This window comes from Sebastes umbrosus, chromosome 6 (assembly GCF_015220745.1).
Source record: "Sebastes umbrosus isolate fSebUmb1 chromosome 6, fSebUmb1.pri, whole genome shotgun sequence".
Lineage (NCBI taxonomy): Eukaryota > Metazoa > Chordata > Actinopteri > Perciformes > Sebastidae > Sebastes > Sebastes umbrosus.
In genome coordinates this window covers 6,525,312-6,583,481 of record NC_051274.1, presented here as the reverse complement: position 1 = coordinate 6,583,481, position 58,170 = coordinate 6,525,312, and the positions used below count along the sequence as shown (strand labels likewise).

The 58,170-nt window shown below is 40.3% G+C and overlaps 1 protein-coding gene across 2 annotated transcripts; it reads left to right on the top strand.

Annotated features, from left to right (window-relative positions):
• Positions 1-19,106: 19,106 nt before the first annotated feature.
• LOC119490334 (LHFPL tetraspan subfamily member 4 protein-like) lies at positions 19,107-49,791 on the top strand. 2 transcript variants are annotated; one of them, XM_037773665.1, is made up of 5 exons: positions 19,107-19,436; positions 20,024-20,492; positions 42,728-42,964; positions 46,989-47,005; positions 48,152-48,274. In XM_037773665.1, exons 2-5 carry the CDS (start codon positions 20,084-20,086, stop codon positions 48,203-48,205), a joined length of 717 nt encoding a protein of 238 aa, XP_037629593.1. In that variant the 5' UTR covers positions 19,107-19,436; positions 20,024-20,083; the 3' UTR covers positions 48,206-48,274. The 2 variants fall into 2 exon arrangements, with proteins under 2 accessions (XP_037629593.1, XP_037629594.1); XM_037773666.1 differs by having other exon boundaries at positions 19,107-20,492; positions 48,152-49,791.
• Positions 49,792-58,170: the final 8,379 nt, after the last annotated feature.

The following is a 58,170-nucleotide window of genomic DNA, read 5'->3' as shown; positions in this document are numbered from 1 at the left end:
TCACTTAAACTTAAAGCCTCAGTAGTCAGTATATTTTTGGCATCATTGGGCAAAAATTCCATAACCTTTCAGCATATTGTAATTCAAGTGTTCTGAGAGATAACTAGACTTCTGTACCTCCTCATGGCTCTGTTTTCAGGCTTTAAAAAATCTCAGGTCATTTCAGAGAGACAGCGTTCCTATTGTGCATTCCTATTGGCTGTGCTCCGGCTGGTGGGCGGTGCTTGGTATTTCCTCAACTGATCTCAACATGGCTGCAGGGTCGCAAACTTTCTCATTTTACAGCTAAACAGTACACTACAAGATGTTTCTGAAAACATTTGAGGAGAGAAATAGGCATTACAGTAACAGGATATTGATTCATGTTTGATCAGCGCTGCCTAGTTTGACCGTTTGATCGGAGTTCGCGAGTGATTGAAAGCTGCTCAGAGACGGCAAAGCTCCAGCTCGGCTCTGATTGGTTGTTTCCCTCTGGTCTGTGAAATCTTGCAGATGTCATTAGGAGCACCAGAGGACACAGAGGCACGTGACATTTTTTTCAGCTTACCTGTCTCATGCACTACTGTCAGGATATAGCGACCGTTTTATAAAAATATATTTTTTATATCATATTTGTTCCAATCTGCCTACTGCTGCGTTAACCTTGCACAGCAGCTGAATTCGCAATGTTCCGAGATCAGGCGAGAATCAGGAGATAGCATGTCACAAAAATCCATCTTGTCATAGTACATGTCCACAGGGACGTTTTTTTTTTTTTTTTATCACAATCTGCATTTATCGCCTTGCTTCCCAGGATTGGACGCTTGATGGGCTGCCATGACACACAAGGCACTCGGCACCTGATTGGATGAACGCTTCACCTCGTAGGCTGATGCTCTGAGCTTTCAAACTGGAGCCAACATGGAGGGTAATTTGGAGACTTTCTTCTCTTCACAAAAATAGTTCACTGAAATGTATTTCTGAAAACATTTTATACGAGAAATAAGCCATGCAGTTGCTGAAACTGGCTTTATTTTAGATCGACAACGGTAAGATCAAAAGTTTCTCTGGAGTTTCCAAAGGTGGCAAGTTCATAAAGTAGCCTAGACCTCAACTTCATGCAAATGAGGAGCAGCCAACGTGACGCCCCATCACTCGAATCGCACCGCCACGCTACAAGAATGCTTTGCACGGCTGCTTACATAGAATGAATGGGAAGCGTGGAAAGGGCGGAAGCTGTGGACATAAGGCTTCAAGTAATAGTACATGTCTGTATATATACTGTATAGTGGTGAAACATTTGTCAGACAAGAACAAAACTTCTTACACAGATCATTACATTGCAAACAAAGAACTTTGTCCCGTATCTCAAGCTTGTATTGACAAATTAAATCCACAGAATAAAAATATTCCCTTCACAAAACACAGCTCAAGTTTTATAGAATTATCCAAACAGAGGAAGTCATTAGAAATAAAGGATGTTTTTACTAAAAACAAGCCTTTAAATTGTTTTATAATGAGCAATAAAACAGGAAATTGATTTTGTATTCAATCTTACTGAAATCACACAACAAATAATAAAGCCCCTTTTTCCCTTCAGGGACAACATTAAACCTGCCACCCTCTATAGTTCATACCTGAACGTCACATTTATTTGTGATTTATCATAGCAAAAATCATAGGGCCATCTTTCCTTATATGTAAGAAACATTTTTGCTGAATATTACACAGTAATCTGTTTTGAAAAAAATAAGAACTACATCAATCAAGTGAAGTAAACAATTCACTTCGCTTATACGCAGGGATGACCATGCTACTAAACTGCTTTCTAGTCTGTTCCAAATCATCTCACATTTATGTCTGACTGGTGATGGATAGGTGATGCATTTCTTACAGCTTCACCAAATTTTGGAATATAAATCAAACCATTTACTCCTGTGTATTACACAACAGACCGCTGGCCAAGAGAGACCACTAATGGCTGTGAGTATGAACATGGCTGGATTACCAACCAGGCAACGTGGGCCCCAAAGTCCAAGTTTTACTGCAAGTCAATTCATCTTGGAAGTTTGATGTATTGCAAATGTGTTTGGCTGCAGACCTCCGCCAAGGTGCTTGACTTTAAAAACAGATCACAGCTCACAGCTGGCGGTACCGTGAGGTGGTCGGCTTGTTATCAACACGGTGTGTTTCCGTGTAACGTATTGGAGGATGCCTCTCTCATTCAGCAGCCTTGTTATGTCTGTATAACGTTAGACTACGTTGTCTCTCATCCTGTCATCTACCGTGGACGTCCAGCAGCTCCCGCTCCTGTCTCGCCACACATCCACACAAGTATCTCTCTGCTCGAAGGAGGAAGAAAGCGGGGTCATGCGTCTTCAACGAGTCATCAGTCACACTGCGCATGTGTTATACCCTGTGGTCTCAATGCTCAGGCGAATCGGAATCCTTAAAAATATTCCTGAATCTGGATCATGATCTGGATTGCCAAAAAAAACTAAAGAATTGTTCATTGTGCCACACCCCACCCCTCCAAAAGATTTCATTCAAATCCATTGCGAACTTTTGGAGTAATCCTGCTAACAGACAAACAAACAAACAAATCAACGCCGGTGAAAACAAAACTTCCACCGAGGTAATAAATAAAGAGCAGCAGGTGGAGATGGCGGAGAGGCCCAATTTTTTACTCCAGGGCAGTTTAATCTGTCCATGGCAATGCACCTTTGGACACCATGTTTCCAATGATGGCATATGTAGAAACTAAAGCACTAAAAGTACCTATATTCACTAAAAAAAATCACCTGTGGAAACCGTGAACAGGCAACACCATCCCATCCTAATTCATGCTTCCTTCCTCTCGCCTCTAACACCCAAGCTGTACTTCTTGCTCACCTTGTAATAGCAAAAGGAGCGGTTACATCATATACTGCATATATTCACTGGAGCAGGTAATCAAACAGTCGGGCCTGCACACCCATGGTCAATTAGCTTAACAGAAGAAACAAGCTGTCATCATCTAATGAGATGTCTGCGCTTCTAAATCTGGAAGGGCTTCTCTGTAATTTTCCATTAATCAGCTCTCCTGAAAGCGTCATGACACACTCTTTAAAGCCTCCCACTGTGCCCTAATCACCAGAATTACATTTCGAAGCTTCTGCAAAAAATAGCTGTGTTTTGAAATGTTGTATTTTTGGAAAGCAAAGCTACAAAGGTCTTGGAGAATCAGACAAGGAGTGTGTAAAAATGTTACAACAACAATATAGGGGGAAAGGGATTTAAACACAGGCAATGTTAATGTTTAGTGTAAAGACTAAAGGTGATGTAGCTCCAGTAAAACATACAGGTTGAATCATTATGTGTCCAAAATAGACTCATCTACTGTTTGGGTTGGTTCAGAGGTAATGGACAGTGAGTGTGACTGAATCAGTTCTCCCTTGGCTTTGTCACACACCAAAAAAATGTGTGTGTATGCGTGTGTGTGTGTGTGCGCGTGCAGATCCACTCAATTTTGCAGCTGATCAGGCAGAAATTGAAATTTTTCATGCGCTGAAGAAAACAGCGGCGAGAAAATGGGGAGCAAGACAGAAATGGAGTGAAGATAGATGCACATTTGGAGCCTTACGAAGAAAAAATGTGAGAGAGAAAAAAAGGAGAGAATGAAAAAGTAAAAGCGAGAGGACGGCGAAGAAAGTCCAGTTATTCTACCATTTTCCACTCTCCTGTCTCTGGATGATCTATAAATAAAGTGCTCGGACGATAAAGCAGTCAGTGTCTTGGAGTGTGTGTGTGTGTTGTGGCAGCTAATTATTCAAGGGAGGAGAAATCCTGTTTAGTTTTTCATTTCACTGCAAAGCAAAGCAGCTGCCTGACAAATAATGAAAGCCACCACCAATAACTGAAAAGATATGATATAATTAGATCATTTGTTGATGTTCTTCTGGTATTTTTACTTCCTTTTCCATTGCTTATTACATGTGCTGTCCCAAACATCAGACCGGCAATATGTCATCCATTCAGAGTAGGCTTGCATGACCACGCCACCTTTTGGGGGAAAACAATCCCGTGTCCCTCATAGACGGTAATGGCGTCAAGAAAAGAAGTTGAAACATATCTCCAAACTTCTACTTTAAACAAACCTGCAATAGTAATAACGCTATGCCCAAGAGTTGCTGTGTAGTTGGTTGCACCAACAAATGCTGATCTCCGATTTGTTCCCCTGCCGTGTCCTAAAAAAGATATAATAGAGGGGCTTTATGGTTCCAAGCTATAGACCAGACCAGCATGGCGTCATCGCCGAAGGCTGCGCTCCCTTTCGAGGGAAAGTAACTAGCTGTTGCAGGAGAGAAAATGGAAAATTCCGAAAAGCTGTTGTGTAGCAGGTTAATTGAGGCTTTCACACTGAGATTTGAAGCACATACGATATGTGAATATTAACGTCAATGTGGTAAATCACTAAATGATGCTGGTGATGTAGCGATGCACAGAATGATGTCCCACAGGCTCAGTCTGGTGCGACACATTTATTTAAGATGTTCTGCAAAATGTAAAATAATGCTTTAGGTTGACAATCGCTACACAGTGTATTCTGCTTCTATCTTGTACGCAGAGATTCTCATTATCTCATTTATTCACGCGAGACTTCCCTGTGACGCTCCCTTCACATACACGGCTTCTGTAGCGACACTGCCACCTACTGGCGATCTACTGGCACAACACCCTAATAATGACACTGGCAATAAATAACACTGTACCCTAAATTATAACCACATTGAACACTGTCTTCTTATAAACACATATGAAACATGACAAACTCTCTTCACTTGCATTACACCCAAGAAATGGTTCTGTTTTATAACCTACACATGACTGATTATGCCACAGTGACAATGACTAGCAGGGCTGGGTAACGTCAGCTTGAGTGGGAGGCTCTGCAAAAGAAATCATCCCATTTTAACTGCAAACTTTTTTAATTTTATCCAAATCAACTAATGTAAATACAGTTATAATTTCATTCATACAGGATTATCATATATACACATTCATACACCACTAAAAAGACACTGTTTTAGTGGTACTGTGATGTCTCATTTTGCACTCACTTTAAGTCAATGGACCAATGATATTATATTTTATTTAGCAAAGCAATTATTTCAATAATGACTTGTATGTTTACATTTCACTTTCTCAATGTACATTAAAATCTCAAGCTGGGAGTGACATTCGGACTATTACTATTACTAAAAATACATATTCCTTTAAGGTGTCTTTGCAGACATATTTGGAATATTTCATGGCTATACATTTTTTAATAGGATTTGTTAATACGTAAGATGTTTGAAGACATAAAAAATACTCTGGTTTGAACAATCATTTGTCTGATATGTTTTTGACAAATAAAATCAATAAACTATTTAAAAACTCTAAATAATAGATGTATCATATAGAAATTTTGAATTGTATACATACAAATATTATATCGTCTCCTACTTAATCAAAAAGTCCATTCCGTATTTGCAGTGAAGGCTTCATGTTTCTATGGAATATAATTGTATGGAACACTAATAAATACAGAATAAACAACCCATTCTGACTTAACAGATAGTTATTTTATGTGGAAAGTTTTAATGTATGTTTAGAGACATCTCTATTCCATTTAAATAAGCAATTTCAATAACTTTTTTCAGACTGTACAGACCTGCATATAGGTCTCAGTAAACAGCAGCGTGTCTCATTTCAGCCACTTTCATAAGTCTCTCTGATTGGGATATGATGAGGGAGTCTGAGTGTGCTAAATGAGATGGTTCAAATGTACAGATCTAACAACAAATATGCACAAGCAAATGCTGATTATAGCAAGGCAAGCAGTAGCACATAATGTATGACTTTGTGACTCAGTCTAAAAGGATTTGAGGAAGTGATGCATGAAGCTGTAGAATATAAAAAGTAATTCAAGTAAAAAGAAGTGCATATCCAGGAATCGAGGCAAAATCCCAAAAATGTATAATTTGGTGAATGCAACCCAGTCACCAAAAAAAAAAAAGGTTTTGTGAATACATTTCACATCAGCCTATCATAATTGCAGAAACGCACAATGCCACGAGGTTGGGCAAAAAAAACGACTTGGTTAAGGTTAGAAAAAAGATCATTTGTGTTAAAATAATAACGTAATAACTTACCGTGACAACCAGAGTTTGTCTAGATTTGCAACTAGGGCTGTCAATCGATTACAATATTTAATCACGATTAATCGCGTGATTGTTCATAGTTAATTGCGATTAATCACGCAACTGTTCAAAATATAAAGGGAGCATTGTCAAGTATTTAATACTCTTTTCAACATGGAAGTGGACAATTATGCTTGCTTTATGCAAATGTATGTATATATTTATTATTGGAAACCAATTAACAACACAAAATAATGACAAATATTGTCCAGAAACCCTCACAGGTACTGCATTTAGCATAAAAAGATATGCTCAAATCATAACATGGCAAACTGCAGCATAGAACCCATTTTCATTCACATATCTTGAGGTCAGAGGTCAAGGACCCCCAAGGCCAGCTCTAGCCCTTTTGGTGTCCTGGATGAAATTCGGATTTAGACACCAGCCCTTCCTGTGGTGGTGGCGGCGGCGCTCCAAGATTAGGGTTCAACCCCCCAGAACCCTAACCTTAGCCCCGTAAACTGCAACACACGTCAGATATCGCAATGGATTAAGACAAAAATTAAGATTTTTATTTTCATAAATAACTGTATTTATTCTAATATAAATAAAGAATTGGTCCCTGATATTGTTGGCTTAAAAGTGTTTAGTCATTTTCTCTATAATTTACACTTTTATTAACAAATAAGTGCAGCCGGGCAGATGAACAAGTGTGAGAAAGAGAGTTACAGGAGTGAAAAGTGTATTCATTTCTTCTCTTTCTTTATATTTATTTGTTAATTTTTTTTTTTTTTTTTTTACATTATCATTATTATTATAATTTTTTTTAAAGGGTGACCCGCGCCCCCCAGAAGGTGGCGCCCTGGGCGACCGCCCATATGGCCTATGCCGTAAGCAGGCCCTGAGGACCCCTTTGAAAATGGCCATGCCAGTTATTCCTCAGCAAAACTTCAGCTTTAAAGTTTGAAGCATTATTTAGCTTCCTTCACAACAAGCTAGTATAACATGGTTGGTACCAATGGATTCCTTAGGTTTTTCTTACTTTCATATTATACCAGTATCTTTACTCTAGCTTTAAAACTGAGCCTGCTGTGAAGTTTTTTTTTTTTTTCTGACCCCAAAGCAGAGACGGACACAGGTAAGTAAAACTGAAAAGAGTTTATTTTCCAACCAAAAAGAACGCAGGCAGTGGAGGCAGGGAGCTGGCTGACTCGTTGAGGAATCACCGGTAGGGAGAAAATGGACACATGGAAAGAAACTGAGTCACTGAAGATGCGGAAGCTGGCGAAACAGCAAGGCACACAGGATTACCTGAACACAGGAAAAAACACATGGTAAGTACGGCAATCACGGGCAACACTAGTGAATAGCAAGCTACAAAAAACACTGAGAGAGAATGCACACCCGAACGAGACGGAACTATCTGGCAGAATAGTGGAGTGAAGCCCAGGCTTTTATGGAGAGGTTGATGAGCTGATTGCAAACTGGTGTTCCTTGTTGCTGCCCTGGGAGACGCCAGCCACAGCCCCTGCCACACACATGCCCTGCCAGGTGAAAAAGACAGAGAGCGAACACAAAAGAACCTACCAACAAAACCAAAACTAACAGAATCATCACACCTGCTATAACCTAAAAATCCTAAGTTGCGTTAATGCATTAAAGACATTAGTGGCATTAAAACAAACTTGCGTCAACTTTCAAAGCCTTACTTGCAACGTGTTACCATTTCCCATTTCCGGTTCAAATCACAGTTTGAAATGCCTTTGAACATGTGACAGCATATTTGATTTGCAAGGCTTTTGTCAGAATGGCCAAAAACTCAGCATCACTGCCAACACGCAGCCTGTGATCAGCTGGACCAGCATTCTGCAGAAGAGAACACTGGAACAACAGTTCACCACACTTTGAGTCCAATTAACTGTCTGAAACAGAGAGTAAAAGAAATGTGAGATAACCATCTCAGTCCAGCCACGAAGGAGGAAAAACACTCAGTTGATTCTCTGTTATTGTTTCAGGGTCGAGGGTCAGAGTGTGATGTGAATTTTGATTATCTTATTACACAATTTTGTCCAAGTGTTGCCGTTCTTTAAAGAAAACCAAGAAGCAGGAGTCAAAACAGCCACACAGCAAATCTCTCTCACAGAGTTATTTATTTATTGCTTAATGGAAAATGTGCTGTGGAGCTGAAAAATAGTCCTTTAGCTTTCAAAGGCTGAATTATGAAGATGACTGTGACATAATGAAGAGCAGAACGCCCATGCCATAACAGAGTTATTACAGTTGTAACTGTATAAAAGGAAAAGAAATGAATAGCAGTCTGAACCGGAACTGTGCCAGGTTTGATGAAATGCTTCCTTCTAGTGTTCAGTGCACGACATTGCAACTCAACTATTATGTATGGAAGTTGGTTCGACCTCAAATATAATATTTTGCCGGCACATTCTACTCCACTACTGCTCAGAGACAAATATTGTACTTTTTGAGTCCACTACATTTGTCTGACAGCTTCCAGATTACAAATTGTTCCATACCCGTCCTGTCTTGTGAAAACCACGTATCTCCAGATGTGTTGATTTTGAGTGTTTTTGATAAACTGAAGGAAGAAGTTTTCCTTTGTTGGTTGAGAAAATTCTCCTGCTTCTTAAGCTAAATAAACTCTTTAAAAAGTGTCTTGGATCAGCTGGAATATGTACCGTCACAAAGCTGAAAACAGGCTGTTTTGCTGAGCTCATGAAAAGTTGACTTTTTAGAGATACGTGGTTCTCTCAGAACAGCGACGCTACAAACGTACGATTATCTTATAGAATATGATACGTTGCTGTAGATTAAACTACCCAACAGTATATAAAGGAGTTAAAATTAGCACAACCTTAAACATCTACAGCAGTCAAATGGAACATAATGCAACAGTAATATTAATCCAGAAACATCAGATACTAGAATGGCACTCAGAGAGCGCAGACCTCCGCCAAGGTGCCCGAGTACGATTGCCCCCCCCTCTCCGTGCAGCTTGCGCCACATCCACATGTGTTTTTGTTTATGTTGAGATCAGCTGAACGTAGCGGAGCATCGTAAAACACTTCATTCAAACTGGACAGAAACAAAATAAAACTCACCTAAACCGTCGTCGTTACTCTCTCCAACAATCACCAAGTGTGCCTTGGTCGAACTCAACTGTAATTTCACAGAGGTTAATGTGAAAAAACGCTGAATCTACAGTCGTCCCCCCGCTCTCTCTTTGTCTCTCTCTCTCTGAAGGAAAGAGGTGGGGTCATGCGTCATCAACGCGTCATCAGTTACACTACGCATGTGTTATATCCAGAGGTCTTAATGTTCTGGCTGATCGTAATCCTTAACAAAAGGCAAAGGAGGACGGTCTGCAGGGCAGATAATAATGCATACAGTGCACTTTTATAGACTAAGCTACTGGAGTTACCCTGCACTATACTCATTTTTAACAGTCTCTTCTGCACTATATTCACTTTTTTTAATAGTCGTGTATCACAGCTGTTACCCTGCACTATATTCAGTTTTAACAGTTTTTCTTCATCTCCTTGTATTTTTATATCTGGTATATTTTTTTGTACTAACTTTTTTACTGCCTTTTTACTAACATGTTTTGCACTATGGAACTGTGATGCTGGAAACTTAAATTTCCCTCGGGATTAATAAAGTTACTATCTATCTATCTATCTATCTATCTATCTATCTATCTATCTATCTATCTATCTATCTATCCTGCTAACAGACAAACAAACAAACCAACAAACAAACCAACGCCGGTGAAAACATAACCTCCTTCCTAGGACTTCGGCCTTGGCGGAGGTAATAATAGTAAAAGACTGACAGGGAATATTTTTCTGCAGAATAAGTACTTTTACTTTTGATACATTAAGTACATTTTGCTGATAATACACAAACATTTAAGCAAAACAGTTTACTATTTTAGTTTGATTTAGTTTTTGTGGCCATAAGAAATAACAATATGTTAGGATATTAAAGATCATGCACTTTTAAAGCAGTCTGATGCTGTCACTGTTACGATTGCCATTGTTTTTCCTTTGGCTGCTTCCGTTGGGGTTCGCAACAACGGCTTATCTGTTTCCATCTAGTTGGTAACCCAGACCTAAACCAATCCTGTATGGAATTCTGGTTTATGATCAGCATATTTATTTTGGCATAGGTTTTTAACCCTCTGAGACCCACAATAGATCCATTTTTGTCTTTTTTAGGGGGGTACACAGGGTCTTTAGGGGGAGATAGCAGGTCAGCAGTAGATGTCACATAGAAGTGGTGTACATCATCTGAAAGCTGGGAGCCTGAAGATTTGAGATGCTGCTCAGCACTGTGTATCAAGTTGTTCTGGTCATTAATCAGTAATGAACATGAATGAATGAATGAATTCAAATAAATTGTGACATTATGATAGAAGTCTACGATGACCATTCCCATCTTCATGTATCACTCATAAGTTGTTGCAGCAATGTTTTGAGTTGATACCATTTGTTATGTTGTTATTAATTTAACCATTTTTTTAATGGTCAGTAATCCCTCCAAAATACCTCATTGAGACATCAAGAACTTGAGGAACACCACAGAAAAAGCCATGCTGTGATTTGGTATCAAAAACTTTTGACAATTGGAGATTTCTGCAAGAATTGCATTTTTCGGCAATTGGATGGCGAGCACTTCTGTTCTGGAAACTGCTCAGAAACCCCCTTTTTGCCAATCTAGTTTGGAAAGCTATCCATTCTCTGAATGCTCTAGGTCTTTAGTTTGTGGTTGTAAAGTTTCATGAGGCTGTGATTATCCTAGAGGTCACCACAGGTAATTTTAAACAGTGAGGTCAAGTTTCAAAAAAAGGTCTCACTACAATGAAATGGCTAAAATGGGGACTAACATCATCATACAATACAATACAGAGTTTGCGAGTGATTGACAGCTGCTCAGAGACGGCAAGGTTCCAGATTAGCTCTGATTGGTTGTTTTCCTCTGGTCTGTGAAATTTTGCAGATGCCGTTAGGAGCACAGGAGGACACAGAGACACATGATTTTTTTCAGATTACCTGTCACATGCACTACTGTCAGGATATAGCGACCGTTTTATAAAGCTAACTTTTTTTAATCATATTTGCTCCAATTTGACTTACTGCTGCTGTAATGGGAACTTGGATGTGAAAGGGTCCAGACAATGGATGTATAAAGAGAATTTGATACAGCATTTGGAGGTAGGCTCCCGTTCATTCCTATGAGAGTTGCTCAGTGGCAAATTAAGCCAAAATTGCTCGACTTCCGAGTGATAAAGTACCCGGATCATCCGGCGATCTTCCGCATCCATTGGGCCCATAGAGCAGGAGCAGTAGCGTTTCCTTTAACTCCGCCTCCCAGCCTTCGCTCCAGCCTCGGTCTGGGTCTCATCCACAGGAAGGAAAATAACTCTGGATTCAGCTATTATCATATCAAGTTCTACTTGCTGACCGAGGTCTGGTACTTCGAGCAGTTAAACCAATCAAAGTATACCAAGTTGATTTTCTTAAACATCTTTTTAAACACACAATGTTTTGCTGTAAAGATAAGGGATGTTAGTTAGAACACATCATGGTTTACAGACAAGTAGATTTGCCAAGTTCCTTGGACATGTATCATCCTTTTCTTCACCATGGACAGCGGACATTAAGTAGCTCTTAAAGGATAAGTCTGGTGATATTTTTTTTATTTCTCTTAAAGTCAACAAATCTCATGAAAAACTAAATCAAACAATGAATTGACCCTACTAACAATTAGTGTCTGTGTAGCAAAAAGCCTGATATATCCTGTTTGTCTGAACATATTCCTCTGCTTATTGTCGCTGAAAACAGTCCCCAACAAATGCACTATTTCCTCCAGTTTGCACAAAACTACAGAGCCTAGCTGTTTGAGGAAGTCATAAAGTATTGAGAGACACACTAACATACTTAGGTGTTTTCATGGGATTTATTGAAAATAATCCACTGGATCTTATGAACTGTTTTTAGCAATGTGTAAAGTTTTAACTACATTATAGACGCCGTAAGATGGATCATTACGGGGAAACAACTATGGACTTTTCCCATGACATGCTTGCAGTTCACTGTTATTCCAACAGATGGAAACCTAACACAACCACAAAGTACTGTGTACAGACATGGAAATATGCTTGGAAATATTGTGCTAAACATACATACTGCCATTTCTAAGAATGTGTAACATATACAGTAATTAATATAATATGAAAACAAGGTTACAAAAAAAAATCATCATGTGGAAAAACATAGGCAGCTCGTACTCTCATGAGGTGTTTTACAGCTGCATGAGGCTGACGTCATGTCCTCAAATCAGCTGGCACCGCCTGCCTCTGACTATTTTAACTCACATACACATGCATGAGTGCAGTCATGCAGACATTCACACACACACAATCCACAAATCCTCTGTTTTCTCCTCTCTCTCTCTCTCTCTCTCTCTCTCTCTCTCTCTGAAAACATCTCTCATTCCTCAAGAGGCATCCCCTAGCTGTGCACAAGTCTATTTTCTTCCACTGACACGTCCTTGCTACAGCAGCCACACTGTACCTTTTTGCTCTCACTCCAATTTTAGCCAATTTTAGCAACACGCACACACACACTACGTGCACACGTGAAAATACACAGGAATATACACACACAGCCTGCTGCTGCTAATAGATGACAGGAGGCCTCGGGATGAAGAAAGATAGTCTGTGAAAGTAGAGGGCAAAATGCATGTTTGTTTAGACAGCATCATGATGAGCTACGCGTGTTCTGAGCCAGAAGGTATGACAGAGAGGATTCAGCGTGTGCATTATTAATCAATTTCTATATGAACTGTCAAGCATGCATGTACTGTACAAACATGAATGAATGTGCTTTTGATCCTCTAAGATCTCTGCCACCTGTTTATTTTGTCAAACTCAAATACAACTTGCTTGAGGACCAAATTTGGGCCCTATAGTGATGACCATACGCATACGTCTTTGTATGTTCCACCTCTAAAACATATAGTACACTCTCCCACAGACCACTGTCTCGGCCCAGTTTTCCATGATGTGCTAGCCGGAGGGCAGATGTGTTTCTATCCAGAGTGAGTAATAGAGCTTTTAATGGACAGAGAAGGCTTCAATATTTAAGGCAACATCTGACCATGAAGAAAAAAGGTCTACGGACAGCCCTGTCTCCCAATCACAAGCATAAGGAATAACTAATAAAGCAAAATAAATATCAAATCTTCTTGCTGATGGTCTTTTTTTTTTTTTTTTTTTTTACGTATGTAGGTCATATAGAGGCATTATAATTTAATTGAGACTGTTTTATAACCATTTCAAATTCCTCACAGTAACTTTAAATAACTTAACAAAAAGTCATTTTAAGTCAAACTGTTTTTTACTAAACCTAACCAAGTAGTTTTGTTGCATTTTTGTTTTGTTTGAATTTACAACATTAACCACATAAAATTGTTTCACAATATCTCAACAACTACATGCCATGACATTTGTAGATGCATTCATTGTCCCCAGAGCACCTGATTTTACTGTTATCAGACCATTAAATAGGCATTATCAGTCGCTATAAGCACCATAGTTGTTGGTCAATAGTGGCATACTACACCTACTGCATTGTAAAAGTGAAAGTGAAGCAACATGTTCTAACACATAAAACTGAATGAAATGTTACGTTTTGAACACAAACAAAAAAGCTTCTTTAGGTTTAGGCAATAAAAACTACAACTTTTTTAGGTTTAGGCAAAAAAAAAAAAAAACACTTTGTTGAGTTTTGGGAAAAACTTTGTGTTTTGGGTTAAAACTACTATGAACACAAAGACACATTGTTGGTTTCACACCGGATGCGAACTCCAGTCTCCCGTGTGCTCCTGTCATAATTAGTACGCTCGCTTGAGGTCGCGGTCATGTTCTTTAATACCTACTTTCGGTAATCTACCATGTGAATAGATGATAAAACCAACTAGTGGGTGTAGTAGGCCCCTATTGAGTCTAATCGGTTGCCCAGACGATGAATTGTACTGACTTTTGAGATCCCTTGACTTTTCCTCTAGCACCGCCACAGGTCAAAGTTTTCACTTATCCTGTGAAATATCTCAACATCTACCAGATGGATTGGCACCACACTTTGGTGCAAACAATCATGGTTCCCAGAGGATGGCCCTATTCCAATCCGGCCCCTACACCCTCTCCCCACACTCTCTGTTTGCACTTTCAGGTGGAGGGTCCGCCATATTAAGTGCCATCGAAAAACAATTAGAGGGGAGTGGAAGTGGGTTACAAACCCTCCAACAGCAGGTCTACATCGATACTGACTTAACTAGCTGCCCTTCCTGACTATGGGCAACGCCGTTTTGTGTTTGTCATGGAATACATACAAATACAAATGGTTCCGTGCGACTACCCGTGCAAACATTTACTCGTAAGCTGCTTAAACTAAGATAGACATTTAATATTGTCATACAGATTATAAAGGTATAATATGCAGGAATTTCCTAAAAAACAATTTATAGACTGATACAAAAATAATCCCTCTCAATCATGACTTGTGACCCACTAAAAGACTGCCTGTATTTTCTCCTTTCTTCTTACTGTGCTATGTTCAGGACTCTTCTGGGCTTCAGCCAACAGCCTTTGTGCCCCTTATCGGGGTGTAACCCCCAGCCAATAACAGCATGCAGGGTGTGCAGCCTGTACAGGTCGTCAAATACCGCCCCTTTGTCATGCCCCTCGACGTCCGATAGCGAGGCACAAGTCCTCCTTTAGCTCTGTCAGATACAAAGCAGCCGTATTTGACGGCCGAAAACGGGTTTGTTACATTACTGTGAGTTTCCTCTGTTCTTCTCACTCTCCTCTGTAGTGTGCCATTGGTGTTTCAGTTTGACCAAGCAGAGAGAACAAGATTAAGCCTGCCCTTCGGCTGCATTCATTCAAAATCCAGCAACTCGGCATCTTCAGGGTTGTGCGGAGTTATTTGTGAGTTAATTTGTGTTTTAGAACATAACCGCCATGAAACAATCAGAAAATAATGTTTTGTTTCTCTGATTCACTGCTTTGTTCTTACTAACGCCGCTCCCTCTCTTCATTCACTCATAGCTTGCTTGACCATCGCTGCTCTAGTACTCCCTCACTCGCTCGTTAAGTCGAAGAAGAGGGCGCTAACTTTGAATGCTGTGTGTTAACAAACACTAACTGACAACGGTTACATATTATACTTTTAACAAGAAAACGGTAGATGTGGTCATTTGATTGTAACGTGTTGTGTATTTAAAGGGACTGTATGCAAAAAAATCACAGTAAACAACAAGAAGATGTTTACAAAAAAGAAAGAAATGCCACCTAAGAAGTTTGGGATTTTTATTTTTCTCTCAAGGCTTAGGTTGTTGCTTCTGAAAGATGCTGATACGAAACCATTGTTATGAAAATTTATGGCAGTTTCTTTTTCAGCCGGAGAAAGGGAAGTTTGTCCCAAAGCCCTCCGCTGTATTTATACCCTACACCTTTAAGCTGAAGTTGGTAACTTAGACCAAATATGATAATAAACTTTATTTTTATAAAATGGTCACTATATCCTGACAGTAGTGCACGAGACAGATAATGTGAAAATCTCCCTCTGTGTCCTCCTAATGGCATTTGCAAGATTTCACAGTGCCAAAGGAAAACAATCAATCAGAGCCAAGGAGCATCTACAGAAGCTGTCAAAGCTCTTTCACTGCTTGTGAAACTTGCGAACCAATCAGAGCTGATCTGGAGTCTGCCGTCCAGCTGCCGTCTGCGAGAGCCGGCTTTCAATCACTTGCGAACTCCAATCAAACGGTAAAACTTGGCAGTGTTGATCAAATATTAATCAATATTCTGTAACTGTAACGCTTATTTCTCACCACAAATGTTTTCAAAAACATCTTATAGTGCACTGTTTAGCTGTAAAATGAGAAAGTTTGCTCCAGCCGGTGGGTGGTGCTTGGTTTGGGCTTGACTTGTTTTCAACATGGTGGCCGGGTCACAAAGTTACCGGGTCAGGTAACTGCAGAGCAGATGAGGGAAGTGAAAACAAGTGTGTAGATGAATGGGGCCGTCATGTGACGGGGAAAGGAGGAAAAGTCTGAAGTCACCTGGTGGATGGATGAGAAATGGCAACATAGGGGACTAGGGAATAGAGAGACGAAGTCCCTCTCGTTCCGGTGGACCCAAAGGGACCTTATTTCGGAAAAAATCTGTACGTAATCAACGACGAGAGTCAAATAATTTTTTTTATCTCATTTGAATCGAATCCTGTTTGTTGTAGTATCATTTAGTTTTGTGTGAAACCACTCAGTGAACTAGATCTCTCGTCTCGCACAATATACGTCACCAACACTAGCTAGCTAGCTAGCTAGCTAACTTAGTTATGTTCCGTGCACAAATGTAACTTTAACTTTTCTGATGTGTGAGTACCTCAAAGTACGAAACCTACAGGCTATACATATTTTACAGTCTTATACTTCAACAGTTTTACGACAAACTGTGACTTCCTTGACTTACAAAATACATCCATCCATCCATTATCTGTAACTGCTTATCCTATTCAGGGTTGCGGGGTGCTGGAGCCGATTCCAGCTTACATTGGGCGAAGGCGGGGTACACCCTGGACAAGTCGCCAAACTATCACAGGGCTGACAAATAGAGACAGACAACCATTCACATTCACACCTACGGGCAATTTAGATTCAACAATGAACCTAACCTGCATGTCTTTGGACTGTGGGAGGAAGCCGGAGAACCCGGAGAAAACCCATGTCAACTCAAGGAGAACATGCAAACTCCACACAGAAGGGCCCCAAGCCGGGTTTGAACCTGTGACCCTCTTGTTGACAGTGCAGCCCTGACTTATCTTTTAAATTGACAAACATCATATGTGTGATTCATGGTGCAATTCAAACAAGATAAAATAATTATTTGTCTCTCTCCGTTGACTACTGTTCATATTTTTTCCAAAATAAGGTCCCATGGTGGTCCACTGGAAGGGGAGGGACTTTGCCTCTATATAGGGACAACACAGTCTCACGGCAGTTCGTGAAATAGTCACGAAATGTAATCTATTTGATTCGTGTACATAGACACGAATTTCCCTCTTTTATCGTGATGCTCAGCACGACTTTCAACGACGTATTTTCAGTGCGTTTTCCTACGAATGTCCAGCAACACGTGACGCATGTGTCAAATTCCGCTCCAGTCTTTTCAAAATAAAACTACTCAGTTAGGTTTAGGAATAGATCGACTTGGTTAGGCCTAGACAACAAAACTACTAAGTTAGGTTTAGAGAAGATTGCAGAGATTTGAGTTTAAATAATAACGGATGTGGCGTAACTTAAGTACAGAAGTTACTTGACAAAAACTACTTAGTTAGCTTTAGGAAAAGATCGTTGTTTGGGTTAAAATAACAATTACGGAAGTTACGTGACAAATAAACTTAACTGAACCCCATCCACCCTGACCTCCTTCCTACGCGGCGTTTGCCGCTCTTTATGCTTCCATGCATTACATACAAATTGATTTTGTGCTGACTGTCACGAAAACAAATTTGAAATTTGTTTCTATGTATGCAAATCAATACATTAAATGTCGTGACTATTTCACAAACTGCTCTGCAACTGGGCTGCACTGGCAAGGGTTATTCTTCTGCACATTGAATACTACTTTTACTTTTTATTTTGCTGATAATACTTATGTACTTTTAATTACGTAAGATGTTGAATATTTGACTTTTACTTGTAACAGCGTACTTGTAGTTCTACAAATAAAATGACTCAAGTAAAAAATCAAAGGTTTTAGACATTCACATATAATGTCTTTAAGTCCTTTGTGTTTTTGTAAATTGACTGGATAGATTATTACAGTTTTAGCATCATTGCATTCACTAATTAGTAGGGCTGTCAAAGTTAACACGATAATAACGAAATGATTAACGCAAATTTATTTTAACGCCACTAATTTCTTTAACTAATTAACGCACTCGATCTTTCGGAGATTGTAGCGGGCTCAGTTTTAAAGCTAGAGTGAAGATACTGGTTTCATATGAAACAAGTAATTTCCAAGGAATCCGTTGTCACCATGGCATATTAATGGCATGGCGAAGGAGGTTAAATAACGGTCTAAACTGGCGCTAAATTTTGATGAACTAAAACTGTCATGGCCTCTGACCTCAAGATACATTAATGAAAATGGGTTCTATGGGTACCCACGAGTCTCACCTTTACAGAAATGCCCACTTTATGATAATCACATGCAGTTTTGGGGCAAGTCATATTCAAGTCAGCACACTGACACACTACTGGTCTTGAGTTGAGCCATGTTATGATTTGAGCATATACAGTATTTTTTATGCTAAATGAGAGGGTTTCTAGACAATATTTATCATTGTTCTGTGTTGTTAATTGATTTCCAATAATAAATATATACATACATTTGCATTAGCAAGTGCATTTGCCCACTCCCGTGTTGATAAGTGTTAAATACTTGACAAATCTCCCTTTAAGGTACATTTTGAACAGATAAAAAATGTGCGATTAAATATTTTGATCAACTGACAGCCCTTAATAAGCAGTAATATAACAGAACCAGAGCATTTTGATTTCAGAAAATTGACTCCATCCACTCTTCCCATCTCACACAGTAACACATCTTCTCACATCTGGCTCCCTGAAGTCCAAACATCTGTCTGTTTGATCATCAGTCCTTCTCATGAAAAAATACACTCATGTTTCATCCAAACGTGACGGAATATTTGTTCAAATGCAAGGTGAACAGGGGCGGAGACGCGCTTTGATGCAAATTCTCCCCCCCTACTCTTCTCTGCTGGCTGCGCCCGCTTTACGAGAACGCGCTCCATCCTCCATCCCTGTCATCAGTACAACGTCAGCATCTTCCGGAGGGGGGGACGCAGAGAGAAACGGGAGGAGGAGGAGGAGGACGGAGAAAGAGAGAAAGGGAGAGAGAAAGAGAGAAAGAGAGAGAGAGAGGGGAGACATACTGGATAAAGGCTACGACAAAAAAACCATGATGATAATGGAGTCGAGGCGGTGGAGGATGTCGGATTTACGAGAAAGGACTGTTGAAATTTGACAGAGGGGCTCGTGTTGAAAACCCTGTTCTCCTTTTTCTTTTTTTCTTTTTTTTTTTAAATTCCGTTTCGTTTCCACATGCTGCTGCGTGGACACTGAAGGCGAGAGAGAGAGCAGAGAGAGAGAGAGAAGAAGGGGAGCACCCCACGGATGCCTCGGAAGGTAAAAACGGGCTCCACCGCTGGCTGCTGCTGCACATCTGTCCATCCATCCATCCATCCATCCAGGCTCCAAGACGCATCTCAGCATCCTCTCCTCTCACTGGATGGTTAATAAAGGACATCCCGGAGACAACAGCAGCTCTGGACTGATGGATGAGGATGAGACACAGCTTTAACCCCCCTTTCCCCTTACCACTGTGAAATAGAGAGAATCCTGTTTTTGATGGATTTTTTTTAATCATTCATGGTGTATAGCCCCAAGGAAAGAAAGCGCGCCTTAGACAGCAATGTTGAATCACTGGTTCTTGGTCAATTATTCATTAGTGGTGGTGGTGGTGGTGTAGGTAGTAGGCTATGATTTTTTTTGTATTGCTTCAATGTAGCATTAATTTTTACTATGTTTAGTCTCTCACACACATATTTGCAGGTTAGATTTTTACATTGTGCTTATGTAGGCCCCATTTAAATAGCCTTTATAACAGCCACAGAGCCAAATTGAGGGGAGATTTTAGAAAGCTTTTGATATAGAGAAGGAAAAAAATATTGTCTGGGCATTTCTAAAGATTTTTTTTTTTCTTGTAAAAAGAGGAGGAGGAGGACGGGGGTGGAAAAAGAGAGATATAAGGAGAAAAAAACAAAACACCAAACATGTTGCCTTCCCAAGAAGCCTCCAAGATCTACCATGACAATTATATGCGCAACTCCCGTGCCATCGGGGTGCTGTGGGCCATCTTCACCATCTGCTTCGCCATCGTCAACGTGGTGGTGTTCATCCAGCCCTACTGGATCGGAGACAGCGTCAACACGCCGCAGGCCGGCTACTTCGGCCTCTTCCACTACTGCGTGGGCACCGGCCCGTCGCCCAGCCGGGAGCTCACCTGCGTGGGCAGCTTCTCCGACTTCAGCTCCATCCCGTCCGGAGCCTTCAAGGCGGCCTCGGTGTTCGTGCTGCTGTCCATGGTGCTGACCCTCAGCTGCATTGCCTGCATGGCGCTCTTCTTCTTCTGCAACACCTCCACCGTTTACAAGACTTGCGCCTGGATGCAGCTGCTGTGCGGTAGGGCATGCATTTCTTTTCAATTTACTATCACTTAACAGGCAGCTGTCGTCTTTTTCAGTCAAAAAACCCCAAGGCCCCCCAGGGATGGATGAGGAGTAACCCACCCAATTGACCCTCCTGTTGTTTGAACTGCACGCCTCGCAGCACCTATAGGAGTGTTGGTGTTGCTGTGTATTACCATCTTTCACCAATTCATTTTTAATGAATGCATTCTTTTTTTCACCCCCCTGATGTTCAGTCATTGCCACCTTGGCTATTATTTCAGCCCCTAAATCCACCAAAATCTGTTGGTCTTTCAGAGGAGATAAGACAATAAGATACATTTCAAAATGCTTGAGAAGATTAAAAAAAAGAAGCTAAACTTTACATAGAAAGTGCAAATTCCAGGTGAAAGGGTATTGTAGCGACATCATCAAACATCCTTATGGACTTCTGAGGTCAGTACACTGAGTGCCACTGGTTAACACTCTTATCATATCAGGTGACTAAGATGAAAAGTGTCTATGCAGCCGTTTCATTGTCTGTTACTCATAGGCCATGTTAGAGTTAAAGCTTCAGTAGGCAGACATTTTCAATAGGCAAACAGGCAAACAAATTCCATAATAACCATTCAGCATATTGCAATTAAAGTGTTCTGAGAGACTTCTGCACCTCTTCATGGCTCTGTTTTCAGGATTTAAAAAGTGTTGCCCGTGACGGGAGACTTTGGCCAATTACAGGTCATTTCAGAGAGAGAGAGCGTTCCTATTGGCTGTGCTCCGGCTGTTGGGCGGTGCTTGGTATTTCCTCGACAGATCTCACCACGGCTGCCGGGGTCACAAACTTTCTAATTTAACAGCTAAACAGTACACTACAAGATGATTCTGAAAACATTTGAGGCAAGAAATGGGCATTACAGTAACAGAATATTGATTTGTTTTTGATCAGCGTTGCCTAGTTTGACCGTTTGGTCAGAGTTTGCGAGTGATTGACTCGTGGCTCTCATAGACGGCAGCTGGACGGCAGAATCCAGATCAGTTCTGATTGGTTGTTTTCCTCTGGTTTGTTAAATCCTGCAGATGCCGTTAAGAGCACCGGAGGATGCGGAGGCACCTGATTTTTTTCTTTTTCAGATTACCTGTCTCGTGCACTACCTTCAGGATATAGTGACCAATCATATTTGCGCCAATCTCGCCCACTGCTGCTTTAATTGGGACCCTGTGTGCAGATTTCTCCATTCCTGCAACAACAGGAGCCTGAGACAGCAAGGAATACATGTACCGATTATTCACGCACTGAGAGCACTCCCCTGTTACCATTGATATTCCGGGGATACACCACTGCATCTCCTAACACAGAACCAGAAGCAGCAGGATCAGCAGCTTCATGCTGATGACATGCAAATGTCATTCATTCATCCGTTTTCTGCTTGTCGTATACGACGTGGATGTGATGATGTACGGGCTTATCGGGCCGTATCGCTATTTTGAGGGATGATTCCAGGTCGATTGGATTACATGTTTTCAGGGTGGTGATGTTTTCTCTCCTGCTCTTGTGGGTAGATTACAGTGCTGTCCTTCACCAATAGCTTTAGTAATGGTGAATATAGGGTCTGGAATTTGGAATCAGATAATTTTGCAATTTTTGCTTGAAAAATTACTTAAAGCTGCAAAAATGGAGCAAATATGATTAAAAAAAAGTTATTTTTATAAAATGGTCACTATATCCTGACAGTAGTGCATGAGACAGGTAATCTGAAAAAAATCATGTGCCTCTGTGTCCTCCGATGGTCCTAACGGCATCTGCAAGATTTCACAGACCGGAGGAAAACAACCAATCAGAGCTGATCTGGATTCTGCCGTCCAGCTGCCGTCTGTGAGAGCCGGCTGTCAATCACTCGCGAACTTCAATCAAATGGTCAAACTAGTCAGCGCTGATCAAATATGAATCAATATCCTGTTACTGTGATGCCTGTTTCTCGCCTCAGATGTTTTCAGAAACATCTTGTAGTGTACTGTTCAGATGTAAAATGAGAAAGTTTTAGACCCAGCAGCCATGATAAGACCAGTTGAGGAAATACCAAGCACCGCCCACCAGTTGGAGGACAGCCAATAGGAATGCTCTCTCTCTCTGAAAGGACCTGTGATTGGCCCAAAGTCTCCCGTCTGGGGCTAGATTTTCTAAAGTCTGAAAACAGAGCCATGAGGAGGTGCAGAAGTCTAGTTTTCTCTCAGAACACTTGAATTACAATATGCTGAAAGGTTATTATGGAATTTTAGTCCAATGATGCCAAAAAATGTCAGCCAACTGAAGCTTTAACTCACAAGTTCCCAGAGCCCATGGTGACATAAGATGTCATGTTTTCAAATTATTCAGTTTATTATCACAGGGGGCCGAAGAAAACCAGCAAACACTGACATTTGGAATCAGTTAATTTACGCCATTTTTACTTGAAAAATTACTTAAACGATTAATCACTTCTGAAAATCGTTTTAGAGGTTAGAGAGTTTTTCGAAGATTATTGACGATCAACTAATCAACTAATTATTTCAGCTTTACTTTCCTGACTAAACAGTTTTATTCTACTTACAGGATAAAGAGTGTGACGCTCGTATTGACTGATTATTCTGAATAGCCCACACAGGAACATTTAGAAGTTTGGTCTGATTTATTGCTGCTGCCTTTTTCAATTTCTGCTGATCTTCAGCGCCGGTACTCGTGTTTTTTCTTTTTTTTGCAACAAAATGTAAGATTGTTGTGTAAGGCAAAAAATAAATTGAATCTATGGTGATTAGATGTCACAAGGCCGAGTGAGTAAAAATGACCGCGTCAGCAAAACGTAACCTATGAGCCGCGAGAGCAGCATGTATCTCCCAGAAGGTGCAAGAAATCATGATTTCTCTCATACGCACATTTCTAGCGAGCCTCCTGTGTATATCCGACTTCTTTATAAGCTGATCAATGTGATAAATAGGCCAGGCAGAATAGCGTGGGAGTCAGTTTTCTGTACAGAAACAGTCAGCATACTGAATGAGAGGGAGGGAGAAAAGGAAGGGGGGGTGGGGGAGATCAGCACTTTTTTTCCTTCTGTATTGTTCTTTTCCTCATCTTCATCTGCCCACTCGGTCCTCTGTTCTGCCGAGTGTGTTGAAAGGGGTTTGGTGCTCTACAATCAGCAAGAATCAGACAGAATAGCAGAGGTACAGATTTTACTCTCTTTATCTAAATCTTCATGACTTAACAGGAACTGGACCCAGGTCTTTCTACAGACCATTAATCAAGCAAGATGTCGGTAAAAAGCAGCGGTGGAGTATTCAGATCCTTTACTTTAATGTGCTCTACATCAGTGGTTCCAGAAAAATGTGGAATAGTTTATTTTCACTGAGTGAGCCCAATGTGAGTAAGAGTCATGAGAGTGACTACTCTGATCGTAGGTTTCACTTCCTCCACGGTAGTTGACAACTATAGAATTCTGGTCATAATCATATTTAACAAACCAAAATCTTTTCAGATTGAAGCGAAATCTTTTCTCAAATGGGGGTCCGTGACCTGATATGTAACAATTTCCTTGACATGAAAAAGGTTGAGAACCACGAATCTATACGATATCCAGAGCATTAATATAGCAGCAAACGACTATTTGCTATGTAAAGATATAGTGGAGTAATGTCTACTTGAGCAGAGAATGAAGTCGCTCTCTCCCTCTGTGTGTGTTGGAATCCGAGCTTCTGCGTGCTTTGTTGACATAGACGGGCCGGCTGCGCATGCTTTTTGTGCATGTTCGTGCATGTGAGCGTGCCCCACTGGCTAGCTGCTCTGCACTGCTCTCATACGCTGGTTAAAGCTGATAACGCCGTCCCGAATGACAGTGCAGTCGCGGAAGCACCCACATAGCACCCACCCTGCCGTTAACACGGTTAGCTCTGTACAACAAAATTTAATCAAAATTAAGTGATTCGTGTACATAGACACACATTTTCCTTTTTTTCGTGACACTCAGCATGACTTTCATCAGCATATTGTTCCTGCTTTTTTCTGCAAATGTCCAGCACCACGTGACGCACATGACAAATTCCGCTCCAGTCTTTTCAAAATAAAACTATTTAGGTTTAGGAGTAGATCAACTTGGTTAGGCTTAGGCAACAACACTTCTTAGTTATGTTTCAGAAAAGATCGCAGTTTGGGTTTAAATAACACCGGAATTGACTTAACTTAAGTATGGAAGTTATGTTACAAACACTACTTGGATAGCTGTAGACAAAGAGTTTGAGTTAAAATAACTCCTGAAATGACGTAACGGAAGTTACGTGACAAATAAGTCAACTTTAACATCTGGTTTCACTCGGGACACAAACACCGGTCTCTGAAATACAGTAAGTGATCGGGCTGGCATTTGACTGTTGAAACAGGTCAAAGCAAAGCTACTTTGAACTACTTTATATATACAAAGGTTGTTTAGTCCAGTGTTCCAAACCCAGGGGTTTGGCTTCCCACTTACACTGCTGACTGTAAGAAAAATAGAACACAATTTTTTCATTTTCAGACAAAATTTGTATCCGTGTTCCCTCTAGTTTGCGAGTACATGTCAGAGTCTGTGAAAACTTCACACGGTTTTAGTGTCCTTCCAGTGGATGCGTGCGTTGTGTGGCGAAGGTGAGTTGTCTAATAGCTTGGCAGAGCGCCTAATGCTGCTCACCACCTTGGAGATGATCGTTTAATCATCCACTCTGCCCTGCTGGGGCGGAGCAGCATGTCTCTTGGCACTGCACAGTGACAGAGTATACCACAGCTTATACAGTAAGGGCCAATTTGAACCGGTGGTGGCCTAGATTTAGGCCAAATGGAACAGTGTCAAATAGGGAGCAGTTTGGGCCCTGATCATGATAGTGTGTCTGCTACCATACTAGGAGGGGGAAAAAAGAAATGTTCACCCAATGAAACCTTTGTCATTATCCACTCACTCTCATATCAGCTTAAAGTACAGTAAAGTTTGAACATCCATATGGGACAGCAATTTTTACTGGCTGGCTACATGTCAGAATTGGGGAGACCCTGCAACAACCAAACCAAAAGAAATCCATCCTGTGGTGGACTAATGGGACTTATTTGTTTAGTAAGGGTCAAAAAGATTGAAGCCAAGGCCAAAACACTGGGATGCAGGCCTCTTGGCAGAGCAGAGTGACACAGTGTGTCTTGGCTTCTATAAGCTGAAAATGGGCCAAAGTTGGTCCATAAGGGTAATGCACTCGAAAAGGACTATAAGATGCCACTCATAACTCTTGGCAATAAAGAGTGACTGTATTTACTAACAGGCGTATATAACGCATTTATGCAATCGATCTTTCGGAGGTTGTAGTGGGCTCAGTTTTAAAGCTAGATTGAAGATACTGGCATCATGTGAAACTAGAAAACCTAAGGAATCCATTGGTACCAACCATATCATACTAGCTGGTCGCAAAGGAGGAGGTTAAATAACGCTCTAAACTGGCGCTAAATTTTGGCAAACTAAAACTGTCATGGCCATTTTCAAAAGGGTCCCTTGACCTCTGACCTCAAGATATGTGAATGAAAATGGGTTCTATGGGTACCTACAAGTCTCCCTTTTACAGACATGCCCACTTTATGATAATCACATGCAGTTTAGGTCAAGTCATAGTCAAGTCAGCACACTGACACACTGACAGTTGTTGTTGCCTGTTGAGCTGCAGTTTGTCATGTTATGATTTGAGCATATTTGTTATGCTAAATGCAGTACCTGTGAGGGTTTCTGGACAATATTTCCATTGTTTTGTGTTGCTAATTGATTTCCAATAATAAATATATACATACATTTCTATAAAGCAAGCATATTTGCCCACTCCCATGTTGATAAGAGTATTACATACTTGACAAATCTCCCTCTACGGTATATTTCGAACAGATAAGAAAATGTGCGATTAATCGCGATTAATCATGGACAATCATGCGATTAATCGCGATTAAATATTTTAATTGATTGACAGCCCTAATTTATATCCTCCTGCATTTTATTTATTCATTTTGTATATACTTCTTGAGCTATTAATACTGTACGGTGCTATTTGATAGGTAGAGGTAGGAACTGGATGGGGGGAATGATTGAGGAGGAGGAAATTATTAATTATTATTAATTATGTGTAATATACTAAAGAGTGACAGACTAAGTTGAATTTGCTTTGTGATACAGACCCAAAGGACAACAGGGATTAAGCAGCAATGCTAGCTACCACTGAAATGATCAACAGTTTAATATAAGTAAGTCGTTATTTAGTAGTAGACAGTAATGAGGTCAGCAGGGTAAGGAACAAACCAAATGTGGCTAAAAGTGGGAAAGGTTTGGGCCTTTAGTGATCAACAGCAACCCGCTCACAGGTGACTTTTCTCCTATAGTGCCCAAGTTATGTCACACCTCGATGGGAGAGTAAATAATGGGCAACATTTTACACTTGGAATCTAGACTAAGCAGCATTTTTCCTCACACGAAAAAAAAGAACAAGAGGTGGGCTAGATTTCCCATAAGCACTCAAGGTCTGTGAAGAGCTTCGGCGCTCGCACCTTCGCTTGGATTTAGATTAATTCAGTGGAAAAATGCTCCCGGGAAAACTGCTCGTGCTTCAGTTTCACCTTTTTTTTTTGAACAAGGATGAATTTAGGAAACTGAGTTGTTTCCCTTCCTAAGGAGAGAGAGAGAGAGGTTTGTTTTGTTTATTTATGTTGTTTTCTTACCCCATCTTCTCCCACTTTATCTCCTCCCCCGCCTCCTCTCCTGTCTGTCTCTGGTTCGTATCGTTTACCTTCCATCCCTCCAGCAGATATGAGGTACCATAGGAACGCTCAGTAACCCACAAGCCTCTACAGCTTGATGCGTCTCTTTCGCCTCCATCAGCTCATGCCTCCATCTCTCCTTCACGTCTTTCCCTGTCTGTTGCAATATTAAACAGAACTAAGCAGGACATGGGGCCGTGGCACAGGGGAGGAGCTGTCCTGGGAGAAACGACCTGTCAGCGACTGTTCCGTCTCTCTCTCTCTCTCTCTGTGTGTGTGTGTGTGTGTGTGTGTGTTATAAAAGTTATTTTATGAAGTATTTTAAGTATAGTTCAAGTATAATCCAAAGTATACTTTATGTAATAAGTATATTAATATCAATGTAATAGTAGTATACTTGTGAGTGTACTACTTGAATACTTCTTGGGACCCACTTTTTTAATTGATAAAAGTATACTTCAAATGTAACAGTAGTAAACTTTGAGTACTCAACTAGAGAACATCCAATAACATCCATACTTGTAAGTTTTCTTCCAGTGAACTTATAGTACTTAGCATAATACACTTTTCTGTAAACTTGTAGTAAGATGAGAAAGTTTGTATCTCATTTTACAGCTAAACAGTACACTACAAGATGTTTCTGAAAACATCTTATGCGAGAAATAGGCATTACAGTAACAGAATATTAATTCATATTTGATCAACGCTACCTAGTTTGACCGTTTGATCAGAGTTTGCGAGTGATAGACAGCTGCCGCATATAGGAACGCTCTCTCCCTGAAATGACCTGTGATTCGAAATTGGAAAGCCTGAAAACAGAGCCATGAGGAGGTGCAGAAGTCTAGTTTTCTCTCAGAACACTTGAATTACAATATGCTGAAAGGTTATTATGGATTTTTTTGCCCAAATCATGCAAAAAACATTCTGTCTACTGTCGCTGTAAATGAGCAATTTATTATTTTGGAGTTGACCCAGGCGTCATTGAGAAACATACAGAGCTTGTGTGTGTGTTTCAGTGTGTTACAGTGACAGAGAACACAGAAACTAGTGTAGTGTTGTGGATTTGTGGCTGCAAACTGTTCTGCTAATCTCAGTGTGAGGGACAAGCCAGCAAAGCTGCTGATTTTATTCATACTGTAGTCAAATTGTTGACAGTGAGGATGGTATTTATCGTCGCTCATTTTACAGAGTTTATTGATAAAGTCTGAACCGTGGCATGCGCTCTCTTTGGTACTGAAGTTATGTTGATGTTGTTGCTGTTTGGCAGATTACTGGCAGTAGTATTTCCTTGCATGACCTCGAATGAGTCTTAAAACCCAGAAATGAATTGAATCCCCTCCGTCTGGAAGTCTGTGGGTTTTTTGAATGGGTTTTTAGTTACACTAGATGCCTGAAATAAGGTCTGTGGTTCATACAAGCTGAAGAGATTTTAACATTTTGTTCTACGATATAAAATACGTCGGTAAATATCCCCCTGTTTTGAAGCCTTTACGTCAAGGTATTATTTTAAAGGGTGCAGAGTGACCAGGCAGACAGATACATTTAACAAAAAGCGAGCTTTTAATTGTAAGCTGGTGGGAAAAAACTAATCTTACAGGAAAAAAACAAAAACAGAGGGCAGGCTGAGATAAAACAAAGTACAAATGAAACACACCACAAACCAAACTACTAACCAGAAGCCGCGAGAAACACGGGCAGGAGGAACACTAGGAACATGGCAGGAGTTACGAGTGAAACAGGAGAGAAGGCCGACCAGAGCGACAAACGAACTAGCAAAGACAGAGAGGAACACACAGGCTTAAATACGAGAGGGTGATTAGACACAGGTGGAACAAATCAGGGCGGAATTTCAAAATAAAACAGGAAAACACTGGAATGAATGAATATAAAAGAACCCAAATCCAACACAAACCAAAATCACATTAACAGAACTAATAAACCCAAAAGGGGGAACATAAGACATTCTTAACTTATAACAAAAAGAAAAAGATCAATGACCTCTGGCACAGCCACTTTATATGTCTTAAAGAAGGCGGTTGCTAACAAGCGGCTAAATGAGACTACTAAACGTCATCACGCCGACTCGTCCGCCTTCACAGACTCGTTGTGTGTACTCGTGCTCATGCGATCATGGTGTAGTTTGTTTATAGCCTAACGTTCACTTTCTATTTCAAAAATCATTTGTGAAGATTATCTTGCTGAAAAAAATGTGTAAGTATCATAAATGTGTGTTTGACACAGAGCTTATCTTCTGCAATAATCCAAAATCCAATAGAACAATCCCGTTGGCTTTTTGTCCAGGGTACCCAGGGCAATACTAACTTCCTGGTAGGCCTACAAAAATACGCCATCCCTGCAGAACTCTATAACTATGAATCAAGCATTACCATTTCTGTGAATCAGCATAGTGACACCTTGCTAGATGTCTGTGATTGACTCTGAATCACCTGCTAAATATGATATATTTGATATAGCTAACCATGCCTTATAATGCCCCATTATGCAGATATTAGTTACAATTTTTTCCTGTTCTTTCAAGTATTATAAGTATATATTATACTGAGCTGTTACTGGGAATGCATAATTACTTCATGATAATTCACCATTACTCACCATTTTTGTGTCCCCTCGAGTAGATCATCATTCTTTTAACGGGGAATCCACAATTTGTTCAAGAATGACACAAGTCAGAGACAGCAGAGTGCTGGTGAAAAAAACAAAAAATGTCCTCTTCATATTCAGAGCACATTTTACATTAATATTCAGCTCCATATGCCACATTATTAGCTAACACAGCCAGACTAGATGCTCGATGCCCCCAGAGCAGCTCTGTCTCCAAGAAATGCAGAACTAAAAATCTGCTTAAATCTTACTTCTGACACTTCATTGCACCCTGGACTCTCGCCTTCTTGGTGAGTAAAGCTTACTGTACACGGTTGTGGTTTGCATTGTAAGGAGGGTCAATAAACACAGACACTCTGGAGGTGCTTAGATAACATGTGGGCATGGTATTTTGTTAGATTCATGGTATCAGAAACGGGCGTACATCAAACGTAATTTGTGGCGATTGGGATCAGCCTTTAACCAATTAACTCTGGCATTACTTCAACCGGCAAGTTCTGTACTTCAATTCAAATTTGTATACAGGCTAAACATGGCGGGTATGATAGACATGCTGTCAAGTTTTTATTTTGTATCTACAAAATACTGTTTGAATCTTCTTTCCCAAGTTGCATGAGTTTTGAAAAGCAGCAGGTAATTTCATCATCCAAAGACTACCTCATACAGCTCTGGCTCCCTTGACACAAAATTAAATTGCTGTATTCAACCATATCGCCAGACGAGAACATTGTTGTTGGAAGATTCCGTTACAAAAACAGGATAATGCTTTTTTTTACATCCAGCGCAAACCTTGTTAAAATCCTCACTTCCGATCTGCATACACAGATATATAGTTTAGGTTAGGCAACAAAAACACTCAGTTAACGTCAAGGAAAGATCGTAGTTGCAGTTAATAAAAAGTAATTGTGTGACATTGATTGAGTGACAGTGTGCAAACTGCAGTGTCCTGCATTAACAGCCTGGTCCCCTAAAAATTACGTTCCATTTTTACGCAATTACGCATATTGTAATTCAAGTGTTCTAAGAGAAAACTAGACTTCTGCACCTCCTCATAGGCTCTGTTTTCAGGCTTAAGAAAATCTAGCCCATGACAGGAGACTTTGACCAATCACAGGTCAGTTCATTGAGAGAGCGTTCCTATTGGCTGTGCTGAGGTCATATGACCAGAACTTGGCGTTCCTTCATCAGATTTCACAATGGCGTTGGCGTCACAAACTCTCACTTTACACCTAAACCGTGCACTACGAGATGATTCTGAAAACATTTGAGGCAAAAAATAGGCATTAACGTAACAGAATATTGATTCATATTTGATCAGCGCTGCCTAGTTTGACGGTTTGGTCGGATTTCGCAAGTGATTGACAGCTGGCTCTCATAGACGGCAGCTGGACAGCAGACTTCAGATCAGTTCTTACTGCCTGTTTTCCTCCGGTCTGTGAAATCTTGCAGATGCCGTTAGGAGCACCAGAGTACACCGGAGGCACATGATTTTTTTTTCAGATTTCCTGTTTCATGCACTACTGTCAGGATATAGCGACCGTTTTATAAAAATAACTTTTTTTATTCATATTTGCTCCAATCTCGCCTACTTCAACTTTAAGTTTATCACAACATGTACAACAGTTTGTGTCCCGTGCGTTACATTTCACTTTCACTTCAAAATCAGCTGATCGTTGATCCCAAAGTCCAGTCACATTTTCACTGAAAAATGTTCAGCCCAACCATGTTGTTTTTTTTTCTAAACCTAACTATGTAGTTTTGTTGCCTAAGCCTAAGCGTTTTTGTTTAATTCACAACATTAAGCATGTGTTTACTGCGACCAATAAAAAAAGTGCGTGTTTATTGCGAAAAGTGACACCGAGGACAAAGACTATAGAAGCAAAGAGACGAAACTCTGGTGTTTTTATTTTTTTACAAAAATAGCTGCCGCCATCTATTATATTTATAATATTTTATTGTTCAACACAGGCCATTTTGGTAGAATATGACAATAGATTAGAAATAATTTGGTTTTACTTTCGTTCGACATTTTGTTAGGCGGACGTTTTAGTGGCGTCTGGTAGTCGCTTTCAGTCCAAAATGGCGCAAGCGTATAGCTTTGCTGTTGGGTGCAGATGTTGCAATGGACCGAACAATTCGCTTTCACTTCTTGGCAATATACGTTCTTCAGCCGAGGGGGTCTGACAAAGCGTCAGTATGACGAGTTGAGAAGACACCTGCCCATCCATCTCCTTGATCTTCACACCCTTACCTTCTGCCTCACTACATAAAGGACACACTACTTCCTGCGTTGGCGCAGAACATTGGTTTTAGACAAAAATTGTGAAATGTGGAATGGTCCAATATGAACACAATTCCTATGGAGGTGTATTAACTTCATGGATGCCTACATTTTCTACAGTTTTGTTGTTTAATTTGCAAACTAAATGACAAAATAGGTTATCAGCTTCTGAAACAACCCTTATGAACTCCTTAATTTTGCAAAGGAAAAACGTAGTGTTTGATACAATAGCAACGGCGTCATTTGTTGCTCTTTGTTGCTCTCTCACTCTTTCACACATGTACCATGCTACTTTGTCCATTCACAAGCAGTTTGAAGTATGCAGGGAAGCGGCAGAGCAATGGAAAGAGAGTGTGTGAGAGAGATAGAAGAGAGACAGGATGAGAGTGAGTGTAACACAGCGAGTGAATGAGATTTTGCTTACTGTACGTATGCTCCCCCTTTACTTGTGTGAGCGCGTGTGTATTAGAGCATGTGTCTGCGTGGCCACACATGCGCCTGTTCACGTGAGCATGTAAGACAGTGGGTAAATGTGTACATGATGGTGTGAGAGTTGAATTATTAATGAGAGTGTTTTCTCTCTCTTCTCTGGAGACGTGTTTTTTTCTTCTTTTTTTTCTGCACTAGTAAATGTGTAAAGACCGTGTGCTTTTGTTGTTCGTCCATGTGTATAGGCTTCGTGTGTGTGTGGTAACGCCAGCGCACGTACGTATGTAGATAAATGCGCCCACATGCATGTGTTTCCAGCAGGAGCTAAATAGATGCTGCAGTGGTCGAGTTAAATATAGAACTACAGAGAGAGAGAGAGAGAGAGACATAGAGAGAAGAGGTTCCCCGAGGGATATCCCTGCCTCTCTCTCTCTCTCTCTCTGAGATTTCTGGCCGGCTTTCCCAACCAAACGTACATGTTTTAATTATCAGCCGCTTAATAAATAATTCCAAAGTCACTGGGGTGTTTCTAAAAATATCCTGACAGCTGAATAATGGATTCCTTTGACCCTTCTCAGCATTGTCACTGTGTGTGTGTAGAAAGAAAGCAGTAGAAAGAGAGAGAGAAAGCCCCTGAAGCATGTTGACAGGATGTATAAGTATGAAGGAAAATTTCTCCATGATACATCATCCATGCTTCACATTAATATGTAATCTTTACTGAATAGCATACTGTTTATACCTCCCTTTCAAAATGGTATTTTGTCCATTGTCTTTCAATGTGTCAGGCTTTTCAGACTGTTAAACAAGTTATACTCTTTTGAAGGTGATGATGATGATTTATAGGGCTTCATCATGATCTCATTATGATCAAGGATGTTTCCACTCATGCATGTACTGCTGCATGGTGCCATTTATGAAGTAGTTCCCTCGGCTAGTTTGACCAGGAGTCAGTCCCTTAAAACTCAGGGCCCGGCCACTATTCCGTCTTTCAGAGGTTGTTACGGGCTGAGTTTTCAACCTAGAGTGAATACTGGTATCAAGCCTATGAGGAATCCATTGTTACCAACCATGTCATGCTAGCTTGTCGGGAAGACAAGTTTGGCCATTTTCAAAGGGATCCCTTGACCTCTGACCTCAAGATATGTGATTGAAAATGGGTTCTATGGGTACCCACGAGTCTCCCCTTAACAGGCATGCCCACTTTATGATAATCACATGCAGTTTGGGGTAAAAACCATGCAGTATAAATGTATTATTTTCGCCTATTTTATAAAAATTGTGTATTTGAATATTTCTGCATACTGGGGTCCCTTAACAGTCTTGAATTGCATAAATGTGGTATCGCTGTAAATCTGAGACTCTTGTAGATCCAATGAGCCCAACTGTATCCATGTGTGATGATGTTAGTCCCCATAGTAGCCACATCATTGTAGTGAGACCATTTTTTTAAACTTGACCTCACTGTATAAAATGACCTGTGGTGACCTCTAGGATAATCACAGCCTCATGAAACTTCACAACCACAAACTAGAGACCTAGAGAATTCAGAGGATGGATGGCTTTCCTAGCTAGATTGACAATAAGGGGGTTTCTGAGCAGTTTCCAGAACAGAAGCGCTCGCCATCCATTTGCCGAAAAATGCAATTCTTGCAGAAATCTCTAAATGTCAAAGGTTTTTTATACCAAATCACAGCATGGCTTTTTCTATGGTGTTCCTCAAGGTCTTGGTGTCTCAATGTGATATTTTGGAGGGATTATTGATATTTTTTATCAATTCTTGAGTGGTAAAAAATGGTTAAATTTAGCACCAAATCTGTGTAACAAATGGTATCAACCCAAAAACGGACAACTTATGAGACATAATGGAGAATGGGGATGACCATCATATACTTCTATTACAATTTATTTAATTTATTAATTCATGTTTATTTCTGATTTATTACTATAGAAAATTGACACTCCGTGCTGAGCTTTCAGATGATGTACACCACTTCCATGTGACATCTACTGTCTACTTTCTATCTCCCCCTGAACATCCTCTGCCCCCCCTCTAAAAAAGAGGGCGGAATGGTAAGGGGTTAATGAAGTAATTAAGTGAAATATCTATTTACATTATATTTGAGGTACTTTGTTGATGTGTTTAAAGCAATCTGCAGTGACTGGGCATGCCAGCATTTGTTGTGTTGCTCTTGGGACATAATGAAAGGACAGCAGAGGTTGATAGGCAGATTTCTTCTGTGGGGATCGAACCTGTCAGAGTGTTCTCATGCCAGCTGAAGTTGTCGGTTCACCCAATTAACAAATAGTTTTTTTTTCTTTCAGTTTTCAACTTTTTCTTCCAGGTTTTGGATAATCCACTTCAGTGGAAACACTTTTCCTTGGAACTCATTTTTATGGCCTGTGGATTATTCAGATCAACCTGCAACGAGATGTTGATGTATAGCTTTTTTTTTTTTTTTTTTTAATATTCAATGCTGTGAATGCAACAAACAAAAATCCCATTCACTTCCCAATTTATGATAATCACATGCAGTTTGGGGCAAGTCCTAGTCAAGTCAGCACACTGACACACTGAACTGACAGCTGTTGTTGCCTGTTGGGCTACAATTTGCCATGTTATGATTTTTTTTTTTTTTTTTTTTTAAAGTTATTTTTTTGGGGGCATTTTCCATTTTTATGACAGGACAGTGGATAGAGTCTTGAAAGGGGGGAGAGAGAGAGTGGATGCGGAAAGGGCCACAGGCCGGATTCGAACCCCGGCCGCCGCGGTCAGGACCAAGCCTTAATACATGGACGCCCGCTCTACTAACCCAGGCGCCCTCCATGTTATGATTTGAGTATAAGTCATGTGCTAAATGCAGTACCTGTGAGGATGTATATATGTATAAATTTATATATATATATATATATATATATATCATTATTATATGATCATTATTTTTTATTGACAGGATTAGATACCATTAATTAAAAAAAGGCTGTGTATCTCAGTCTCAATGTTCTTTCATCACTCACAAAAAAATCCTTGTAATTTGTATTAATTTGATTTAATTTATTAATAATTATTATGGATTATTGTATAACTTTCCAAATCTTGTGGTATTCAGAAAAAATATCTCTATATTACCAAACCACAAATAACACTATGCACGATGTGTATCTGACAATGATCAGAAGTTGGAAAAACACTACAACACTATGTGGTTACTGAAAGTTAGGTGTAGTTTCAACATCAGCGCTGGTTCATAGAGATACACTTCCAGTAATTATGAATTGGATGGATTGCCAGAGGGGACCGCTCACTGATCCTTCAGTATATCACTAAACTGTTGCGCGTGGCTCAATGAAAAACGGCGCTTGGACTTGTGAGATGACACATTATATGGTTATGTGCAAGCCTCTGTACGCCTGCCAATCCTCTTTCCAGATTTGGGACTCGTGCCAGCAACTTCCTCCTCAGCCGACGAAGGACACGGGATGAGTGAGGAAAAGATAAAGGAAGAAAGAAAGAGAGAGAGAGGGGATAATGGGTCTTTTGGGTTTTGAATCCTCAGAAATTAGCTTTAGGTAAGGTCAAGAATTTAGTAACATTTGCTAAATTTATGAATAAAAAGCAAGATGTTATCTGGATTGAGTATATTGCTCAGCTTACATTCCCTACCTATAATCAATAAATGACAAATATGTAAACAAAGAAAATCATAGAGATCATTTACAAGTATTGAAAGAGTGTAAAGACAGAATGAAAGAGGGGAAAAAAGAGTGATCGCTCCATGCCAAGTGGGCCAGTGAACCCTGGCGGCAGCAACATCTTGTAAAGTGCCCCTTCAGCAATACACACACTCACACACACTCACAATCTCTCTCTCTCTCTCTCTCTCTCTCTCTCTCTCTCTCGCTCTCACACACACACACACACACACACACACAGGCTTGCTCCCAACTCCAATAAAAGCTCTGTATATCAGCGAGGAGGCCATCCATTAGATAGATGGAGGACAGCAGGCCAAGGTCTAGACACAGTAGCAGAGGGAAGGGCAGGCCTCACACAGCTTTATTACATTATAGACTGGACATGGCAATCCCTTAATGAAGTCATGTTCACACCTTTCCACTCTGCTGCTCTGAGTTGGAGGCCAATGGTTTGAACTATCTACAGCAGGTTGAAGCCTTGTTGTCAGCTTTTAGACTTACAGGCCTTTTTAAATGGGTTGAACATTTTCTAAAATAACAGAATGCCATGCAATTCTCCACCAGAAGCTATATGCCATGGCCACAGTAATTATATAATATATATATAATCTCAACATAACAGGTCAACAATTTAACCAGTGTTCTTATTTTCTGGATATGATGCTTACAACTGCAGGCATTGACACATCACCTTAAACCTGTAGTACGCAGAATTTTTTTTTGCATCAGTGGGCAAAAATGATATACCCATTATTTTTACCCATTGGCATGGCCAAAGGGTAAGAGTCCCTATAGACCCAGAACATACTGGAGAGATTATATATCTGGTCTGGTCTCGCCTGGGAATGCCTCGGGGTCCCTCAGGAAAAGCTGGTAAATGTTGCTGGGGAGAGGGATGTCTTGAATTCCCTGTTAAGCCTGCTGCCCCCATGGCCCGGCCCGGATAAGCGGAAGCAAATGGATGGATGGATGGAAATTTTGTAGTTTTAAGCCCAACTATGTAGTTCTTTCCTAAACCTAACTAAGTGGTTTTGTTGCCTAAACCTAAAGTGACACCAAGGGGCGTGACAAAGTGACAGTATGTGATAAGCTGGGATGAGAACTTTTGGAATATTACACGTATGTATGAAGGTGCAGTAGCCTTCCAGCAGAGGGCGACAAAACCGTACTCACTTAGGTTTAGGCAACAAAACCACTTAGGTTTAGGAAAGACATCATGGTTGGGCTACGTAAACTAAGTAAAATAAATTTGGAAACAACGGAACATCAGTACGGAAAAGTTCTGACAAATGTCACCACAAAACACATGACAAACATCGCTAACGTGACTTCCAAACAAAACGCGGGTCTCTTGCATTCAGCAAAGACTTCATGGCATTAAATTGACAAAAAAGAGCATTCTTACACGCTTTTGCCTTGCGCATCACTGTGGTCATTCACACGCCTTTTCATGCGATCGGGCTGCACGCACAGAGTCAAGCTGCTCAGGAGGAATAATGTGGAGTCTGGAACTGCTCCCATCAAAAATACTTCACCCTTATATATAGTGCACTGGTGGTATTTTTAGAGCTCTTATATAATAATTTTTTGGCTGTTTGTCTGGAATGAAGAAAAGGATCTGTGTGGACATGTAGATAAGAAAAGTCTGACAAAATGGTTATGTAATAAGCCTATAAATAACTTCAGGGCACTATAAATAAATTGGTTCACAGTCATTTTACCTAGTTGGATCACAGACAGTCCTGGCAACGTATTTCAAAAATGTTTTTACTAGTTTGATCTGCTTTGATTCTAACAGTTGACGGGCTGTGAATGCTGGGATGAAAAGAAATGACAGGAAGTGATGTACTCATGAGATGAGAGAGAAAGGAAATAATGGAGTGGAGCGGCAGTTTGCCATCTTGCTTGCTTTCTCCTTCTTCATATACGACTCGTTTTCCCCTTTCATTCTTCAGCTCTCTCTGTGTCTCTTCGCTCCCTCCCATCCTCCCACCTCTGTTCGATCCCCCCTCTTGCCGCCTTTGAAGTTCCTCCCCTCCAATTTCAGAATGCAGTGTCTTGAGAGAGTGGAAGGGAGGAAGGAAGAGGAAAAACCCCAACAACTTCAAAGGGCTTTTCCTGGGCTGTGGGAAGGTGGGGGTTATTTTTAGCCCTCTTTTGCCCACTTAAACGTTTGAGTTGAAGATGGAGGAGAAGAGCGGATAGAGGAGAGGGCACGGAGTCACACGGTCATTGCTGTCATACTGCCCTGCAGGACACAAAGACAGGGTTTTACTATGTAATGCTATGTATCGATATACCCAGTGCTCGAAGTGGTTCGGAACTCGCCGGTACAACATACCTGCACTTCTACATTTTACTCCTCAGTGTACCGTGACTTTTTCTTGTGTAAACTGCCGGTACTCTTCTCTGCCCTCTCCATATCAGGTTTTCTGGGAGATTCATAATGGGGATTCATGACGGCGCCGCGCCTTATAAGCTGTATGAACATGAAAACTATGTGGAGAGCATCTGGATGAGCTGACACACATCACAGGGAAGAGGGGGTTGAGAACGAGGGTGCTGCAATGTATCAGTATAACCTACATGTTCATGTCCTGTGAACAAATATGATTAATGAAACATTAGTCAATGTCGATGGGGCCAAAATCGACAAACAAATAAGGCAAAAACTGCTACAAACTATAACTTAAATTCCCAATTGACTAGCTTGCAAAAAAAAAAATATGGAAATAGGAAATCCCCAGCAAGGCGGACCAGCCCCACTAGCATTAAGTACTGCAAAGCTGTGAAAAGATGCTGGAGATCTGCAACACCAGGTTAAAACCGTCGTCGTTACCCTTACCAACAATCACCAAGTGTGCTTTGGTCGAACTCAACTGTTATTTCACGAGTTTATTTGTGAAAAAACGCAGAATCTACAGTTGTTCCCGAGTTTATAACCAATCTCGGAACCCATCGGCTATCGGTCTGACAACGTTTTAGCCTCTGGGGGCAAGGGTCAATATTTCTGGGGTTCCGGTGTAGCCAGCTAGTATTCGAGCCAAGACTTCCTCTTCTGTGCGCCGGTCATTGTTTACAGTCTGATTAGTAACATGAGACCGAGAATGGAGCTTTTCACAACGTCCTGTTTCATTTTCACTTTGCAAAAGTAGTAGCTTTGGAGACCAACCATGTCGTTTTTTTTCCTAAACCTAACTAAGTGGGTTTGATGCCTAAAGCGGCAGAGTATGAGAAGGTGTTGGTTGGACCTATTTTTAGCAGTGCTGCCCTGTTCCAAAATCTTAGCAATGACTTTATTGAGTACAATTTTGCAATTACCGACTAAACTAATGGCCAGAGTATGAATATGAAACCAGAGTATGTTCCATCACATTTAATGTAACCACATAGTTTTAATTTCATTTAATTGAATGCCAAAACATGATTTGAAAGTCAAGAAAATGTTATTTATTCATATGCAAACACACCATAACTCCTTATGAGTTTTAGGCTGGTGAAAAAAATGTGTGTTTGCTCCATCACATATACTGTAGTATTGAAAAAAACAAAAACGAGTTAATAACATTTACTGTAACCATCAGGATTCTTCCAGTAGCTCTGCATCCACATTCTCAAAAAGCCCCCACTCAATAACTGTGGACAAGTTCCATGCCAGATGGGGAAACATTCATCAAAAACCCATAAAACATGTTACCTGACTCTCATTACTTAGTTAATGATTTTATCATCTCTCATCTATGTTAATATCTTGTATAATGGTCATAAAAGGAGCTAATAACATGATGATTTCCCACGATGATTACTTCCATCGCCCTCCTATTCTCTCATTACTTACTGTATTATCGTCTTTATACTCTTTCTCATTACATTCTCTCATTACGCCTGCAATCATTTTGTCAGAGGAGCGGTCTCCTCATATTTGCATGGTGTTCTGCTTTGCTACTGAGAGGTGGTGACTAATCTGATATCCTCCCTCATCTTTTGCCATGAGTTCACCACCCACCATTTTCTCATGATGGATGGCTGGTGGGAGACAGACAGGGTCTTCAGAGGGAATCACTAATGTGACAGGGTAATACACTCATATCCATCACCCTCAGAACCCTACAAGCGTAACATTTTCATGCCAACGTCCCCTGTTCAATTCTTGCCTGAGACCTTTGTCATACACCACACTACCCCTGAATTTCCTGCCAATTTTTATATCTGTAAACTGTCCAATAAAGGCACAAAATCTCAAAAAAACGTTTGTCTCCATAAATCATTTCACTTTAATTTGCGTATACATCAAACCGACAATACATCATCCAGAGTATGCTCGCATGACCACGCCCCCCTTTTGGGGGAAAACAATCCCGTGTCCCTCATAGACAGTAACAGAGTAAACAGAAGAACTTAGAACACTTATCAGATGCGGTGTAAAATTTGTTATTTTAAGGGTTTCTGGCTTGGGTGTTGCAAAATGGCTCGCTAGTGCTCCCTACACAATTAGAAAAATTTAGCCCCTCGTTCAGGTTTCACATACATGTATGAAATTTGGTAGGCAGATGTAACATGTGGAGATGTGCAAAAAAGCCTCTCGGAGGTATACCCAAAACCCAACAGGAAGTCAGCCATTTTTAATTCAATGTGCCATTTCCGGCCATTTTTAGCATTTTACAGGCCATGTACTTCAACAAACTCCTCCTACAGATTTAAACAGATCGACTTGAAATGTGGACAGGACCATCAAAAGACCCTTGTGATTAAAAGTTATCAAATGTTTTTATGCAACATTGGTGACGTGGCAGCAAAATGCGCCTTTCGCCATAAAACAGGAAGTTGTTGTAACTTCAGCGCATTTGGTAAAATCTGCCCCAAATTTCTCAGCCATGATGACGGTCCAGGTCTGAGGTCATTTACATGCCAATATCAACTGATAGTCCCGCCAATAAACTTTAGCCCCGCCCCTTGTCATAACCCCTGAACTGTGTGTCGTAGACAGTAAAGAAGTCATCATTGGACTCAGCAGAGTTCCTGTTTCATTGTGCCCGACTGTGACAACCAGCGTCCGGCCAGTACCCTATCTGCTTTAATTTGAATTTATTATTCAAATCATAAATTGTACACCAACAACTCAAGTGTAAACCTTTTTAATGCAGCAACAAATTGATCAAAACTTAACCAGGAATTCATATTCCAGTATATAATGTATATGGTATAGAAACATAGAACTGAATTGAATAGATCAGCCTCATTGTCACAGAAACCCGACCCAGCTATTTGAGTCAGTATCGGCCGATATCCAATCCAGTATCGGTGCATCCCGACTGAAAACCCCCAAAAAATTCATACGCCTCATTCCCTACAGCAGCTATTATATTTGAATGCTGCCCAACATCCTTCAATAGACACACATGGCACGTAAAATATTCATAATTGCACACCAATGGACGTTGAATCTTTTATTTTATATAATACATTTATTGGACCGAAGCGTGATAATCACCAACTCAGCCAAATCTGTCTGACTTTTCATGTGTATCACAAGTGATGTTGCCCGTGGAAAAGACATGTCTGGTCTACAATGAAGATCTGGTGTGACGTCTGCCATGTATGTTCCCCATCTGCCCCACTGCTTTGCTTACAGCCCCTCAGGCCCAGGCTGATTGCTGTTTAAACAGTGCTGGTGAGCAAGGAATATGGCACAATCAGCTCCCCAGTGATGCTCACTTTGATGAATGAGCAGAGGTGTAAAAGTATAGATTACCATTTTTGTTGTACTGTCGAAATTGCATGTATGTAATTCCCTGGAGGGCTTTGTACTGTACGTGTCTGTGGCTGTGTGTGTGTGCACTCACTTTTGTGTGTGGTTGTGAGTGCATGCAGGTTTGTGTTTGACCTGTATGTTTTAAATTCTGTCTCATACTCAATTGTCTCCGGGTAAATAACCTATACGGTGTATGTATTCCATCTATCTTTCTACTGCCTCCCTGTTAACCCCTCTACACCTGGAGAGCTGTTGGCATTCACATACAGTTTTGCCCTAACCAATGAGTAGCAAGGGATGTCCCGTCCATGTCATTATCAGTTGATAGCTGCGGTTGTGGTTGCTACAAGCAGTTAACTTGAATTAATAAAGAAATATGACACATTTAATAAAGAAATGTGACTGGAGACTGAGAAAGTTTGCTCAGGCTGGTGGGCGGTGCTTGGTATTTCTTCAACTGATCTCATCATGGCTGCCAGGTCACAAACTTTCTCATTTAGCAGCCAAACAGTACACTAAAATATGTTTCTGAAAATTTTTATGCGAGAAATAAACATTACAGTAACAGAATATTGATTTATATTTGATCAGTGCTGCCTAATCTCTGTCTTCATACCCCTCACATAACACACTCCCCAATCCCAGTTCTTACTTTAACCCCGCTTCTCCCTCCTTTGTGACCTTCTGCAGGAGTATGCCTGGTGCTGGGTTGCATGATCTTCCCCGACGGATGGGACGCCGAGGTGATCCGAGACATGTGCGGGGAGCAAACGGGGAAATACTCCCTGGGCGACTGCTCTGTACGCTGGGCCTATATGCTGGCCATCATGGGCATACTGGATGCTCTCATCCTCTCCTTCCTGGCCTTCGTCCTGGGCAACCGGCAGACAGATTTCTATCTCGATGATTTGCAGACAGACAACAAAGGTTTGTATAGGAATAATGAAACTGAAGTCAGCATCCTCACCAACAGGATGATCCATGTAGAAGATATGGAAATAAGGAGCAGTATTGTTCCTGCATTGCAGGGTAAAACAATATCTTTTCACTCAAACATACTTGGATAAGCAACATAGAGGTTAGATTTATGCTTCATTGTTTGTATCTTCAAATGGTATGTTTCATTTATACAAGAGAAAAGGCTTTGAGGATGAGGACTAATGATGAGGTTGGGAAACCCAACGCTATCTCAAGTCTTAGTTTGGCTCGCTGGGGTTGCTGGAGTGTCGCTAACCTAAACTCTGATATAATGCTAGTACTATGGAGAAACCGCTTATAGTGATCATGGTGACAGTGATCAACCGCTTATATGTATCAAAAAGCTTAAGACCTTGATGATGCATTATTGTGAAGATTGAAAGTTTTTGTTGAACAGCGTTGCCATAGCATGGCGGCCATTTGGCGTGATTCGCAAAGGAAGTTGTTGTTTCTTCAGCATACTATGTCAAATCTGCTCCGAATTTCTCAGCCATGATGGCGGTCCAGGCCTGAGGTCATTTACATGCCAATATAGACTCATAGCCCGGCCCCAAGACATGAACCGTTTGTCGTAGACTCTTGTGGAAGGTGTCAATGCACTCAGTAGAGAGTTCCTATTTCATTGGTATGTTTATCCCCGCCCCCTGCACATTAGCCACGCCCCCTTTCATAACTCATGAACCTTTTGTCCTAGAGTCTTGCGGAAAGCGAAATTGCACCCGGCAGAGCTTGCGTGTTTTATTGGTGAAGGTTATCACCGCCCCTAATATTTAGCTACGCCCCTTTCATAACTCACGAACCGTTTGTCATAGACTCTTATGGGGGGTATCATTGCAATCAGCAGATAGTCCCTGTTTCATTTTAAGGCCTATGGAAAGGAGGCTGGTTCATGGGCGGACATCGGTCTTGAGGTACGGGGTATAACACATGCGCATTGTAACTGAAGCTGTGGACGGCGTTGCGATTGGCTCAATTTCTGAGAGTGCAGACCAGATTTTCCTGCGCATGTGTTATACCCCAAAAATATGATGTGTTGATGAAGCGTGACCTAGCCTCCTTTCCATAGGCATTATCCCCGCCCCCTACACATTAGCCACGCCCCCTTTCATAACTCATGAACCGTTTACCGTAGAGTATTGCGGGAAGCGACATTGCACCCAGCAGAGCTTGCCTGTTTCATTGGTGAAGGTTATCACCGCCCCTAACATTTAGCTACACCCTTTTCATAACGCATGAACTGTTTGTCGGAGGGCATCTCTGGACTCATAAGGGACATCATCTTTCATTAGTGACGTGTTCCCCGCCCCCTACACTTTAGCCCTTCCCCCTTTCAGTACTAATGGACCGTTTATCGTAGACTCTTGTTTCATTGTACCTGGCTGCATCAATCAGCGTCCCGCCAGTACCCCCGACCCGCGAGAAGGAGCGAAGGCCCGTTCATCGCCACTTGCTGCTTTAATTCAATTTTTGTTTTTTACTTTACTCCCTTGATACCTTTTCCTTGCTGTAACTTATCTGCCTTCCACCTGTCTCCCCGAGGCTGGTGCTGCATGCACATTGAAATCATGACAGGAAAAAGAAAGTCATTTTCTCTGAATGAAAAACGAATGCGCACCAGGGAAAGCACCTCTGGCTGAAGCCGACCTCGCCAAGTGGTTTGATAATGTCTGGTCAGGTGATACCCCCCAAGTGGGACTCTGCCGAGGAAAGTGCAGGTGTGTAGGTGGGAGGGGATGTCAGGTGACCGTGGGTGTAAAGGCTTATGTCACTTCCCAAGCAAAAGCTGTGATCTATAAAACCAAACTTAAGGGGGAAATTGGCGACGCAGGTGGTGAGATGGTGAATTGAAGCCCATGTTGCAGAAATTAAATGTGAGAGGTGCATCATTATACGTTTAATGATGCCTCTCACACATTTAATTTCACTTCATACTTATAGATCCACTTTATCATAAACATTCAAACCAGCCGTGTTATTGTGCTAATGAGCCATTCCTTAAGCACCTTTCTGGTGCGTTCCAACAGCTGTGGAACGCACTGCAGCTGTTAACATGATCATCAGTGGTTGTAGAAATCCATAATATCATCAAAGATCCCCTTTACACCTGGAATTAAAATGCGTTTTGGGTGATTGGATTGCAATCGGATAATAACGGATAGGTAACGTAAAAACGTGAAAGCCTCTCGCCAGAGCCAGTGTTTGTCCATTCTGGGCTACTGTAGAAACATGGCGGTGCAATATGGCGGACTCGGTGAAGAGGACCCGCTGTAGATATGAAGAGATCATTCTAAGCTAACGAAAACACAACGATTCTTAGTTTCAGGTGATTATACACTAATGAAAACATAGTTATGAATATTATATTCCATTTCTGCTAATACTCCTGAATGCTCTACACTGGCCCTTTAACTGTGAGGCCATTATTATGAACAATATTGGCCCAGTTGAAAAATGACTACACTCCAACCTGACCTCAGCAACTCCAGCCAAATTGCTTCCAGTGCTGTATTCAAGAGTGGGAGAACGTCCTCCAGCCTCCAGAGGTTTTTTTTGACAGTTTGCATGATGTTGCATCAGGACGCTTGAATTGCATTGTTTCAGCTGTATGAAAAGAGAGGAAGAGGAGGACAGGAACGGCAGAAGAAGGCAGTTGAGGGGCAAGAGTAAAAAAGATACAATGCCAAACAATACAAATTCTCCTCACACAAGGATTATGTGTTTGATTTGACTCAATGTGCAACAACAGAAAAAGAACCAGAGCGAGGGTGAAAGAGATAGAGAAAGATCTATGACAGGAGACATAGTAGACTGAGAGATATACATACAGAGTAAAGGAGAGAGGAGGAGTGAGAGGAAGAGACTGAGAGATAAAGAGAGAGAAAAGAGACATAAGATGTCTTGGTTCTCCGACGGTCTATCTCCATGATGGTTTCCATGGTAACTGGAGATATTCCAGAGCGTGGGCGTGTCTCTGTTTTTATCTGATTAACCTCATTGACAGTGGCGGTGATTTTACACATTCAATGCATATAATGCTTCGTTCACATTTCTTTCATAGAAATAAATGTTCCTCTAGCGTCTTTATATCAACTGATAAAACAAAACTGTGTGACAACCAATGGACAACCCATGAAAGCATTTGTTGTTCATTTAAGTGACATGGGTGAACAAAAAAACTGCATCAGCATTAGGTCAATAATATGACAAATATAAGTGGATTTCTATTAAAATATACTGTCAAAAATACATAAATCAACAATGAGAAACAAATTAAAGGGATAGTTAGGGTGTTTTGAAGTGGGGTTGTATAGAAAAAATTGATATCCATTGAAGTGTACACTATATTTAGAATATTTTCCGACGGGGAACTGAACTGAAAATGAAACGTATCTATAATGTTTTTGGCTGTGTTCGAAACCGCCTACAACATATACTGACGAACGCAGTATGCAGTATACAGTACATACTGCATATTGCGTTCCTCAGTAGTATGCAGCCATATGCATGACCTGGTGGACATGTACCGCTGGATTTAACAATATAAAAATGACCACTGACTATCTGTGTAACAATTTAGCCACAAATTCACAGACCAGACATATACTCTGGTTTTGTCTGAGTCTTGTTTTAGGTGAGCCTTTCTTTTAGGTGGCTAAAATATGTTTTGCTGCTGGCCCCGTCCACAGCACTGTATTGCTTTGCACCCGTGCCGGTACCCCGATTATGGAGAAGTACCTCATACAACCCCACTTAAAAACACCCAAACTATCCCTTTAAATAAATTACAAATGTGCACTGAAGGTGGACATAGATTAAAAGTGTATGTTTTGGGTTTTTTTACCATTGAGCGATGTCCTAAATGCTTAACTCATACTTACATAAGCAGATTCATGTTTTACAGAACTATGCACTTTTTCTGTTCTTGCCTCACTGTGTCTATGCTAACACTTTTGTTCTTTTTTTGTCCTTGCAGATTTTGCTGTGTCAAGGGTAAGTTGACTTTTGCTTTATACATTTCGTGTGCATTATATTTGTGGAATACATATACGTGTGCCTGTGTAAAGCCTCATTAGTTTTTGAGCATAATGCAGTACCCAGCGTCATTAGCTGACAGTGGTAGTGGAGGGATCTTTTGTCCTGCTAGTAGTATTCACCCACAGCCACCCATATGTCACATATGACATACTGTATATGAACTATTGTGAGTTTTATGTGAACTAATAAAGGCCTACTCAAAAACAAGCTATCTGTTTTACACTGCTGTGTAGCTACATATTGAATTTAAACTAAATATTGACAAAAAATGAAGTGCACTAAGTGATACAATTTATTTTTATTTTGCTCTGTTCAAAAGTAAATTTAACTTACATTTTAGGTTTTCAGGGACAAAACAACCCTTACGAAAAAAGTGGTATACTTCAAGTTTATTTTATGAAGTATACTTAAGTAAAGTTCAAGTATATTTCCCCAAAGTATACTTTATGTAGTAAGTATACTAATATCCATGTACTATTAGTATACTAGTTGTTTACTAATTCAATACTTATTGGTGTGAGCTAGAATGACCAAGAGGGCCTTGTTGCTCCTGCTCACTGCAGAGGGTGTAGGATGCAGACAGCGGTGGACGTTGCCTTATATACTGTGGTAACGCATGCGTTCGATAGGTACGTCCTGATTGGCTGGCTACGTTTATGCAAATCTCAGTGGGTAAACGCGTGCGTGTGATTGGAGGAGAGTATTACCCATAGAGTCCAGTAGAAGGCTCCGCCTGTGCTTATGGAACTGGGGTTACAATATCGTAACCTTTGTTAGGTTACATAAAATATCATTATTTGCCTTAAAATAAGTACTTTTTATGTAAGTTAATTTAAGTATGTAATGATAACGTTAATATGACGTTCAAATAAGTCAACGTTGACTTTTGGTTCCACACATCCAACCCGACCTCACGCGGACTTCCACAGACTTTCATTTGATGCATATTTGTGATACATCAAAAACAAATGCAATCTAGGAGAAAATGTATATCCCTCAAAACATAATTGAGAATGCAGTTTCGTTGTATGAGAACGTAATTTCTAGGACACCAGGCTGCTAAATCAGTACAATAAGAATGATCTGTCTTGTTTTCTCCAGATTGAGGTGCGGGATAGAAGAGAGCCGAGGTATGGAGTGCAGCGTCTTCACTGAGGGCAACAATGGCACTGGACAACTTTTCTCCTCTTCTCTTCTCTTCTCTTCTCTTCTCCATCTGTTTCTTTCCCTCTCCTCTCTTCTTCCCCTCTACGCTCTTCTTCTCTTCTCTCCAATGATCAGGATATCACCCAATCTTAATGCAGACACCAAGTGTACATGATTCTGTAAGATAAAAAAACAGCAAAACACACTGGTATAAACTATATTTTCAACAACAAAAAAAATAATACAAGCTTGTACAGTTCATTTAACACTCGACTTTCTCAACGAATACCTTTATGATGAAAAAAAAAAAAGATTTACTGTATTTAAAGTCCTGATTTGTGTGAGAAATTCAGTCCTTATGATGAAGAACCATAATGTCCATCTATGATTTAATGATTTTTTTCAAATCTTGCTTCTTTAATGACTTTGAGTTTGCGTGTTGTGTACATCCATAGCTCCAGAAAGTGGATTATTGATACTCCTGGTACAGTGACGGAGTCGAGACTCGCAATACAGCAGCAAGTTGATTATTAAACATTCAAAACACTTCAACGCTGACTTATATGGCTCTTCATCTAAGGACTTTTCCAATGTGAGGAATTTAAAGGAGTACCCCCATTGCAGCTTTACAGAACCTAACATCTCTGGGAGATTCTCTACTGTACATACTTAACAATGTAAATAACATGACTGCTGACAAAAACAGCCGACAACAAAACCTCATCTGACTAATGCATTCGAGTATAGTATTTCTACCCTTGGTTTCAGTGTTCCTTGTGCCAAAAGAGCATCGGAGTATGTGCGAATCCATTGTGTTTATACCCTCACTGCTGATTTGGTGGGATTAGACAGATGGGAATAAAAATGGATATTTTTGCTGAATACTCCACAGAAAAGCAGGGGACTGTGAATCAAAGTGATTGTGTATTACAATTTGTTTTTTTACACAGAACAAAAGACGCTTCCCCTGCATCAACAAGGCCTCAAAACAAGCCTCTTATTGTAGTATTTCACCCTACAGTATATAGTAAAAAGTTGAATTGCTGAACTGAATTGCAGCTGTCCAAGTCAGACTTAGAAATCACATTTTATTTTGAGTTCCCTCCTTTGTAATACCCTTTCACCAGTGTGCAGTTTACTCCAGTTTATGGTTCCAGCATACAGTGATCAGTTTACTCTACAGATGTCTTAAGACTGTGTGAATATGGCTGTATGAGTCGGCCTTCTCTCAGAGGGAAGCCCCAAGTGCTGCATTGTCTTAAGGTGATGTCACTTATTTGCCTCTTGAACAAGCAACGCTGCTTGTAGTAGTCATAGGAATCACAAGTGGGACAAAATCACAGCAACTAATGAATGAAAACGTCCTTAAAAAGTACTAAATCACCTCAAAGCATTGCCTCTGGAACATGAGTATTAGTCAGCAGAATATATTGTGACTTGGTGTCCTACCATTGAATCCTTGCATGGTAGATATACATTTTTATATCATTAAGGGGCCATAGCTTGAATTTTAGAAGATATATCAAAAGTCTAAAGGTACGTGTCCACAGACTCCGTCCTTTCCACGCTTCCCATTCTATGTCTATGTAAGCAGCCGTGCAATGCATTCTGGTAGCGTGGCAGTGCGATTCCAGAGATGGACTGTCAAGTCGCCCGCTCCTCATTTGCATAAATTTGAGGTCCAGGCTGTTTTATGCAAATCACGGGCGTCCGACGCGATTCGCCGCTTCTGGAAACTCCCAAGAAACTTTTAAACTAAGCCTTGTCGATACAAAATAAAGACACATTCAGCTTTTTCTTGCATTAAATGTTTTCAGAAACGCATTTCGGTGAACTATTTTTTGTGAATAAGAGAAGAAAGTTTCCAACCGAGCCGCCATATCGTTTCCGGTTTGAAAGCTGGGAGCAGCAGCAGCCCACAAGGGAAAGCTTTTGTCCAATCAGGTGCCTCGTGCCTTGTGTCTAGTTGCAGCCAGTCAATAGTCCAACGCTGGGAAGCGAGGCGATCCCTCGCGATAAAAAAATGCCCCTGTGGACACGTTCCATAAGTCCTCCCAAGGCACCGCCAGCACCCGTACCCCCGATAAAGTAGCCTAAAGTAGCCAAACTGAAATACATTGGGTCTCATGCAAGAACATTTTAAAATATTACTTTTTTTCTGTGAGGTTTGTCATGAGTGTTCCACATCTGTTTCAACCTGGTGGGCGTCACCTGTTCATGACGAGGTGTGTGGTCGTGAGCGGCATTAGCATAGTGAGCGCCCCAAAGAAGTGCTACATTAAGCTACTTGTTTTGGTCACAAAAATGTTACCAAAGAGTAGAGAGCAGAGCCGTACTGTGGCAGAAATGAAGAATGGTTTGACATGAAGTTAAGCTAAGTTCACATTACACGACTTTCAAAGTCGTCAGTTCACAGTACTACTTGCTGTCTTGTAATAGGGAGTCTTGAAGTCGACAGGGAGTCACACACTACAAGATCTTTCACCAGCAGGAATCCCCGATGAAGTCTCCAAACTACATTTTGTCACAAAAACACACCTGAGAAATACATCGTAAATTACGTGATACCATACGGGACACATTGCTGATGTTGTCATTGGCACATGTTCACAAAATAACCTGTTTCCACCGGTTTCCACACTCTTCTTTACTATTTATTCCTCTAAGTGCAACAACAACTTTGCTCCGTGTTGCAAATGCAACACATACAGTAAATTCCTATTGTTACAGATGATCCCCTCCCTCCCCCAGGTTTCCCCTCAATCCGTTTCTCGCGCTCTTATTGGCTGTACCTTGTGGCCAGAGTCCCCGACAGCACCAGATATCTAGAATGTGCCTGCGAGGCATCGCGAACCTCTCGGCTCGTGTCTTTGATGCTCGAGCACCAATGTGTGAGCGGCGAGCCGCCGCCGATTTACCTCTGATCTGGGGCTTTTGTCGGGGAGCAGAAAATCAGGACTAAAGTTGTGTAGTGTGAACTCGGCATTAGATACAAAAAAAAATGTCTAGTTAAAGCAAAGCAGACCATGACTTTGATGGGAGGCGCTCAAGGCAATGTGATAAGAGATTGATGGGAGAATATTATATAGATGAGATGTTACAATGCCTTAAACACATGATTAACGTTTTAAATTGGAAAAAAAAGCAAACCCGCAACAAATTTACTTGGTTATTTTAAGGCTACAAACTACTTAGTTACGTTTGGTAAAATATCCTGGTTTGACTTCAAATAAGGGGCCTATGTTTATTACGTAAGTCACATGCGTAATGTTAAAGATTTCACGTAAATTCTAATTGACTTCACATGGGACACAAACAGCGGTCTCCAGCATGAAAGTCCTGTGTTTGTTTGACCCACACATCCACCCCGACCTCCTCCTTAGCAGAGTTCTGTGGACTTTGATCAGAAATCTATTTTTTTGATAAGTCAAAAACAAGTGTATTCTAGGAGAAAATACGTTTCCCTCAAATAGTAATTGACAATGCAGTTTAGTTGTATGGGAACAAACTTTTTCGGAGACCAGGCTGTGCATAAAGACCTCGAGGAAGCTGACAGAGTGAGCAACTACAGAACTGTAGAAGTTGCCATGCAAAAATATGTTAATAGAATCATGAATCCAAAGAAGAAGAAAAATGTTTTCCATCTTCTCAGTAAATTGCTAAACTGAAGAGAATTTTTATTTTTATTGAAATTCATTCAAATGAAGGCATTGTGATCTGTAAGTCAACAAGTTTCTCTCTGTGCACGACTGGTACAGGTCTGGATCACTCATGAATTTTCTCCATAATTAATTCGTACGCAATAGAATTTATGAATGAATTTAGAATTTAGAAATGAATCTGCTCATACCGTACCAATGGTTCTTGCATGAGGCCCAATGAATCTAATAATACTGGAATCAGTCTATAAAATGTGTTACAGTAATAAAATAATAACACAAAATAATGTCAAATAATATAAAAAAAAAGTATTATTTATGTAGCATTGGGACAAGCCACCGATACCGACCAGATTATTGTTGCTCCGACAACAATGTACCTTGATGTAGCACTCCGGACAAAGCCACTCGTGTCAGTGGTTGTGATCAAAACGCCTATGACATGAATTATTTTCTGACACCTTTGTCACAGTGATCACTGCTACAACAGCAACATAAAAGTTGTAATTTCTACAGGACATTTCAAACAAGACAACCCAGAAGTGATTGGCTTGACACATCTAATAGGACAACCGGGAAATACTATGTATTCCCTGTTTAAACAATTGTGTGCTACTTTCAACAAAAAAATTGGCACCTGCTACATAAAATATGAAAAACACCTGCAAGGGGCATTCTTTACTCTGTTTGATGACGCTGCCAGTATGAGGTTTGTAACTCCCCATTGTACCCGTGAGCACAGTTATGGCCTCTCTAGGCTGTGGCCACTGGATATGTCTGCATCAATGACCCTCGATTGTCATGATATTAGTGACAAGTATGATTCTAACATGTGACAAGCTGCAGTTGCACAGTACGATAGAGCTGGCTGCTGTAATCCGGAGCACCATGGGGCTTTTTTATCCCTCTCAGAGCAGCACTTCAGGCTGACATACTGTAACTGAAACCCCTAAGGCACCAAACCAGGGTCGAGTCATCCAGGAATGAAATTAGTTGTGTAATAAAAGCACACAGATATTTGTTTCATATAAGAATTTGGTATCCATTGCCCATTTGCTGGCATTGGGGTGGCACACAATCATATACTGTAAACCCTGAGAAGTAATTAAATCCATTTCACTGAACAATTCAACCACACGAGATGATCTGCATTCTACAGCAGTTTATCTAACGGGCAACATCACAATGAAAATACAATCCAGTGAGGGATTTGAATGCATTATATTTACCTGTAATCCATGTTACACTTTGTTGGGGATGCACTATTAACACAAGTATTCATGTTAAAATGTCATGTGACACCATCACTTTTACAAAACAATATTGCTGTTGCAACATCTGAAGAATTTGTCTTTACATGTAATACACATGTATAATGGGTTAATATACGGTAAGCAATCCTCGCTCCTACAAAAAGACGTTCCCATACAACTAAACTTCATTCTCAATTATGTTTCATGGGAAACGTATTTTCTCCCAGATTAAGGTTGCAGTTTTAAACATGTGATTATCGCTGTGAATTGAAACAAAACAAAACTGCAACAAAACTACTTGGTTATGTTGAGTAAAAGATCATGGTTTGGCTTAAAATAAGTAGCGCAGGTTTATTATGTAACTTACATAACGTTATGTTTAACGCTTCACGTAACATTAAAACAAAACTACTTGGCTATGTTTAGGCAACAAAACTACTTGGTTATATTTAGTAAAAGATCATGGTTTGGCTTAAAATAAGTAGCCTAGTTTAGTTACGTAAGTTAAGTAACGTAATGTTAAGTGCTTTACGTAACCTTAAAACAAAACTACTTGGTTATGTTTAGGCAACAAAACTACTTGGTTATATTTAGTAAAAGATCATGGTTTGGCTTAAAATAGGTTTGTTACGTAACTTTGGTAATGTAATGTTGAATACTTCAGGTAACGTTAAAACAAAAGTAGTTGGTTATGTTTAGACAACAAAAGTACTTGGTTATATCTAGTAAAAGATCATGGTTTGGATTAAAATAAGTAGCCTAGGTTTGTTACGTAACTTACGTAACGTAACGTTAAATGCTTCATGTCACATTTAAACAAAACTACTTGGTTATGTTTCAGCAACAAAACTATTTGGTTATGTTTAGTAAAAGATCATGGTTTGGCTTTAAATAAGTAGCCTAGGTTTGTTACATAGCTTACGTAACGTAATGTTAAACACTTCATGTAACGTTAAAAAAAAACTACTTGGTTATGTTTTGGCAACAAAACGATTTAGTTATGTTTAGTAAAAGATCATGGTTGGGCTTATAATAAGTACCCTAGGTTTGTTAAGTAACTTACGTAACGTAAGGTTAAATGCTTCAGGTCACATTAAACCAAACTACTTGGTTATGTTTTGGCAACAAAACTACTTGGTCAGCTTTAGTAAAACATTATGGTCTGGCTTAAAATAAGTACATTTTTTAAGTTATTTAGGCTACGAACGTAAATTAAAATAATAATAACACTGAATTTTGACTTTTTTCACAAGGGACAACGAAAACGAACGTAATCACATATATTTCCCTTCAAAACATAATTGACAATGCAGTTTTGTTGTATGGGGATGTAATCTTTAGGAGACAAGGCTGTTGTAAGATATTTAATTTCAGCCGGATATAGTGGCCTAGTAGGGTATCCTGTATTAGGTTATTGGTGCATCCCTACTCTATATACATATAATGAGCAGATAGCTAGATGTGTAGTGTGTTTTTCAGAATAGTAGCTAGCTAACTCTCAGGGAGCTGTGAATACAGTACTGTATTAAAGGCTCATTATGGAAACGATCATCAAAACAAGTCGGGCTAAAGCATTTTTAGTCGATACTCTTGAGATGTGGTCATCAGTCCAAATGACACATTACTCTACAGTGTCCCGTTGGTAAGGTTTCAGTTACATTTTGGTACAGTAGTGCTACTCTGGTTTTTTCAAGCTGGGCCTTTAAGACAATATGAAAACAGCCCTTATGCTGAATCTAATGATGCTGTCCATGCAGGCTCTGCATAGACCTTAGCTTACATCTATCAACCATCTTATCGTAAAAGTGGTGGGCCCTCATTACAAGAAAAGTTTCTTTCACTTTAACCTTGAAGTAACCATGCAAGCATTTGAAAAAAAAAATGTTAAAAACAATTGAAACGGTATCTACAGACCTCATTTGGTATTGCAAGAAATATGTTTTGATATGTACATCATCATTTCAGAAAATCAGTGGACTTGCTGAGACATCAGCATGGTGATTTTTTTTTTTTTTATATATCTAATGGTATAAATGGCGGTAATGTCTCTCATACAGTATTGAGATTTAGACATCTACTAGGGCATGCATCTGTCATTTGAGAATTCTTTCACGGGCCCAGGACATAATTTACGACAAATCTACAGAAATGGAAATAACAAAGAAAAAGCCCTGAGGCCTTCGCGGTCACGTCAGGCTTCCGAGCATCATTACCATGTGTCATCATCGGTCTGGTCTCCTCTCTGGGTACTCTGTTCCTGAGGACTTGACGATGAACTGGAAAAATACCTTAACAAGGAACTGACAATACTTTAACCCTGATGAGCACATATTTGTACCACTCCAGGTGCCTCTAAGAACTCTTGATTTAATTCAGATGTGGTGCAGAACCAGCAAAACAAGTAGTGACATTGTAGTTTCTTTTTTCTACTGAAGACTACGTACTCGGACTGAGCTCTGAAGCTATAGATGGATTTTTCTGCAGATTTGAGGTCAATTCAGTTTCAAGTCGAACATTTCAAACTTAGATAATTAAGAATATTTTCTTCCCCCAGTTATTTAGCTTGATTCGGGGAAACATTTTGATAAGTGAAACTAATAGACAGCACTTGATTTTCAATTGATTTTGTTTTATTTGATTGGACTCCAAAGCTGAATTCACCTCAATCTTGAATTACAGAATCATATAAATACGTGGAAAAAGAATGAAAAGCTAATAAAAAAGGACACAGAGTCGATGAGAAGTCATTTCCAATCTCTAGCAGCAAACAACATGTTTGTTGATTGTGTAAAATGTCATTGATATGTCAATGATTTCATCATGGTTTTTATCATGCAATATCATGTATAAAGACATAATGTTGGGGGTGGGACGGATCGGGGGCAAAGATGAATACTGTCTAGTGACTTACGTTATGATAATAGTTGACTTTCTGTTAACTCCTGAAATGCAGATGTTGCCAAAATACCATCAACTATCATGTGTTAACATGAAGAAAAAAAAAAATCTGTTTTTGTTTTGTAACAAAAGAATGATATACTGATATTTGTCAAGTACTTCTGATGAGATCTTTGTTTTTATGTGTTAACTACAGAATCTTTCCTTTCTGTTCTGGTTTACTTTCTATGTATTTTGGTATGATGTATGATGATTGTTGTTCTGTCACATCAGACTTAACATCTCCGATTCAATTTTGACTCACAAATGGATGACTGCTCGTTGAAATGTCAACACCCAAAAATGTATAAAAGTCTATTTATAAAGTTGCTTGATCGTGGACAAGTGGACAGAGTCTGAAAGAGGCTTGTTGCTTTTCATGAATTATGATGACATGCTGATTTTGATTTTAAAAATTATAATGTCTAATTAATTCCTATTTGTGAATAGTATTCCAACTCACCATGATGACAATTTCTGTTATTGAAACACATTTTGAGAAGGTCAAATAAAGATATTTTACATTCAAAAACATTATCCAGACTTAAATCAATGAATCATGTGGATTTAAAGGGACAATGTGGAGGATTTAAAGAGGTTTCACAGTTTTGAATCCGGCTTGGGGCCTTTCTGTGTGGAGTTTGCATGTTCTTCCCGTGTTAGCGTGGGTTTTCTCCGGGTTCTCCGGCTTCCTCCCACAGTTCAAAGACATGCAGGTTAGGTTTATTGTCTCATTCATTGACTCTAAATTACCCGTAGGTGTGAATGTGAGCGTGAATGATTGTCTGTCTCTGTGTGTCAGCCCTGTGATAGTCTGGCGACCAGTCCAGGGTGTACCCCGCCTTCGCCCAATATCAGCTGGGATCGGCTACAACTTCGTTTCAGGGGATTATACACTGTAATGAAAACGTAGTTATCGATATTATATTCCATTTCTGCCAATAGATCCTCCTAAATCCTACACACTGGCCCTTTAAAGTGAGGGTAGACAGAATGTTTTTTGGCATCATTGGGCAAAACTGGCATAATAAACTCTCATCATATTGTAATTCAAGTGTTCTGAGAGAAAACTAGACTTCTGTACCTCCTCATGGCTCTGTTTTCAGGCTTTGAAAAAATCTAGCCTGTGACGGGCGACTTTGTCCAATAACAGGTCATTTCAGAGAGAGCATTCCTATTGGCTGTTAGAGGCAGCTGTCAATCACTCGGAAACTCTTATCAAACGGTCAAACTAGGCAGCGCTGATCAAATGTGAATCAATATTCTGTTACTGTCATGCCTATTTCTCGCATAAAATGTCTTCAGAAACATCTTGTAGTGTACTGTTTAGATGTAAAATGAGAAAGTTTGCTCTGGCTGGTGGGCGGTGCATGGTATTTCCCTCAACTGATCTCAACATGGCGGCAGGGTCACAAACTTTCTCATTTTACAGCTAAACAGTACACTACAAGATGTTCCTGAAAACATTTTACACGAGAAATAGACATATAGGCATCATATTTGATCAGCGCTTCCTAGATTGACCGTTTGATCGGAGTTCGCGAGTGACTGACAGCTGCTACGAGACGACAAGACTCCAGCTCGGCTCTACTTGGTTGTTTTCCTCCGGTCTGTGAAATCTTGCAGATGACATAAGGAACACCGGAGGACACAAAGGATATGGAGGCACATGATGTTTTTTTTCAGATTACCTGTCTCATGCACTACTGTCAGGATATACTGACTGTTTTATAAAAATAACTTCTTTTTAATCATATTTGCTCCAATTCTACCTACTGCAGCTTTAAAGCAAAGCAATAAACACAGATCTGGTACACATACTGCTCTATACACACACTTACAGTATTTTCAACCATAGAAAGGTCCTGATGCCTGTATCCATCACCATGCACAAAGTTGTGGTTGAAACAGGACTATTTATGTAATTAACTGCCAAGCCAGAGCATCCAGTTCTGCTCTAGTGTTGAGGGTGAGTCACACAACCAAAAATATCACACAGGGCCACTGCACACAGATGCACACCAAGAGGGTGGCATCGCCTGAGACCGCCTGTGACTTGAGAATCCGCAGCTTGTCACACAGTAAGTACCTGTAATTCATCAGTGGGTTCATCCTCTGTGTGGTC

What these genes read in the sequence shown, in the direction of transcription:
- LOC119490334 (XM_037773666.1), top strand. Translation starts at nt 20,084, where the DNA reads ATGTTGCCTTCCCAAGAAGCCTCCAAGATCTACCATGACAATTATATG. An exon ending in CTGGATGCAGCTGCTGTGCG is followed by an intron (nt 20,493 to 42,727) that starts GTAGGGCATGCA and finishes GACCTTCTGCAG; the next exon opens with GAGTATGCCTGGTGCTGGGT.